Source organism: Dipteris shenzhenensis, chromosome 23 (assembly GCF_047967505.1).
Source record: "Dipteris shenzhenensis isolate YYH24624 ecotype China chromosome 23, Dip_SZ_1.0, whole genome shotgun sequence".
NCBI classification, from domain to species: Eukaryota; Viridiplantae; Streptophyta; class Polypodiopsida; order Gleicheniales; family Dipteridaceae; genus Dipteris; species Dipteris shenzhenensis.
Genome location: NC_141618.1, coordinates 4191592 through 4263680, shown reverse-complemented (window position 1 = coordinate 4263680; position 72089 = coordinate 4191592). Strand labels below are relative to the sequence as shown.

Genomic DNA, 72089 nt, shown 5'->3' with positions numbered 1-72089 from the left:
CAGGTCTCCCACTACAGCAATACATGGCATGACACCAGAGGAGAGGTATACTGGTAGGAAACCAGATATTTCTCATTTGAAAGTTTTTGGTTGCATTGCCTATGTTCATGTGCCAGATGAGTTGAGATCCAAGTTGGATCCGAAAGCTGAGAAGTGCATCTTTATTGGCTATTCTCTGCAGCAGAAAGGGTATAGATGTTATAACCCTTCTACTCATAAGTTTATAGTAAGCAAAGATGTTGTTTTTAATGAGATGAGCAGCTGGTATAAACTAGTAAATGTGGTTGATGATGTAGATGCACAAAATGGTAATGCTGCACAGAATTCACAGCAGCAATCACAAAATATTAGTGGACCTGTAGTGTCCTCTAGTAGTTGTTCACATACTTCACGATGGACAGGCAGATTGAGATCAAGAGAATCTCCTCAAAAGCAATGCAGATAGTAGTATGTAGGTTTCACGAAAAGGAAAAGAGAAAATAGATCAGCCCATGGTTGATGTGAATGCAGGTCACTCTTATGTGGATGGTGAATCCAATGGCTCAGAACATAGCATTGATGATGAGTTGGGTATTCCAAGTCTATTGTTACACCTAGAGTAAGGAAGACTAGGGATGTTTTGAGAGCACCTGGTAGTGAGCCTATTTTGTGCAGGTCTACCAGAGTCAAGTATGCTGTGGATAGGCTGAAATATGATGGATTTACAGCCATTCACTATGCCTATATGGTTAAAGTGATACAAGAACCGAAACCCACTTCTTTTGTGCAAGCCATGGGAAAAGAAAAATGGGAGAAAGCCATGGATGAAGAAATGGATGCCTTGGAAGCATATGCTACATGGGAATTGATGCCTTTACCTAAATACAAGAATTTGATTGGCTGCAAGTGGGTCTATAAGGTGAAGCACAATGCAGATGGTTCTATGAGCAGATACAAGGCAAGATTAGTTGTCAAGGGGTATGCACAGACATATGGCATTGATTATGAAGAAACATTCAGTTCGATTACAAGGATGGAAACTGTAAGAGCAGTCATTGCTATGGTTGCATCGAAGGGATGGTCTTTACATCAGATGGATGTAAAGAATGCCTTCTTGCATGGTGATTTGCAAGAAGAGGCCAGAGAGAGAGAGAGAGATGTAAAATAGGGGGGAGAGAGAGACAGACAAAGAGCGAGGTTATGGAGGAGGAGTTGAGAGAGAATGAGAGCTTGAGAGAGATGTGGGAAGGGAGGGGTTAGGGGGTTTAGGTGGTCTTTATATAGTTGATGTTTGACAAATAGTATTTAATGAGTATTTAATGCAAGAATAGGTGTAAAGGTGAAGATGCCATGTTTTGTAATTTGTTTGTTGTCAATTATTTAAAAAAATAGCTATACCCCACACCTCTACCCCAAAAAACAAAAAAAGCTTTTAAAACCCCCCCAAAAAATGAGCATCTTGGCTCTTGGCATAGTAATCGTAATTATGCAATAATTGGAAAGTGTAGGTGATTGATGTGAAAGGCAAGCAAGCCCTTAGAAAAACATGAAAACTAGTAAAATTATATAGAATTCCTATGGGTGCCAACTTTGCCCTTTTTAAGATTTTTAAACAAAAAAATTGGAATTTTTTTTTTCAAAAGAATCCCCCAAAAAAAGGGCAAAGTTGGCGTGTAGAGGAGGGCAGCCCTTTTTAGGGGGGATTAAAAAAACAAAACCCAAGCTTTTGGGAAAAGCTAGCTCTCCCCCCTCCCATGATACCTCACTTTGTGAGTGAGCTATCAAGGTACCCCTTTCTCTCCTATGCTCTCTCTCTCTCTCTCTCTCTCTCTCTCTCTCTCTCTCTCTCTCTCTCTCTCTCTCTTTGTGGAATTACAGTGTAGAATTGCAATGGCACACTTTGGTATGATCTGAGTGGTTTCTTGGAGACATACACTGACAGAGACATGGTCTTCTATACTAAGACACATGAGAGCCTCGAGAGAGGACTGCCCACTGTGACAGGATATACATGGGAGTCATCTCATAGGAAGGAGACGAGGAGATACACTGGTATGTGGGGCTAGGGGGGATCACACATGAGACCTCTCATATCAGTGGCACGGAGAGAGGAGCATGCGCGGCACATGTGATACAAATCCACTTGTCAGACACACGACCAATTCTCATAGCGGTGTGTTATTTCCCCCCAGATACTTCATCCTATGCACGTGAGGTCACCACAGAGGGGCACAGCCCATATGAGTCGATTCAAGATGATATCATTGAATTCTCTAGGCAGCGGGACATCCTCCTTCTTGGTGACTTCAATGCATGCACATGGAATAGGCAGGTGGGCCTACTGGACTTTGCATCGGATTCCCTTATAGTACCAAAACTAGATGCAGCTGTGAGCTCAGGATAGTGAGAGACTCTGTAGATGCACTATAGATTAAAGAGTATGGATGACATCTACTTGAGCTAGGGGCTATCCATGATCGATCGTGCACCTAAGGTCTTTTACATGGGCTCTACAGGTACCTCTTTGCACCTCGTGATTGCGTGTGCCCATGTGGAAGAAGAGTCTCATCATTTTGGGCCCCACCATCATGTAGTACGCCACACATTTGCATTGCTTCATAAGAATGGGGGACCTTTTGTAAAAGAAACATGCCAAGGCTCCCAAGCCAGGAGCAGCAGACATTCCAATAGTCGAAATGTTGTTGTTTAATTTCCCTACACTAGATGAGAGAAGACATGTCAAAACTTCCATCAAGTTCTCCACCATGGTTGATTTGTGCAACAGTTGATGAAGCAGTCGATGACGTCCCCCAGAAGACATGATGTACGATGACATGCTAGTGACTGCTTTAGGACCCTCCATTGCGGCTACTATATCATTGTCATCATCGATCAGTACCATGCCATGGCGTCCTAATGGTTGTTCAACATGGCTTGAACTCGGCCTCCAGCTTGGGCTTCCTGGGCTAGACGTGAGATCTATTGTGGGTTTAACTTGTGCAATGGCTGCCTTCCCTTGTGCTCGAAATGATGGGTCCAACTTGCATGGTGTTTGCCTCAAATTGGTTGGGCGTCGAGTGAGATCTATTGTGGGTGGAGCATGGGCAAGTGCTCTCTTTCCTCTCTCCCTAGCACATAGTCACACGACAACTCCATGTTCAGCATGTAAAACTGCCCCAATCCACTCGCTTGAATGGGCTTCCACTTGTGTAGTTTGCAGGCGGCCATTTACATGTGTGATGGCCATCACACAAATGCCCTTGCCTATCACGAGGTTGTCCTCACTTAACACAACGGTTCCGCCATTTGCATATCGTATCATTGGCTCTAACAAGAGGGAGTTCAAATAGTTCTACACTTTGTTGAGGTTGCTAGACCCTGCACCAGTTGCGCCGGCCATTTCAAGGGATGAGAGAGAGAGAGAGAGAGAGAGAGAGAGAGATGTAAGATAGGGGGGAGAGAGAGATGGACAAAGAGCGAGGGTCGTGAAGCTTATAACTACGTTTTCAAAATTTTTGAGTTTGCTATGGAGGAAAAGTATAAGATATCTACAATGCCATTGCCAACATCATGGTCTGTAAGGCTTGCACATCAAGAAACAAACCAATGTGCTAGAGAAAAGCTTGGAGGTTCCATTGTGTAAGTGGCACAATGACTTGGAAGAGTAAAAAGAAATCTAGCATCCAAACATTTGAGATGAATGCTTTCAATAATGTTTACATGGATGTAGAGAATTTGCAGAGTGCCATGGTCAAATTCTATGGGATGAGAGAAGAAGGTAAGAGAAATTTCATCTTTGCATTCAACTTTATTTCTTCTCATTTCTATATCCTTACTGTATTTCTCTTTTATTGTACAGATGGCAAGCTAGTATTTGTTATAAAAATGGATGAGAAGCTCACTTGGTAAAAGAGCACTAGCTAGAGAGGGTGAGCATTTGTATTATGAATGACACCTTGCATTTTGCTCAAAGGGATGAGGAAGTTGAGCAGGGTTTCTCAGTCCAATCTGAGAAGGACATATGGTGGCTTGCAGTCTTTGAGATCCCAAAGGAGTGCCACGAGACATTGAAGTGGGTTTTGGAGAGAATCAGCATCTTGTCGATTATTCGAAGACAAGAGGCAGGGCAAGCATTAATAGTGGATGGGCATGGAATGTTTCAAGTTGAATGGCATCTAGCTGGTGATTTGAAGACCCTCAAGTGTTTGTATGGTTGTGATACACATGCAGATGCAAAATGGACATGCTTGTATTGCACCCACTCTCAGAAGATGTAAAAGGGAAGCCTACAGTGGGAAAATTGCATCCTTTCTTGCAACCAAAGTGCAACCCCTGATCATCACAAAAAGGATCCTAAGTGGGATCCCATTCTACCAATTTGATTGGAGCAGGTACACGTGTGTACTTTGCATGCTGAACTGCGTATACTTGATAATTACTCTATCTCCATCTAGTTTATGCTTGGAATTTGAGGCCACAGCAAGTATCTGCACAATGCATTGCAAAAGCTGAAGAACTACTCTCACTAATGGGACTTCACAGAGGCAATGTGAAGCTTAAGTAGGACAAGAAACAATCAAGAAAGACACAAAATCTTCCTGCTAAAGTGTCCATGGGTGGAGGAAAGGCAAGGAGGTTCTTGTCCAACCACAATGCTAATAAAGAAAAACATACATTGGCTCAAAGCACCCTAGGTTGGGAGTACTGTTTGAAAAGCTTTGTGTGAGCGCACTACAAATTAAGCTTCACATCCATGAATTGCTACTTTGAGAGCAAAACTATGGACAAAGCTTGATGCATTTATAAAGTTGCTTAGACAAGGTCAAATAGATGAGATTTATTATGAGAGATTCAGGACAGCATTGGGAGAATTCATATCATTGATGATAGAAGCATGGGGGGAGTCACATATTACACATTACATGGTAATCCTCTTTAGGTTGAAATTTTGTGCTTTAAACTTGAGTCAGTTTATGTTTCTAATACGATGTTTTTCTTTACAGCATATTCTTTATGCACATGCACCATGGTTTGTGGAGCAATGGGGCCCTCTGTCCATTTGGAATACTCAACGAATGAAAAAATTGCACTACAGAGCAAAGGCAACATACCTCAAGAATACAAGGCATGGGAGTGGTATCGCATGAAGCAATGCACTACACAAAATATTCGACTGGTTTTATAGATGTCTAGAGGCTAGAACTCTCAAGCATGATAAGGTAGAGGTCTCAAGTCTCACAAAAGTAGTTCAACGTGTCAAGAAGACAATGAGATGTGCTACTTGGAAGTCCTCAATAGGCTTCAAGAGATTCAAAGGTTCCAAATAACTATGGACAATCTCATTCCCCGTGCACCCTTCCAGTGTGTTGTATGAGTAGGGGGAACAGACTAGCAGATGCGCTCCATCACCTGGCTTCAAAATCTATTATGCAAGAACACACGTCAGTCGAGGTGAGATGATACTGACCGACAGAAGCAGGTCACCTTCTGGGATGGACTAACACACGAGGGAAGTAGCAAGCTAAGGGTGTCCACTTTTTGTTCACTCCCCAATCCTTAGGAGGTGGAAAAACAAGCTTTTTAGCACACAAAAATGCAAATCTCACCTACTTCCCTATGGATCTAGTCTTTGAAGTCTTCTGACACAACATCACACTTGCTATTGTGCACACAATCGTATAGTCTGATTGAAAATTCGATGCACACACAAAAAATTTCTTTGTGTCACACGGCATGGTTCCAGGGTGGTCACACGTTTGTCACGAACAGAGAGTGTCATATTAAATTCTAAATTTCTCACTCATTTTAGATTAAATGTTATATTGAAACTTTGTAAGTGGTCTCTTTGCATTATGTAGAGCTTAACTTGATTTATTGGTAATTTTTTGAATGATTTATCTAATTATAAATAATTATTTATAATAAATAAAGTCATAAAATACATGCATTTTACTAGCACACCACATTTTTTTAGTATTTTGAATAATTAAGCAAATCCAATTTGGTGGAAGGTTAGTAGGCACATAAGGGTGTGTGGTTGAATCATCAAATCCCAAATCCAACGGTTAGATTTAGGAAGATTGAAGTTTAATTTTTACTTTTACTCCTTAGAGGATCAACAAAGAATATTAAAAATAAATCTAGTAATTCTCAAACATGACCAAACATTTCAAAAATGTCAATATTTTTAGTCCTCTGCATGATGAATAAGAGGAAAAAATTTTGGTTAAATTTGAGTAAGGGAAACGTACGATATGGCCTCCAACAGTGAAATCTCCCTTTTGTGGGGGAAAAAGGGCCACCCAAGCCTAATACCAAGACAAGGTATTAGGCTTGGTATTAGGCTTGGTGAGATAGGCTAGGAGCATCACTGACCCTAGTGACAAGCCTTTGGAGTCTGCATGCTGCCCATGTGGAAGGCTGAGTCATCAAAACCATGCCACGTTGTTAGACCACGTGGTGCCATCTCATCAAGGAGATGTGACATCACTCCTTGCCATGTCACTTTACATTGCCACACGTGCTGCCACATGTGCCACCTCATCATTCCACATCATGAGCCATGTGATCACACAATGCCATCTTGGCATACCTCCTCAACCTTGCCACGTCATCAATCCCTCCACCTCAATTTGCCATGTCAATCTACCACCTCATGAATGCCAACTCATCATGCCACATCACCTTTCAATGTCATGGAAGAGACTATATTACCACATCATGACCATGCATGGTGCCACATCAGCCAGATGTATACACATGACGATGTGCGAGGCATACAATACCTCGATCGAGGTATATGACCTGCGTGAGGCATACAATACCTCGATCAAGGTATATGACCGAGGACACCTAGGGATACCTCGATCGAGGTTTATATATGCGTAATGCATTAAATACCTCGATCGAGGTATATGGTCTGATCGAGGTATATGATCTGGGCTCTAGGCATAGTAGACCTCGATCAAGGTATTTGAAGGTACAAAACTTAGCCAATTAGTATCAATCTTAGCACCAAAACTTAGCCAATTAGTTTCAATCTTAGCACCTCTCAACCAATAATAATGAAGAGTAATCTAGTGGATGAGTTGAGGCTCTCTATAAGACACCACGTTTTGGTTCATTTCACCCATTCTTAGCCATTCTTGCCTCCTCATCACTTTGTCACACCTTCCATCCTACTTTCATTGAGAATGGGTTCTCAAAGCCGTAGAGCTAGTAGACGTGAAAGATGTAGGAACCCCCCCCCAAATCTCATTGACGAGGAGCGCAAGCGGAAGGCTCGTGAGCGCAAGAGAGCCTCTAGAGCTCGAGCTCGCGCTGCCACCACTGATCTACCTCCAGCTCTACCTCTACATCCCACCTCCACCCCCACCTCCACCCCCACCCCCACCTCCATTGTCCCCCCATCCTCATCTGCTCCCCTACCTCTAGCCTCTGCCCTTCCCCTAGCCACCTACATTTTGGCCTCCACCTCTACCTCTTCCCCCTCCACCCTCCCCCCTCCCCCTCCCCCTCCCCCTCCCCCCGCTCCGCTTGGCGCCTCCCTTCCCCCGTCCACCCTACCATCTCCCATTGATCCCCTTGCCCCACCTTGCAGCAGCAGTGTTGCTTCACGACGTGACTTGCCGAAGTCCACTATCCATCATCGTACTAGCAAGATTGTGCAGTCTTTTTTTTGTGACCTCACACCAGCTTCGCAATCTTCTCTTCTCACATCCCTGATTGATCACCCTGACTTGGTAGAGTGTAGGAGGCTTGTTGGTCTTGGTGCACGTAGAGATAGGGTTGTATCTAGTGAGGTCCTTAGCAGTGTTCGACGTTCCTATGCTTTTATTAAGCATAGGAACTCCAGTGATGCCTTGGTAGCACGTTGTGCTATTGTGGCTGCCATTAGTAGACCTCATATGATAGGCCATGTGCGTACCACTTCACGTCTTCTTCAGATTGCACCGCGCACATTGCAAGCAAGCATCATTAGGAGGCAGAGTCTAGAGGATAGTGAGACTGATGCTCTTTGGGCTTCGAGTGGTCGTGCACCTCGCAGCGATCGATTGTTGGATGATTCCACTAGGTCCTTCATACAACAGTTTTGGGAGGAGCATTGCAGAGCATCCCCGATGTTCAAGAAGGCATTGCGGAAGAGGGTGTCACGCGGTGTGTACATTGAGCATGGTGCATGTTTTTTGGAGTGTACCCAGACTGAGTTGTACACTCAGTTTGTAGAGGCGCACCCGGAGTTCAAGATTGGGCAGAGGTCATTTGAGCGATGCAGGCCATGGTTTGTGCGACGCTCTTAGGAGCGTGACACATGTTGTTGTCGCTACCATGTGGATTTTGGATTGATGTATGACGTATTCTGTTCCCTTGATGGTCATAGGGGAGTGGTTCCTACTAGCCCTCGCGACTTCATTCATTCCATATTGTGTACATGAGATGGTGATGCTTTATTCCACTCCCTTGATTGTGTGGAAGGCACGTGTACTTTGTGTGGTGACTTTGCTAGAGTGCCACGAGTTGCACTAGATACTTGTGATGTGCAAATGGTTCGTTGGCAGTAGTATGAGTACTGTACCTTGACATTAGATGGTGGTGCACAATTGAGGAGGTTGCAGCTTGTGGGGAAGGAGACACCACGTGTTGTATTCATTGACAGTTTTCGAGGGAAGCTGTACCGCTACATATGCCACTCGCACACTGCGAAATGGGAGGATCGTCAATTCCGTGCATGTTTGAGGACATTTCCTACAGGGGTGGTTGTCTCAGTGGTGGACTTTGCGGAGAATTACACCGTTGCACCACAACATGAGATCCAATCGGAGTATTATTTCTCCGAACAGGTGATGTGTGATTGAGTATTGATTTTTTCCCCGCCTCATTATATTGAATTATTTCAATAGTCATATTTTTTTTCAATGCCATATTGCAGGTTGCTATATTTGTGCACATTAGCTATCGTTATGCACACACTCATGTGGATGGCATTGATAGCACCATGGACTCACGCGTCATTATGCGAGAGTATCACTTCTACATTAGTGATGATCGATCGCATGATGCCCATTTTGTGCAGCATTGCTTCACTTTGCATGATAGTTTCTTGAGGGATCATGGTGTCACATGGCAGCGGTGCTAGATCTGGTCAGACGGTTGCGGTGATCAGTTCAAATCCACTAGACAGTTTTATTGGTTCTGCAAATGGCACCGTGAGACAGGCATTCCGATTACATGGAGCTACTTCGAGACAGGGCACAGTAAGGGAGAGCACGATGGTGCAGGTGCTTGTGTGAAGCGTGCTTTGCGTCGATACCAGTTGCGTCACAGTGCCGATCGCTTCAAGGATGCACATGATGTGGTGCGGTGGTGCAGCCAGCACTTATCCCCACTAGTGCTACCTCCTCGTTTCAGTCGCATGATGATAGGGTGGTGAGCCGGTATTTTTGGTGCTTCAGCAGATATAGAGGCGTGGTCGCTATATTGAGTTCCAGGAGTACATGGCGGATCAGGAGGCATACATGTATTCTCATCTTATTGTTGGGATCAAGATTACTTTGAGTCATGTTCGCACTCGCAAGGCGACGTCCACTCCACGATGGCACCTTGCAGTGGCGGATCACGAGAGCATACTTGCAACTATTGGCATGAGAGCTGATCCTGAGGAGTAGCACATTACATATCATATTTTTTGGGATCATCAGTTGATCAGATTGATTTTTATTGGGTATCACTAGTTGATTACACTTTTTTGTATTCGATATGTATAGGCTCACTGTGTGACCGTACCATTGTAATTTTCATCGACTCATATTTTGTATTTCACTATGATGGCTATATACACGTTCATACACATCATTGTATTAGATTCTATTTTTTACATGATGTCCCATGTCTTCTCAATGGGATTTGTTGTGTTTGTAAAATAAAAAATTGTTTATTAGTAGTAATGTTGTAATTTGTTTTGTGCTTTAGGACATTTTAAAAACGTGACTAAGAAAATTTACACACGTACTAACGAAATACACGTGTGGACTTACTTGTTGGGGATGAAACTTCGCACGACTCTTAGGCCACCCTAGACATACATCCACGCGAGATTTGGTCTGAACTGATTTGGTATGCGCCACGTGGAAGGTACAATGCGTACATTTTTATAATCCCTACTAACATGACTGCGGCAAAGCTATGGCGCATGTACTAACGAAATACGCGTGTGGACTTATCTGTTGGGAATGAAACTTCGCACGACTCTTAGGCCACCCTAGACATACATCCACGCAAGATTTGGTCTCCAACTTATTTGGTATGCGCCACGTGGAAGGTATAATGCGTACATTTTTACAATCCCTACTAGCACGATTACGTGTGAAAAATGGCACACGTACTAACCAAATATGCATGTGGACTTATCTGTTGGAGATTAAACTTTGCACGGCTCTTAGGCTACCGTAGACGTACATCCACGCAAGATTTGGTGCCCAACTAATTTGGTATGTGCCACGTGGAAGGACAGCTGCGTACATTTTTACAATCCCTACTAGCACGACTACGTATGAAAAATGGCACACATACTAATGACATATGCTCGTGGACTTATCTGTTGGGGATGAAACTTCACACGGCTCTTAGGCTACCCTAGACGTACATCCATGCAAGATTTGGTCTCCAACTGATTTGGTATGCGCCACGTGGAAGGACAGTTGCATACATTTTTACAATCCCTACTAGCATGACTACGTATGAAAAATGGCACACATACTAATGAAATATGCACATGGACTTATCTATTGGGGATGAAACTTCACATGGCCTAAACGTACATCCACGCAAGATTTGGTCTCCAACTGATTTGGTATGTGCCACGTGGAAGGACAAATGCGTACATTTTTACAATCCCTACTAGCACGACTATGTGTAAAAAATGGCGCATGTACTAACGAAATATGCATGTGGACTTATCTGTTGGAGATTAAACTTTGCACGGCTCTTAGGCTGCCGTAGACGTACATCCACACAAGATTTGGTCTCCAACTGATTTAGTATGCGCCACGTGGAAGGACAAATGCGTACATTTTTACAATCCCTACTAGCATGACTATGTGTGAAAAATGGCGCACGTACTAACGAAATATGCATGTGGACTTATCTGTTGGAGATTAAACTTTGCACGGCTCTTAGGCTGTCATAGACGTACATCCACGCAAGATTTGGTCTCCAACTGATTTGGTATGCGCCACGTGGAAGGACAAATGCGTACATTTTTACAATCCCTACTAGCACGACTATGTGTGAAAAATGGTGCACGTACTAACGAAATATGCATGTGGACTTATCTGTTGGAGATTAAACTTTGCAGGCTCTTAGGCTACCGTAGACATACATCCATGCAAGATTTGGTCTCCAACTGATTTGGTATACGCCACGTGGAAGGACAAATGCGTACATTTTTACAATCCCTACTAGCACGACTACGTATGAAAAATGGCGCACGTACTAATGAAATACGCACGTGGACTTATCTATTGGGGATGAAACTTCACACAGCTCTTAGGCTCCCTGGACGTACATCCACGCAAGATTTGGTCTCCAACTGATTTGGTATGCGCCACGTGGAAGGACAAATGCGTACATTTTTACAATCCCTACTAGCACGACTAAACCCTAAACCCTGTTGGGGACGAAACTTCACATGCCTCTTAGGCTACCCTAGACATACATCCACGCAAGATTTGGTCTCCATCTGATTTGGTTTGCGCCACGTAGAAGGTATAATGCATACATTTTTACAATCCCTACTAGCACGACTAAACCCTAAACCCTAAACCCTGAACCCTAAATCCTAAACCCTGTTGGGGATGAAACTTCACACGCCTCTTAGGCTACCCTAGACGTACATCCATGCAAGATTTGGTCTCCATCTGATTTGGTTTACGCCACGTAGAAGGTATAATGCATACATTTTTACAATCCCTACTAGCACGACTAAACCCTAAACCCTAAACCCTGAACCCTAAATCCTAAACCCTGTTGGGGACGAAACTTCACATGGCTCTCAGGCTACCCTAGACGTACATCAACGCAAGATTTGGTCTCCAACTGATTTGGTATGCGTCACGTGGAAGGTATAATGCGTACATTTTTACAATCCCTACTAGCACGACTAAACCCTAAATCCTAAACCCTGAACCCTAAATCCTAAACCCTATTGGGGACAAAACTTCACACGCCTCTTAGGCTACCCTAGATGTACATCCACGCAAGATTTAGTCTCCAACTGATTTGGTATGCGCCACGTGGAAGGTATAATGCATACATTTTTATAATCCCTACTAGCACGACTAAACCCTAAACCCTAATTCCTAAACCCTGTTGGGGATGAAACTTCACATGGCTCTTAGGCTACCTTGGACGTACAGCCACGCAAGATTTGGTCTCCAACTGATCTAGATGGTTTGCACCACGTGGAAGGTATAATGCATACATTTTTGCAAGCACCTTTTCAATGCTTAATGTTTACAATTATGACACACGGCATTATTTTTAAAATACATTATGTATTAGATGTGTGAATTGAGATATTTGAAATTCAAAATCATACTCTTAATTTTAAATACGCACATGGGGATGAAACTTCGCACGGCTCTTAGGTTTAGTGTAATAATTGCAAGCATTGATATATACGAAATTCAATATGATATTCAAAATGATAAAGTTGGAACTTGAACACTTTTTCAATGCTTAATGTTTACAATTACTTCACATGGCATTCTTTTTTAAATACCTTATGTATTAGATGTGTGAATTGAGATATTCGAAATTCAAAATCATACTCCTAATTTTAAATGTTTATGTTACATTTAAACAAACTATAAACTGAGATAAACAAAGTATGAAGAACATCATGAAAGTACGAAAATGCTCATACATCATAAAAGTGGGAACAATATCATGAAAGTACCAAAATGAATCTGTACATCATCATCATCATGCTGCAGAAGTGCATCCCTATACAAGAAATGTGTGAAGCCTAAACAATCATCCTGAATCCGAATCTGATAGCTCTACATATGATCCTCTAGTGGAACGCTGACGTGGCTCCTGTATGACCCGCTGCCCAACCGTCCGCTGTGTGCCCTTAGGCAAAGCTGGCTCAGATGGGCCAGCCTCATCACCTGCATGAGATGGGCCAGCCTCATCCTGATGAAGAGGAGGGCATGCTGCACGCGCCACCGCTGCCATCTCTGCCTCCCTCGCCTCCTCTATGTATGCGCGTCTCAACTCCCATAGCCGTGCATCTGCGAATACTTGTGCCTCAAATCCAGCGTGAGTAATCATCTCTACATGTAGAAGCTCTACATGTAGAAGACGCTGGTCTCGGCCCCGCCCTAGCTGCTGCTCCACCCATTGCTGCAATGATGTCTGCAGCTCTGCCTCTCGCTTAATCCGGCGTGCCTCCTCTGCTCGTGCCTCGTCACCTGGCATGAAATCACCATACGAAAAGCGTCGTGGAACGCATGCTACAGCCACCGATGTATCAGCACCCTCCTGCATCAGCAACGCTCTCTGTGCCTCCTCCCTGTAGTGCTCTGTCAAGACTACGCGGGCGAATGGATCAATGGCCTGACGATGACCAGGATATAGATCATCCATGCCTAGTCCTCTGTATGTGGCCACATCAATGTCAGCAAAGGGCACACTGATCGTGCCACCATGTGGCGGGTCATGCAATGGAGATGTGCGATGTGGCCGCACCCTAGTCCAAACCACCCTACGATGTCAAACTCCTCGTGGCAAAGGACGCAAGTGGCAGCAGGAAGCCTGGCTATGACTGCTGCGTCTGTGGGTGTCCTAGTCGGCACATCTACAGGAGGAGCAGGGTATAGGGCCACGCTGGGGTCGATCCTATGGCGAGATGGATCACGACTAATATGCCTCAACTGCAAAATATAGTGCTCCACACGATGGTATGCTATGCGTGTCCAAATCCTCTGCTCCTCCAAATCTGTCTGCAACAGTCGTACACGAGACTCCATCTCCTGACGCATATAGATGTGCCTGCAATAATGCAAACATGTCGCGTACATGGTGAGAATTAACCAAAAAACTTCAGTTCAAAACACGCTACAAAAAAATAAACTAACATAATCAAAATAACTAACCTCGTCCCTAGACTCGGCCAACAATGCCTCCAACTCTGCAATCCGTGCGTCTCAAGCCTCCAACTCGTGTTGAGGCGGTGTAGATGTGGGAGGTGGTGTAGATGTGGGAGGCTCCATCGATGATCGAGGTGGGGGAGGTGGAATCGAAAGTGATCTCAATAGGGCAGAGACCATGTGCTGCAAGGATGATGCCACTGAATGAACATCCCCCCTAATCTGTCCTCCCACCTCTCGCAATGACGGTGCAGGGATGGTGTGCAACTCTGGTGCCTCGCGTCGACGCCAATCTGACACTCCTGACGCCCCATCCTACCATGTCCCGCTCCTGATCTTGGATGGGTACTAAGGTAGTTTACCCGATGACCGAGCACAAACTCAGCGTATAGTTGCATGGCAAATGACCTGGCTATCTGACGGTTGTGAGGCAATCGACCACCATTCACAGCGAGATATCTCGGATAAATGTGTGCTGCTATGATGGGGTGCCTACAACGTAAAATATGCAAGGGGAGCCCTGATCGTGGTCGCATCGCCTCGGTGTGACCATCCCAAAACATATCCTCTAAGGCCTGCCTGTGATGTGACTCACGCTCAAACAACTGTCGAATGGCTCTCCAATCCAAGCCACCACCAGTGATCTCTGCCTCAACCTGTGCCTGAAAGCTATCCACAACGTCCTCAACTGTGTCCAATCGACCCAGAGCCTCAATAACTGAATCTAGACTTGCAACCAAGTGAGGGGGTGCCCTAGCATCCTGCAGTGCCCTCATCTCAGCTCTCAGCATCTCTATCTGCATACGAATAGTGGTGCTAGAACCTGTGCGCTGGCTGGCGCATGCACAAAAAAAACACATGGAAATTAATATTTTATTTGGGTAATGAAAATAATATTCTATTCAATATGACTTATAATCTATTTACGTAATGAAATCTATTTGTACGTACTCCTTGATGAGGTAGGATGTCGTTGGGATCATCCTATGCACCTACCGGTAGATGGGCCAAATGTGTGGCTCAATATTATGTTTATCAAAGTCAATATTATTAAAAATTCTTAATTTTGATTAAAATTTTTTTAAACTCTAGTTGTTGCATTTTTAAACTTAGATGTCTCAAATATTTTTTCCTTATATGTTTCCCTTTTTTCACTTTTTATCCAATATGAAACTTTTCCACATGTGGTGTAAGGACCACATTGTCCACTTATGGCCCCTATACTAAGGACAGATAGTGGAGAGGTTTGGTTAATAAGACCTTCTTTGAATGCTTTACTGCCTTGGGTTTGCAATAGATATGGAGGAGATAGAAGGATACCTAATACATTACTTTGAACGATACACAAGCAAGGCGCATCTAGTATTTCTCGGACTACACATTAAAAAAGAGAGCGGGTTGACACTACAGAACTTTTAAAGCGAGAACTTTGAGAAAATGATTAAGCCTTTTCAATATTATCTATTTTGGTTGGGCAATCCACCTCAACTAGTGGCCATTCCTATAAATCATCACTTGGTTCCCATGCTTGGGGAGAGAGGAGACCTTTGGACAATCATAAATTACGTATGTGTTTTCGATGCACTGGTGCATTTACAAGATCCAATTAGCCATATGCTTATGCATCTAACCACTCTAGTGTTGGGGTCTTTGCCCATGTGGTGTGGTGTTTTAGGGATAATGCCCATGTGGTGTTTTATACAGCCTACTTACTCTACCTAAATTATGAAACAACTCTTAACCAACTATATAATCTATAATATTCCACATAAAAGATGATTTTTTAAAAGATGGTTTTGAAGACTAAAATTTAAACGTTTTTTTATTTAAATAAAAATAGCACCAATTTCAAAAATAGCATAAAACCTACTTTAATCTCTCTTTTTCTTGTTCTTGTTTTCTTGTTTTCTTGTTTTTAATACATGATTTTCTTATTTTAACAAAATTCTTATTTTCTTGTTCTTGATACATGATTTCTAAAAACAAAATTTAAACATTATATTAAATTCAAAACTTCAGTAATTTGTAAACTTCACTTATAAATTTTTTTAAATAGATTATTTTAAAAAACAAATTATATACTTTTTGACATTTAAATACAAACTTTACTAACTTAAACTCTTATTTTCTTTTTTTTAAATATCATTTTTAAAAATAAAATTTAAACTTTTTTTTATTTAAATATAAATAACACTAATTAAAAAAATATCTTTAATCTCTTTTTTTTAAAAGATGATTTCAAAAAACAAAATATATACATTTTCACGCTTTAAATAAAAAATTACGTAATTCCAAAAATAATTAAAAAAACTTTAAAATGCATTTCAAATTTAGAAATATTTTATAATTATTCCTATAAACTAAAATTTAAACGTTTCTTTATTTAAATAAAAATAGCACTAATTTAAAAAATAACTTTAATATCTTTTTTTTTAAAGATGATTTTAAAAACAAAATATTTACATTTTCACATTTTAAATAAATAATTACGTAATTCCAAAAATAATTTTAAAAAACTTTAAAATGCATTTCAATTTTAAAAATATTTTATAATTATTCCTATAAACTAAGATTTAAATGTTTTTTATTTCAATAAAAATAGCTCTAATTTAAAAAAATAACTTTAATCTCTTTTTTTCCAAAGATGATTTTTAAAAACCTAATTTTTACATTTTCACATTTTAAATAAAAATTTAAAATGCATTTGAAATTTGAATTATTTTATAATTATTCCTATGAACTAAAATTTAAACGTTTTTTTAAAAAATAACTTTAATCTCTTTTTTTTCAAAGATGATTTTAGAAAACAGAATTTTTACATTTTCACATTTTGAATTAAAAATGTCGTAATTCAAAATTTTAAAAAAAACTTTAAAATGCATTTCAAATCTAAAAATATTTTATAATTATTCCTGTGAACTAAAATTTAAACCTTTTTTTATTTAATTAAAAATAGCTCTAATTTAAAAAATAACTTTAATCTCTTTTTTTTCAAAGATGATTTAAAAAAACAGAATTTTTACATTTTCACATTTTGAATAAAAAATGTCGTAATTCAAAAATTTTAAAAAAACTTTAAAATGCATTTCAAATTTAAAAATATTTTAAAATTATTCCTGTGAACTAAAATTTAAACGTTTTTTAAATTTAAAATTTTCACATTTTAAATTAAAAATGTCGTAATTCAAAATTTTTAAAAAAATTTACAAATGCATTTGAAATTTATAAATATTTTATAATTATTCCTATGAACGTTTTTTTATTTAATAAAAATAGCTCTAATTTAAATTTTTTTTTTCATTTTCACATTTTAAATAAAAAATGTCGTAATTCATAAATTTCAAAAAAACATTAAAATGCATTTGAAATTTAGAAATTTTTTATAAGTTTTCTTATAAACTAAAATTTAATTAAATTTTAGCCAAAAAAAAATGCTACATAAAAAAAACCCTACTTAGACTCTCCCGCTCCGTCCATCTCCGTCGATGTCCGTCGGTCGCTCTCCGTCGCTCGCGCAATTCTGTCGACGTCCCGCAAATCCGAAATCGGTCGATGAGGAGGAGCTCGATCGAGGTATGCAGAATGAGGGGGGTCGCTCTCCTTTTATAAGAAAATTTAGGATTTCCCTACCTCGATCGAGGTATTCTGCATGCAACATACATATCGGATCGAGGTATAGACATGCCACGATACCTCGATGGAGGTATTGTGACATGCCCATACATCCTCCATACATCTACCTCGATCGAGGTATTGACATGCCACGATACCTCGATCGAGGTATTGTGACATGCCCATACATCTCGGTACATCTACCTCGATCGAGGTATTGACATGCCATGATACCTCGATCGAGGTATTGACATGCCACGATACCTTGATCGAGGTATGTCGGCAGCAGCCGAATGCCACATGTCTCGATTGACATATTCGACATGCAGCCAAGTCATCGGTCCAGCATACCTCGATCGAGGTATGTCATCTGCCCTGTCGACTGCCACATACCTCGATCGAGGTATGTTGGACATGCCACATTACCTCGATCGAGGTTGAGCTGGATTGCCAGGATACCTCGAACATGATAGATGTGGCATGTATAGGTGGCTTGCCAGCAAACCTCGATCGAGGTATAGGCTCGGTCCGGTGAAAAAAGCCCAGCACCTCGATCGAGGTATTGGCTTGGCTCGGTTGTCCTCGTGTGTGATTTTCATTAGAACTAATACCTCGATCGAGGTATTGGAGACCGAAGCAAAACCTTTGTATTTTCACTCGAGCGGGTGTCACACTCACCCAAAAGTGGTCCGGAAGTGGACACCCTTAGCTTGCTACCACCCACAAACATGCATCTCTCTCTCTCTCTCTCCTCTCTCTCTCTTTCCCTCACTCTCTGAGGCGGCATCACCTAGCCCAACTGACTAACACCAAAAGAGCAACCAAAGCAAAAAACTCACCAATAGAAGATGAAAATGGAAACTCTAGACTCTCCAAAAGCAACAGTGCAAGAAGCTTTGTTTGCAAAGAATGGGGGATGGGGCCCTTTTATAACCTATCACAAAAGTACCACGTGGTACCTTAATCGACCATGTGGTAGCTCAATGGCTCTATTTAAAAACCCTAGAAAATCTAACAGTCCTTGTTGCGATGCACGGTGTCCTACAAAACATTGTGCGATGTGGTACTGTACCGTGCAGTATGCTGGCTACCACAGGGTGACATCTTACACCACGTGGTACATCAAGGAAAGTACTGTGCAGTATTTGGCCATACTGTGTGATAGTTTCTTGATCAATAGGCACCTTTGATCGGTGGAAAAAAATGCATTTTTTGCATTTAGAATGTGAAGATGAGTTTTTAAATCTAAAAGTACATATTTTATTTTAAAAATGTTTTTTAATCCATGCTTAGGAGCACTTTAGGTGCATAAGGGAGGCCTTTTGGAAAGCCCTCAAAGAAAGGGAAAGGCTAAATCCTCTAATTGAATCTACAAAGATGCATCTGGTGCCAAAAATGGGTCTCAAAGGTCACAAAATCTAATAAACCCATCCTTTTTTGGGACCCTCTCAAAAGGGGGAGATTCCTTATACTATCTTTGCAAGAGACCTCACTAGCAAGGAAAAAGAAAAAGAAGTAGTATATTTTAGTTCTAAGAATGCTTTCAAGGCTCTAGTTGGTTGATCAAAAAACAAATGAGTGGTTGATCAAAAAGCAAATGAGTGGATATAAGAATACCCGAATGAATTTGAGGATATTCAGGTTAAGCTAGGATTGTTGAAATATTTCGAGGATAAGATAAGTTTTGAAGGATGGTTGGGTATGCTACCGAGAAAGGTTCAAGAAGAAACTTGATAAATGGAGAGGGTTCAAGGCTAACTTAGCTTGGAGGAAAATGGTTTTAAACTATTGCTTATGTCCTCTTGCCATCTTCTATACCTCTAGTTGGGATCCTTCTAAATCAAGGCTTGAAGCATTTATTAGAATGTGTAGATTCTTTCTTTGGGAAGATGATAGAAGGATCTCAAAGTTAGGTCATCATTCTTCACAAAGCCCAAGGAGGAAGGAGGGATAAGTTGGTTGACATAGAAGAGGTGGCATTGAAAGTATCAGCTTCTTAGCTAATAAAGGGAGTACTCAGCCCTAGGCTTGATTGGGCACACTTGCACTTAGGGAACCTTTTGCATGTAAAACACTTGAGGCCCCCCAAGTGCAATGATTTTTGCCCTATGTGGCCTTTGAACCTTGCCTCATAAAAGGAATCCCTCTATGGAAGTCATTGCAAAGCGATTTTAAAGCCCTAAAAGTCAGATTGTTTATTTGATAAAGGAAAAGATTGTTTATAGCAACATTCTTTAGTAGCATCATTAGCAAGGTAAAGTGCCATTTCCCAATATGATGACTCATGACCCATGATCTATTACTTGCCACGATGGCCCTATTACCCAATACCTTATCAATGGACCCTAGGAAATCACATGTTCCCTATGCTTATAGATTTATGCAGAGAAAGTGCATCACTATTTTGCTCACCCTCTATCTAGTTATACTTAAATAATATATGTGTGTTTGTGCACGTGTGTAGATGTGCTTGCAGTAGAAAATTCTAGGAAACAAAAAGTTGTGATTAACTCGATTGATGTAATGACCTAATTAACCCTTTGTTTTGGTGCACATTCTTAATGGCAAAAGGGAGCAATGGAAAATCAAAAGACACAACCATGCAGGTGGATGTGAGATCCAAGGATGGTAACACCAATGTTCACATCATCATAGTATAGGTCACAATATGTTACAACAATTATGACCATGTTATTGATCTAGAAAACTTACAAGCTCATGGAAATAATGTCCTTATCAATAGCACTCCAGGGATACCCTACCAATAGCAATCTTAGGGACACCCCTCCACTCCCTGCCAAAAGCAATCTCAAGGGTACCCTCTACTCCTTACCAACAGCAATCTCAGGGATACCCTCTACTCCTTACCAATAGCAATCTTAGGGATACCCTCTACTCCTTACCAATGGAGAACAAATTAATATATTGAACAAATTAATAGCAATCTTAGGGATACCCCTCCATTCCCTACCAATAGCAATCTCAGGGATACCCTCTACTCCTTATCAATAGCAATCTAGGGATACCCTACCAATAGCAATCAAAAAATCAAAATGTCAAGAATTCACATTTAGAGATACCTAAATGTGAAAAAGCCATATGCCAATAATTAAAACTAATAAAACAATTAAAAACTATTCTTAACTTACCCTTCCTCTCCCTACTTTCCATTTCTCTCTCACTTTGCAAATAAATCTTCAAACATGATGAGATCACATGGAACAAACACTTTGTGCTCACGAAAATGCTCTCACAATTGTACCAAATAGATTACAAGTCAATGTGTTGCATGCTTTAATTGCAATCTTGTAGGTGGAGATTTCTAGAGGGACTGTCCCCCTCACCACTCACTGACACTCAGGTCTGGTTTGATTATGCATGCACACTTTATGACATCCCAAATCAGTCCCTAACCTCTCACGTATGCCACACCCCACATCCTGCACCCTCTTCACTAGGGGGGGGGTAAAGGATGCCATAATGAAACTTCGTAATGGCCGAGCGAAGGATCATGAGGGACTATGCACTGAGTTCATTGCATATGGGATTAACCTCCTAGCCTCGATCTTTGAAAAGCTCTTTAATGAAGTTGTTTGTTTGGGGTTTCCATGCACCTGGACCATTAACACTATCTAACTCATCCACAAGGTAGGGGATCCCATGAGCCCACAGGACTACAGGACCATTATGATTGGACATGTCAAGTCATGTTGAGGACTTAGAACTCTCTTTGAGGAATTGATAATGCACTTCAATGTCTTTGTATGGGCATAAGAAATTGGGATCTTATCCAGCTAAATACTGCTCATTATCGGAATAAAGTGTGATAGGATCATCTCATAGAATCTCAAATTTAGAGAGTAACGCTTTAACCCAAGCTGCTTCACATGCAACATTTGGTAGATAATAATGCTACTATTCTAGTTTAGTAGAGAATAATGCTTTTTTTGGTTGTAGCTTACTTTGCTATGATAAGGCAACCTTCACGAGGCACTTCGCCATAGAGAGCTTCTACTCGGGGCACAACGGAGACAAGCTTCCAACTGATCCCTCTAAGAGCAGGAGTACTAAAATTTTCCATTCAAACTGTATGGAGCACACAGCCCCTATCGGGAGACATAGCTGAGACCTAGAGTCTGAGACACGTCACACTCACAACATCGGACGGACACACAGATTACACTTGGTGACCTGTCCTCCTTATTCAGACTTGGAACACAGCCCACAATAATAATAGTACCTTTGGTTAGGAGCAAGGTCATCGCCAGATGAAACGAGGCAAGTAGGGGTGGTTTGATTGTCAAATGAAACGGGCAAGTAGGGGCGGTATAACTATTGTTGCAATCCCCCATGCAATCAAGTATGTGCTCCTTACTCTACACACTGCAGGGGGTGAGAAAACATGTCTTGTGAATTCTCTAATTTTTTGGCAACTCAGGGTATTATTCATCAATGTATAGTGCCTTTACCCCATAGCAGAACGGGATGGCAGAGAGGAAAAATCGGTCAGAGATGGAAATGGGCATGTGCATGCTCAAAGGGAAGTCTTTGCTAAATAAGTTTTGGTTGGATGCTGTCATGTCCTCCACTATGTGCTCAATCGGGCACCCACAAAGGCATTGAAGACTATCACACCTTACGTGGCATGGCAAGGCTACAAACTTGAAATTTCTCATATGCGGGTGTTCGGGTCATTGGCTTATGCTCATGTGCCATCTCAACTAAGGCACAAGCTTGAAGACAGAGCTGTAAAATTCATATTCATTGGTTATAGCGTAGAGATCAAGGGATACAGGTTGTTTCAGCCTAGCACAAGCAAGGTCATTGTCAGTAGGGATGTTATATTCACTGAAAATGTGCCTCTAACTTGGCTGGAATGCAAAAAACAGCCTAGTGTTGATTCCTTAGATGTCTTTGATACATTGTTGCCTCTCTTTCAGTCGCCCACATATCCAAAGTAGCCAGTGCAGAGTGTTGTGCCATACAGTTCTACCAATGCACATCCTCCACCAATAGCTCCTACTCAACCTGATATGCCTTTAGTTGATGTCACCATGTTGGGTGGTTTTAAACAATTGTATTGTGGATTAATGCTTGCATCACAAGTGCAATGGTGGCTCAATAATTTTGACCTACCAGCACTAATGAACTTTAAGTCACCCTTTGTGTGGTTGAGTCTAGGTTCATACCAAAGTTGAGTCTAGGTTTATACCTAAGTTTGATTAGAACTTGTAATCCAAACATGAAGTAGTGCTTTATTAGGCACAAGCAAAAAAAGGAGCAAGAAAATGCCATTAAATGTGAAAGGACAATGATCCACACTAGGCCCACCTAAGAGAGTTAATAGTCATTATTTGGATTTAGTTCCCCTTGGCAATGGTGTTAAGGTATTTTACATGATGGATGTGCTTTAGTAGTGAAAGCTTTGAGTAGAATGCTTGAGTGAGAAAATCCCCCCCAAAAAACGCAAGCAACGATTGGCACAGGCAATTTTTGATGGAATTTTTGAGCGCCATTTGCTGCATTGAGGGTGCACCTATAAGATTGGACCAGCTCCGCTTTCCTTGACCAAAAAGCCATCTTCTTGGGCTTGATGGAGATTGTGTAGGAGGGGAAGATCCTTCTTTAAAATGGAGCCTTTAATTGGATGACCAACTTGGCTGTAGCCCCAATAACATACTTAAGGTAGCATTGTTTGATGAGATTAGGATGACTTCTTATTGCATTGGAGGGTTGCCATTGTTGTTTCCACTTGACCTCATGTGAATGGGGCCTTTGACGAGGTGACCTAGCACTTGACTGTATCTTCATGACTATTATTTTGATGAATAAGTGTTCTAAATCTAGATGTGCAGAGGCGGCATTTTGATGAATAATGGTCCATGGAGTGTTCCAAATCTAGATGTGCACATGTGCGCAACAAATCTCGCATGACAATACTCCAAGCATTTAGAGAGGTGCGGAAAGCTCTGGGCAAGGGAGGAAAGGAGGGGAGAAGCCACGTTGTTGCAAAAGGCGAGCAGTCAAGGCAAAGGCAAAGGCAAAGGCAAAGGCAAAGCCAAAGGCAAAAGGCCAAACCCAAAGTTTTAATAATAATATATAATTCAAGGGCCTTGTTCTTCAATTCAAAGCTCTATAATTCAAGGCCCTTCTTCTTCTTCTTCTTCTTCTTCTTCAATACAAAGCTCATCTTTCTTCTTCTTCATCATCTTCTTGTGAGCTTTGTAAGCTATGGCACTTTATATATGCTGCATTGCTTGTGCATTCTTCCCTTGAAGCCTCCATCGCCATGTCTTGGAGCCTCGGCAGCTGGAAACGCCAATCTGATTCTTTCCATGTTCTGCTTGGCTATGGCGATCGTGAGCACCCCGCTGATCCCCTCCCCATCCTCTTCCGTAACGGCCTCCCCCTCCACCCCGCCGATCCTGGCTTCCCTGCCTCCGCCGGTCCCGATCCCACCTCGCTCTGCAAATTCCAAATCCAATTGGATTGGTCCGCCGGAGACGATGAGGAGCAGGTCGCCCTTAAGCTTCAGTCCCAGCTCATGGTTACCCTCCCCGCCCCTCACGACGAAGTGCAGGTTCGCCTTGAATTGGTGTCCCCTGCTCACCTGGAGAACGATGACGTCCCGATGGGATCGGCTCATGATCCAAGCGGGGGGGATCCAGAGCCGTTGGTTCGAGTGAGCTTCACCGTGCGTAAGAAACGAGAAACTTTGAAGGCGATCTCCGTCACCAGGACTGTCGGCTCGAGCCCTCAAGGCGATGGGTGGGGTGTGTTGACGAGATTGATGGGTTCGGGTGCTTCCGAAAGGAGTTTACCGATCAGCGTCACAGAACAGCTTCTCGGATATACGCAGCATTGGCGATCGCTGGCAGTGCTGAATCTATCCGGATGTTCGCTTACGGTACGTTTTCGGACCACAACTTTCCCATAATAGCGTGGTCGAGCATCCAGGCCTCTCTCTGATTGGGATAGTTGCTTGCTTTGAGACAGACACTGCCCATCGACATCTCCCGTCTTCCAATGCTTAAGAAAATATATCTGGATAACAATAAACTATCTGTCCTTCCGCCAGAACTTGGCCAGCTCGAACATTTGCAAGTGCTTCGAGTGGATCACAACATGCTTGTATCCATTCCAGGTGAGTTTACTGTCTTTGGCGTCCAGTCAAACAAATTTCTGTTCTTGATTAATGGATTCGGAGGTGGTGCTCTCTCGGTGTGTCGTTGCTACGGGCAATTAGTAAATTGAGTTGTTGTTGCTTGTACGGCTACGATTTTTGATTTTGATTTCAATGTCCGTGGCAGCTGAGTTGAAGCAGTGTTCTGTCTTGGCCGAGCTTTCCCTCGAGCATAACAAGCTAGTACGACCTCTGCTGGACTTCAGGTGCATACCACCAATGGCATGTTTGGGACCTTAAGAATGTTTTACCAAAAACGTTATGTGGCATATAGATATGTAAAGGGCCATGTTCTTTTGTAGATTATGCAAGACCTAGAGAGCAGCTTATGTTTGGGTCGTGACGAGATCATAAGTCACTTCACTTATTACAAACCTAAAGGCAGCTTAATGGTGCCATCTAAGGGTATTTAATTACCGAGTAGTTCTCTTTTCAGGTTCTACGGTTGCTGTGTGACTTGCATTTCAGATTCAGATTTGTACTCTTTTTTGTTCTCTATTGTCACCAATGTTTTCAGTAATCCTCATCTGTAGGATTGCATACATTCCACTGTTGCGTTTTTGACAAGATTGGTGCCTTGTTTGTAGAGCAATGGCAGAATTACACACACTTCGGCTCTTTGCAAATCCACTCGAGTTTTTGCCAGAAATACTTCCCTGCACAAAATTGCGATATCTATCCCTAGCAAACGTTCACATTGATGGTGACGATGACTTATCAACGGTCAAAGTACACATAGAGGTGTGGTACAATGGCTTTATGCACGTGCTTGTTGGATGAGTGGATTGCTAAGGGCTGGTTTTTGTATTCACACTGTTCTTTAATTGAACGACACACCAAGTAATGCTCCATGCAAGTTACACAAAATGTAGCATATCGAATTGTCATTTATGCTGCAACAGGACAGGGACTATTCCCTCTTTCATGGTGTGAATTTCAGTGTCTGCTTTTCAAAGATTTATTTCTATCTGAGGCTTGTTGTCATAGTTAATTATTTCCTTAAAAAGTGTCTTCAGGAGACAATGTCCTTACCTCATTTGATGGGTTTGTAACGTTTCATGCTGCTTCTCTTTTTCAATTTTGTTGGGCTCACCTAGCAGGTTGCATTCTGTACTCTTCCATCTGGTGCAAGTCATATTATGATGTGCATTTTTTCTGCTCGTACCACATATTCACCGTTATGATAAGAGCTCGATAAGAGCTAGCAAAGGTCATATTCTTAGACAATCCATCAAAGTGAAAGGTACGAAACTATGGATAGTATAAGCCACTAGATCCCAACTTAAGTATAAGTCCACTGAGTTAACAAAGGTGAAGCAACTAGAAAGATGGGTAAGTGGTTTGTCTATCATGAAGGTAAGGCTTTCATTAGTAGGCAGTTTGAATCAAAACCTAATTAGCTGCCATCTCCACCAGTTTTCCAACATGTTAGTAAAGGGCTTTAAGAGACCAAATGCATTAAGACAGTCGAAGCTCATATGCTGCAAGATTCCAATGTCTTTTTTCTTTTTGCTAAAAGATCCTTCTTATTAAGTAGGAACACAAGGCACTACAAGCACGCCCATGCACACTCCAAAAGGCTTGGAAGGATTATAGCAGCCATGCTAAGGAAGAAGCAAAAATGGCTGTAACAAGACCGTTGTTGCACATAAAATGACACAACAAGGGTTTATCCGTACTGCCATTTGATGAGACCAGATGCAATTCTGAATAATTTTTACTACTGGTACAATGCATTCGAGGGAGTAACTCGAGCAGGATTCAAGAAGCAATTTACCAGAGAGCCAATAAAACGTGGTTGAAACCAAGTTCTGAGCAGCCAAAACATGAGCATTTTACATTTATAGAAAAGATTCATATGGATACTAGTCATGACTGGTTCACACAGCTAAGCTGAAGGAATGCGAACCCAACTTGATTGCCCAAATTGAGAGTCAGAGGTTGGTTCCTAAGCAGGGGGATCATGTGTGGTCATCCAATGGATTTGTGCATGTGAAGCCAGATAGCGTGTGTTCTTATATGTTTTAATTGCCACTTAAACAAGAATGGCGAGTAAAAACTCCCCTAACAATGACATGCTGAAAGATGAAGAATAATAAGTTGCAATGCCACCAATCTGGATTACATAAAAAACAATAGTAAGAAGGGTTCCTTTAAAAAAGCCCAGGCCATTTCACAGGCACTAGTTAGTAAATGACATTTTTCAGCTTTCTAGAAGCCAAGGAGTTCTGCTTTCTCATGTCCAACTTGATGCTAATGTTTGCCCTTTTCCTAGTTGTCTCATTTTTGTATGCCATTCGGCAATCCATCATCATTATTATATATATATTGTCTAGACTCTTTCACCCTCAACTCCTCCACCGTTGGTGATGTGGCGTTCCAGTTCTTGTTCACATCTCCTTGGAGTCCCATTCCCGTTCCAGAGGGGTCGACGTTCCTGAAGAACATTCCTGTTCAGGGTAACTCCATGTCACCGAGCATTGCTGCCATGAACGTCAACTTAGGAGTATGGACAAACGGAGGAGTGATGAAGATAAAGAATGCGAAGACAATACAAACATAAATAATCAGGCAACAAGGTAAAATAGAAGGATGATGAGGTAAGGACAAACAAGTAGATTTAAGGAGAAGGCAAGCGATAAGAAACCAGCAGGTGAAAGAAGGGGCAGAAAAAAGGAGGATGAATATACAAAAGCAGTTAGAGGGAGCTTAGGAGACATGAGGCATTGGGAAGCTATAGGCAAAAAAAGTGCAAATGTAGGCAGGTTTCTTGGAGAATAACATACAGGAAGTTGGGTGTTTATGCAGGATCAAGGCAAGCAAAGGGAGGAGGGCACCGGAAGAACTAGAAGTGTTTCTCCAGGATTATGGCAAGCAAAGGGATGAGGGCACTTGTTGACAAAGACTGCGAAGGTGAAGAGAGGCAGCACCGAGTAGAGCATGAATGTAAGGTGAACAAAGGAAGAGAGACAGCAATTGGCATGTGAAAGCAAGGAGGTATGACAAGCAAAGGGAGAAGAGGTGGATAATAGCAGATTGTCATGAAAATGAAGGTGACCGAGCAGGTATGAGAGGGCTTCATCAAGGTATTGCTGCAAGAACAGACAAGGCAACACATAGTATTGGGGGGGGCATAAGAAGCAAGGAGCAGGCATATGAAAGCAGGAAGCTATGACGGGCAAAGGGAAGAAGGTGGGCTGATAGCAGGTGGTGAAAACAAAGAAGTGAGAAGCTATGTCAAGCAGCATGACAGACAGTAAATGCAGGTTGAGAAGTAGAAGACGTGCATAGGGAAAGCAATTTGAATCATATTACAAGCAAGTTAACATCTAGTGATGACTGGCTATAACGATCCAGGAAGATGGATATTTACTAAAGCCATTTCACAGATTATTTAAGGGTCTTTCCACTTTATGGACTAAGAATACACTGCACAAAATGGCTTAGGCTAGCTATGATTATGAGCAGTGGAGATGGAAAAAGAATGGCAATGATGGGGTTATCTTGGAAGCAATAGTGGTGGATGTAGCTATTCAATTCATACGACCTGACATTGTGAATTTTTAGAGTTAAAATGTAGGAGAACATGCAAAAGAGAAGCTTAATTGAACATGGAAAACAGTGTAACACTGAATGATATTTTGGAAACAGCTTTTTAAAAAGTCTGTAGGGGCCAGTGTTGAGATGCAAGAAGGTAGAATATTGCATGCAAAAGCTTAGCTGAACTGTGGAAAAACTAAATTATTTAGAGAAGATGTTAGACACAATGCTATCATTGAGCTTTATTATAAAATGCAAGAGAACATAATGAATGCAACAGCAGAAGCTTTACTGGACCGTGGAAAGCTACATAACTAAAATGAGATGCAGGGGTTCAAAGAGTGTCATCAAGAGGCAAAAGCTAACAGGAAAATTCACCAGCAAAAGCTTACGGAGCCATGGAAAAAATTGAATTAATGAGAAGAAATATTAGACATAATGCTGGCATTGCATTTAGCTTCATTGTAAAATGCAAGAGGACATAATAAATGCAACAGGAGAAGCTTAACTAGACCGTGGAAAACGAGGTAACTTAAATGAGAGGCACAGTTTTAAGATGGTTTTAAGGAGTCAAAGAGTTACAGTGCAAGTGAATGTACTGCATAAGCTAAACCAAATCATGGAGGACCAAGTAACCAGGACATGCCGGGATAGCACATGCAGTTAAGAGACTTCCCTGTTAAGTGCACCAGCTGAATTAAGTCCCCTTCTGAAGTGAGATCACAGAAGCTACACAGTTTAACTGATGTCACCCAAAGTAGTGAAATCTTTGAACAAATATCCAGTTTATATGATGCTTTTGTGCTCAACAAATCTTAAGGGTTGCGGCTTTTCTTAAGAAACAATACCTGTCTTACTGTTTTCCATGCTGCAACTCAACTGAAGGTTATGTCTGACTGCATTTAAAGCTTGGAATAGCCCGCCCTATAACTGTCCAATTGCAATGGGAGAAGGTACACATGAATGGAATGCATTTGAGTGTTTCTGCCATCATCTTACACATGCAATTTCTTGATGATAAATGGTTTATTTCTTCTTCTTTTTTCCACAGAAAAGAACTTTATATTAATGCTTATAAAACCAACCATACAAATCAGCAATTCAAGAGGTGTTGATCATGGGAAGTAAAGAGGGAACCAGCTTTCAGAAGACCAGCCTGTCTCCAGAGAACTTAGTCACTGCCTATTGTGTCTTTGGAATAGGGGCTAACAGCCAGGGTGAAGGGGTATACATCCAGCAAATACCTCACTCTGAATACATAAAAGGTACCTGCAGGCCAAGCCTTGTAGAAATGCTCCCGCCTTTCGGCAGTTGCCCTAGATCCTGCCGTTCTACGCTCCCAAGTGACGTGCAGGGTGTAAATGATATCTAGATGGTGATGAGAGTGGCCACTGCGGGACTTTGTGGGGATTGCATTAGTCAGAACAATGGGTAATCTCACCATGTGGGAAAAGAGAGTAAATTTTTTCTTTCACCCATGTGGAAAGTAGATATGCCATCAATAGATCTTTCCCTAATCACATTAGAATTAAGTGGTGCAAGTAGAAAAAGGTGGATTGTTCGAAAAATCCAGATTAAAAGACTATTAAAGTCACAAAGAGGAGACTTACATAACCCCGGCTGCAGCTTATGCTTGCGGACTGATTAGGGCATAGGTATTACTTTTTTCCCAGGCAAGGGGGGACTCTTGGAGCCATGAGTCTCGAAGGTTTTCTTTTTCCTAGCAACTGTACAATTGCTGATCTCTTGCTGGGTTGTTATGCTTTTTATGGTCCACCCTGCATTACATCTTGTTGTTTACTCTCAAGACATCTCCTCAGACCCAGTTGTGGGGTTTCTTGCATTCCTTCCTTCTTGTCAGTTGTGAGGTGTGTAGAATTGTACTAGCTAACGAGAGCAAAGTCAGGTCTGTTGATGGTTAGTGTGCCAAGATCCTGCAGGGGCAGTTGATTTCAATTGGGAGGATTTCATTGAATGACACGACTCACGAAATTGTTAAATCCTTGTCTGACTACATGAGGCAAAGTGTTTGTGATATTAAAAAATTATAAACATGTGAAAAACGTTTAGATATTTACAGATTTGATAAAATTATTCTATACAAAATTTGGCCGTGGAAACAGCGCATTTTAATAAACATATTCAAGCTAAAGAAACCCTTTTTTTTTTTTGCAAAGCAAATGGCATCACTCCTAACAATTTTCTGCTTGCAAAATTTGCTGTGAAAAATCAAAGTTTTCATAGCAAGGATGCTTCCTTACTGTTCTGTATTCATATGCAGGTGGAAAACATATCATACTTTGTTGCGGCAAAGCACAAGCTTAGTGCATTCTTTGCTCTCATATTCCGTTTCTCATCATGTCAACATCCATTGCTAGCTTCTGCTCTTGCAAAGATTGCTCAAGATGATGGCAATCGTTCTGCCATCGGGAAAGATGAAAGTGCTGTACGCCAGCTCCTAAGTATGATGCTGAGTGATGATCGCCACGTGGTACACATTTTCTTGCTACAAAGAACCTGTGTGAAACTTCATAGTTATTGCCTACTTGTACCTCCTGTCTTGTTGGATCAAAGTTTTATTTGGGATCCTTGAAGTAGTACAGAGAACATACACAGGCAAGAAAATAACTAAAGCATTTATGAATTCTCACCTCCTTCTCCCTTCCCGAAAATAAAAAACCCTAATGTAGTCCTGAATCTGGAGGAATTATTCAAAATGGCAATGTGATAATGGAAGAGATTAGTATGAGTACAAGGATACCCATTGTACTCCTACGCTAGGGAGCCTGGATCACTGATGTATTTGTTCGTTGTTCTCATAGGCTATTTTGGCATGTGGGTGGGAGAGAGAGAGAGAGACATTCCAAGTATATATTAGGGTTCACATCCCACACTCTATTATACAGTGGGCTGATTGAGTGTTTGTCTTTTTTTAACTGCAGGTTGAGCAGGCATGTTTGGCTTTGTCTTCACTAGCCTTAGATGCTTTATTGGCATTGCGCTTGCTGAAGGCTGACATCATGCAACCCATTGAGGCAGCTTTGAAAGCTTCGGTTTCTGATCCACTTATACCAATGCTTCAGGTTGTAGTCAACCTTGCTTTTTCATCAGATGCTGTTGCTTCAAGGATGCTAACAAAAGAATTACTGAAGCAGTTGAAGAATCTGTGTGCACATAGAAAACCTGAGGTGAGATCTAGTTTTCTTAAATGTGGATATGCCTAAAAAAAGTGGATTGCAAGGACGAATATGGATTTTGTATGCAAATATTGCGCATGGAAGATAAGGTTGTTCTCCTCTTAAATTAGGTTCAAAGGCATGCTTTACTGGCAGTTGGAAATCTAGCCTTTTGTTGGGAGAACAGACGAACTCTGGTTGCATCTGATAGCCTTCGCAGATTGTTGCTCCGCCTTTCAGCTGCACCCAATACATCTGTTTCCAAAGCAGCTATGCGAGCTTTGGCAATTCTTGGTATGATCATTCCGTACGATGGACTGGATGAGCTTACACAGATTCAGCTTATTATTGTCCTTCAATGGAAATCTTTATATAGCTGCTGTGTTAAGATAGAAAGACTCTGAGTATCAGGCTGAATGCTTTTTATCACAGGTGAGAATGAGTACTTGCGGCGAGCAGTCAGGGGAAGACCTGTAGGAAAACAAGGTCTATGCATTTTGTCCATGGATGGAGGGGGGATGAGGGGACTGGCAACAATTCAAATGCTGCGGAGGCTAGAGGAGGGAACTGGGAAACGCATATACGACATGTTTGATCTTATTTGTGGCACATCGACTGGTGGAATGCTTGCAGTGGCATTGGGCATAAAAAAGATGACACTCACTGAATGTGAAGAGATTTACAAGAACCTAGGTAAAGTCACGTCAGATTGATTTTATCTAGGCATATCAATCTACTTAGATATTGGTTGTGTGTATTACGGTTTGTGTAAATAATGTACAATATTTTACAAAATCATTGAAAGTGAGTCTTTTTTTAGAAATAAATGATGCATGATAAATAGTTTTTCGATGCCTATCTGAATTCAGTTTCAGAAATTAAAACATAAAACTTCTAAAGTCTGGACAAGGAAACTACTAAACCATGCTATACTATACAGCATTTTACGTCATGGTAAATGCTGAAGTGGCTCTTCTCTCCCATGTGCTCCAAGACTCTTTGATCTTATTAGTGGCTATGGTGTATGGGCATCTATAAAGAGTAAGAAAGAGAATGAAAATGTTTTTTTAAAATTGCTATGAGACTATAGTATCATAAGATGTGAGTGTGTGTTATGGGTTCTTTGTAATTCAGGATTTTCAGTCTATTGCTCTGTTCATGTACAGTTTGTGGGTTCATGTACTTCTATTGCTCTGTTCATTTACAGTTTGTGGGTTCAGAAATATTTGTGCATCTCTAAGTGTTTGAAAAGAGTCCTAGATCTATCCTCTGTGTTAGAGGTTGAAGCATTTGAGTCTCTATTTGCAGGCTGTTGGTTGCCTCATATACCTTTGTCATACTCGGCCTGATCTTCAGTATGCCATTTCCCAGCTCAGCCGGTACATGCACAAGCCTAGTACGCAATATTGGCAAGCAGTGAAGCGGGTCTTTCGATACTTGAAGGCCACGCAGCATTTGGGTTTACTCTATGGTTCAGAGGCTCCACTTGTTTTGCATGCATTCACGGACAACAATTGGGCAAGATGTTATGACACTAGGGTGTCACACAGTCGCAATTGTTTTATGCTTGGAGCTTCATGCATCTCTTGGTTCAGCAAGAAGGAGCCTACAGTTGCCACATCCAGTTGTGACACTGAGTACAGAGCAGCTTTCACAGCTACAGTAGAATGTGTTTGGCTTCGCAAGTTTCTTGCAGATCTTGATATCATTCAGCCCGACTCTACTACGATCTACACCGATAGCCATAGTGCTTTGGCGATTGCTAGAAACCTAGTGTTTCATGCGTGCACAAAACACATTGAAGTCCACTATCACTGTGTTCGAGAGTGACTGTGTGGTGGAGACATCTTGTTGTCCTATGTTCCCATCGACGACAACTTGGTAGATCTTTTCACAAAAGCTTTACCGCGTCCCAAGTTTGATGCATTTCGACATGCTTTACACTTGGCTCCTTTTGTTACGTGAGGGATCACTCGATACATATCATAGGTTCTATAGCCCTTTGGGATGAATATATGCAACCAGATGTAGTTTCTAGGTATTTTTGAGATATTTCCAGGATACTTTAGTCATATCATGGAGGGGGGTTTGTTAGCACTTAGCCCTGGTATGAGCCTTGTAGGTCAGGTCAACTCTATGAGTTGACTTCTTTGGTCAACCAAATGGTTGCCTTAGGGGCAATATAGGCCACCCTTTGTATTTCCCTCTTATCTATTTGAGCAGTACTATGTTTTGCTCCAGCTTGTTTTTTGCTTCCCACATGCCACTCCCGTTTCATTGCTTCCTCCACCCAACAGATTCCGCAAGATATTGATAGTTGGTGGGTAGTTTCCTTCCGACCGGATATTTCTTTTTGCTATTGGTGTACTCTTCAAAACAAGGAAGAATCACTGCAAAGTAGAATTGTGAGTGCTTAATTATTTGAAGGGTACTAGCACATACAGAATCAATTACAGCACAGGTGTGGAGATAGGAGGATTCTGTGATTTTGATTTGGCAGGTGATTGGGATACTAGACACTCGACATAAGGGTATCGTTTCATGTTTGCATCAGGTGTCATCTGATTGCTTAGCAAGAAAGAGCCAACAGGTGCATAGTAAAGGCAGCTTGCAATGCATCCTGCGAATTGTTATGGCTCAGTTGGATTTTGGAGGATATGGATGCTCTTCAAGAGGGTGCAACAGTGATTTGTGCGACAATCAGAGTTGCATAGCTATTGCCAAGAACCCTTTGCTGCATGCTTGAGCGAAACACATTGAGGTCCATTACCATTTTATCCAAGAGCTCATCAGCGAAGAGATTGTGGAACTGATGTACTGTCTGACTTCTGACAACACTTAAATGTGCTCACCAAGTCTCTTCCCAGAAACCAGCTGGAGCACCTCAGATGAAGCATGGTATAGGCCCATGATGAGTCATTGAGAGGGGGTGGTAGAACAGGCATGGGTATAGGCCCATAATGAGTCATTGAGAAGGGGTTTTAGAACAGGTCACTAACACATCCGTGAGCCCCATAGGAGGAGTACACGGGTTCAGTAGTCCTGGAACAGTGGTATACAGCACAGGCTTCTTTATGGAGAGATTGCCAGGCTGGAACACACCCTGGAACAACGCACTGGTCAGGAACAGTGCAGGCAGATCTGCAGCAGATTTCACAGCTGAACACAAGCCTATCTATAGGCATGGAGGGACCTGAGAAAGGTCAGGTTACAGCTGGTTGGCAGCAGGCAGTAGACATGCTGCTGGGTCGGGATTTCACAGACCAGGTTCAGCTGGTCTGGTCAGTTCTGATTACTGACCAGGTCGGCCTGGTCAGGGCAATAGGCTGCCTCTAAACAAGGCCACAAAGCCCCTAAACAAGGCCACAAAGCCCCGATGGTCCATCTGACTGAATCTCTTCACAGAAGGCACACAAGAGCAGAGATCGGGCATCTGTTTTGTCAACAATACTTCAGTTTTGCACGTCTGATCAGGCTGCCCTTTTGCCCAGCAAATCACTGCATCTCTCTCTCTCTCTCTCTCTCACAATACTAGGGCCCATGACAACAATCGGGCTGGACCCCCCCGAGGTCTTTTTCTTTTAGAAAATTGTAAGTACAGATTACAATTCATCTCACGTGCCGCTTCGTTGAAAAACATACGGAATTCATTTTACAAAGAGCTCTCAGCTATTTCTTTGGCAACATGTCAAGTGTCAAAATATCTAACTACCACCTTAGCACTGACACTCAGAATTCAATGCAACAGAAAGACAGTACAGCAGGCTCAGATAGCTCAGCATGAGCAAGCCCATAAGGCTAAATAATCTAAGGATGCATTGGTAATTGAGGGACTGAAGGACAAGGTGGCTCAAGCCTGATCTTCATGGGCTGAAGAGGTTAAGGGCACAGCTGTTGCCCAGGCCCCCACTTCCCATCAAGCACTTGCAAAAGAGATGGATGGGATTTTGAAAGAGGAGCAGAAAAGGCAGAAACGACAAAATGACATCATCATCAGGAGAATGCCGATTACTTACCTCCAAAGTGCAAGGAATCCTCAACAGCAAGTACATGATGCAGAATATTGCTCTCATGGGAGCCTGCAGGTTCGGTAAGGTGCAAGAGAATGGTGGGGCAAGACCCATTGTCTGCACTTCTTTTAGAGCCCCATGGTGGAGCAAGACCCATTGTTTGCACTTCTTTTAGAACCCCAGGTATGGCATGGTATCCTATGTAGCAGTGCTATATTTCTGTGGGGTTTGCCTTTCTACATGGGCAAGGATCTGACGCCACAGCAGCAGACAGAGAGGCGTTAACAGCAGGAAAAATCTGCAGAAAAACATGGAAAAGGGTGGCACAGGCATGTCTTTCCAAAATAGGAAGATCTGGTCTACGGGACCAGCTCGCAGCTTCGCATCTGCTTTTGTAATTGCAAGGGCTACCCTTGGTGGACAGGGGCAGGCCTAGGCCTAGCAGTTAAGGATTCAGATATTATTGTCTTGGTAGAGTCATGGGATCATGATGCCTGCTGTGGAAAATGCCATAGATGGTTGTGTGGCAACACCAAACTCGTAACTCTGAATGGCATGCCTAAATGAAGAGACATAGAAGCATTCACATGCCATGCCCCCATCGGCAAAAGTGTCATTGACTACGCCTGATTGCTGGAGTCACAGGAGCCTTGGACTAGTGGGTCAATTTGCTTTGGGGACACTTCAACCAAAATCAGGCCACCGGGCACTTCATCTACACTTATCATAGCCCATCAGGCAGCCACCACCCCACACAGGCCATGCCCCCCTCCAGACTTCAAGCAAGCAGTGACTTACAAGCACAAAGTTGAGGACTCACTACTCCGGATGGACAGCAATAGATTTCCTGTGTAGGAGAGCTGGAAGACTTTCCAATGCCTTTTACGAACTTTGCAAATACTTGACAAGGGAGTGCTAGAAAATTACTATGGAATAGGATTAAAATAGCCCAATTTGAAGGCACATGAAACATTTGGAGTAATAATGTTGAGATGGCAACAATCAGAAGGGTACTTAAGGGCTTGAGCACTCCTTATTGGGATTCAGAATTTGGTGGGGTCGAAGATAGCTGGTGTGGAGTTTGTTAAATTTTTTGTCTTTTTTGGAGTTCCTTCTTACAACAGCAAAACTATGAAAAAGAAAATAAACAAAAATGGCAAAAACTGTGGGGGACTTGGAAGGCTTATTGCTTTGGAATTTCATTGCCTAATTTGCAAGGAGGTTGGCATGAAATTTGTAGTGGATGGCCTCAATGGCAAGAGAAAGTTGTGGGTTGGCATAATCGTGTTACTCGTATATAGACAATAATATTTTGTTTTCTTTTTTATTTTCTGTTGTGTAATATTTCGTGTTAGCTAAGTGTGATTGGATTTGAGAGATGTGATTGGATTTGAGAGATCTTATTTGATCTGAGCGCCCCTTGGTAATACTCCTGTTGTGGTTTTGCCATAGGAAAGTTGGTATTTGCTGAACCACCCCCAAAGGACAATGAAGCAGCAACTTGGAGAGAGAAATTAGATCAGCTGTACAAAAGCTCTTCTCAAAGTTTTAGAGTTGTGGTTCATGGATCCAAGGTACTCCACTCGCATAATCCTGTGGTTCAACTGTCTCCGTTTGAAGCTGTTTTTTCTGCATTTTGTTAGTACACATGCTGCTATTATGAGGCAAAATGGAATAATGCTTGACAAATGATAAAAAACATTAAACAAAAGAAATAGGTGAACATAGAGACACATATAGGACACTTTTCTAACTCTCCCCTTTTGAGAAGCTTCAGAAAAGAGGGACTTTGCTCACATCCTCATTGCACAGACCTCTTGAAGGCTTGTTGTTTGTAAGAAGTGCTTCTGTTGGAAGCATAAGTGCATTATGGTTACATTTGGGTGTTTTTTTGTTTTATCTTCTTGTGATCCTATCATGTCCCCAACATCTGAAAGACATCTTATAATGTCCACTGTACCCCCTGTCAAAGCTAATCTATTGCAAGAAGAGAGACTTTCGAGTAATGCTATGGTGGAAGAGCAGCATCGCCTCCACTCCACCATTGTCAGCTTAGCTGCCATGGGATCTCCGAAGAATCCTTCTGCTTGGTCTTAGTTTACTTCTTTCTTCTTTGCCTTCGACATTTCTTAATGGCGAACAGCATATTCTTGATAGCACATGAATATGATGTTACTGCAAGTATTGTACAAACTGCACCTATCAGTACATTGGGATGCATGCAGCAGAGGACACTTTCTTGGAATTCTTGCAGCAGCCTTTCGAAATGTGCAAATTCCAGGCTATTTGAGTGACATGTGTGCACATATCATCAAGTGCTGTCCACCACCTGTCTGTACAATTGCCCACAGCTAATTTATTTTATGTAATTACACTTTTTCTGGTGTCGGTCATGCAAGAATTGTTACATAGTCCAAATTTAATTGCAAGGAAACATGGGGTTTCTCAAATCTCACACAAAGTTTTATAGCTGTAACTTCAAAGTAGCAATGTTAAAACTTTCTAACAGGAAATGGAATTGGAACATTGGGTATTAGGATACTGTTTCCCAAGGGCAACATGGATTCCTTCAATCTTATTCATGGAACTACTTTTATATTCACAGATACGATTTCCACTGGGTTCATGTATGTTCAAGCTCTATCAAACCAAAGGTGAGATATGGATACACAATATATTGTGACAACTGATTTACCCTGAACCCGTGGGGTCTCTCAAGCTGACCCGCACGCTTAGATGTCATGCGTCAGGTCCATGGCTTTACCTAGTTTAGTACAAATTTGTGCTTCATATCATAAATGCCTGGCTCACTGGGGAGACCTCAGACTAGCTTTTGCAAATGATGCAGCATCGATTATCAACGTCCCAAGCTGTTGGTCATTACACAGTCTCAAGCTCAAATAAGCATACAAGAGAGAGTTTATGTGTCTATGCTTTTCTGTAGAGGGAATTAGTGTTAGTGGAAGATTCAGAAGGGGAGTAGCGAATATTCTTTTACAAAAATACTCATACAAGCTTCCACCTTATGCATTAGGCTCCATGCCTTAGCCTTAGGCCTCTATCCTTGCTAGGAATGCCTAGAGTTCCCCCCTAGCCTATGTTAGACAGTAATGTTATATATGGCAATCTGGAATGATTTTGTAATGAACCTCAAGTTTGGACTATTGTGGATTGACTCTAGGATTTCAGCAAGAATATGGTGATGATGGGGGTATGTATGATCTTAGAATTGACGGAGCCGAATGTTCATCATAGAAACAAATGCACAGGAGTGTACATACAATTTGAATCATCTGATTCAGTAGCTTAATTACACAGCCGTTTTTCTGTTCCTGTGAGCATTCTCTTTTCCTAATCTACGTCTGTTTGAGGTTTGATAATGAGCATATCTGAGTTGTATGAGTAAGGTGATAAATCTTTAATGTTCATGACATTGTATGCTTTTTGTCTAATTGCAAGTTTACTGTTCTGCTCCCGTTGGTGACCTGCAGCATAATGCAGATCAATTTGAGCGCCTCCTGAAGGAGTTGTGTGCAGATGAGGATGGTGATCTGCTGATAGAGTCTGCTGTGAAAGGCATTCCAAAGGTGTTTGCAGTGTCGTCACTTGTTAGTGTGACACCAGCACAACCATTTGTTTTTCGAAATTATCAGGTGCCTAAAAAAACTTCTGCAGTTTCCACATGATGATTGACCCTTATTAGAGTGCAGATTTCTGTTTTCCTTGCCAAAGATCAATTTGTGCCTATTGCCACTATATGTATACGTATAGGTATGTATGTACTTTAATTGCCACTATATGTCTAGAGGGTGCTGCTACTTGCAAGCCAATGTATTCTCTGTTTTCCCTTTCTGTGTATGATGTGTCAACCTGTAACTTTACATACTTTAAACATGCATTTTCATGATGACAATTGAACTTTTAAAGTCACTCAAAAATCCATTACTAGTGGTAGAATCTGATCTTGAACCTTACCAAAGTGATCATGAATCTCCCAACACCTTTTTTTAAGCAAGGATCGTATTTAAGAAAGACTCATGGGTAATGCCAGATACAGAACACGGATACCCAAGCCTTCCAAAGATTAGAAGAGGAACATGCAGCCACTGAAAGAGATGATGGTCAAATTATCAATCCATGTGTTTTGTTTGACTATTGGTTGATCTATGTGTACTCTCTTGCTAGTGATTCTGCTTGTCGTCTCTTGTGAATTGAGAGAAAATCGTCGTGTCTATAAATCTATATATGTGTGCAAATAATATGGAATATTCTTACATGCAACCCATATAAACTTTTATGTGCTCTGAAATGAGTCCAAAGGGCTTTATATATAACCAGGTGCTGTGACATGAGTGCAAATTGCACTCAATGCAGGGTGGATGAAATGTAGTGAGTAGTGGTAGAAAGATTACATGGTAAGTCGAGGAATAACCCACTTCTCTCTCTCTCTCTCTCTCTCTCTCTCTCTCTCTCTCTCTCCCCTCCAGCCCATTGATTCTTTTATGAGTCTACTTTTTTGCGCACTTTGTCCCATAGGCCCTTGAGGCCTCCCGCGGATGTTAATACATCTCTCTCTCTCTCTCTCTCTCTCCCCCCCCCCCCCCTCCAGCTCCAGTCGGTTAGATCTCCTCCAACTCCATACATCTCGGACTTGGGAGGGGAACCAGGAGCTCCCCACAAAGTCCCAGCTCTATTGCGACCACTTCCTGAGAGTATTGGAGGAGGGATTCATCATCAGACCCCAGTATCTCGAGGACAGAGGAGTCTTGCATGCACTGAGGATTGCCATTGGATAGATGTGTGTTTCATCCCATCGGTTGAGGATTGAGACGGGAGAACAACATGCATACCCAAAGAGCAACGGATCTTTATGCTATGTACACTAGGACTCGCTGAGACAGAGGAGCATTTTCTATGTAGCTGCGTAGCCCATTATGAGATCAGGGGATGATACCATTGGCTCTACCAGGAGGGGAGCAGCTTCAGCCCACTCTCACGACTGATCCACTTCCATGACCAGGTCTACATTGACCTATATCTACTTGAGATGTGCCGACACAGGGAGACGCTACTGTGACAGTTTAGAGAGCAAGTAGGAGGCGACCAGACCACGGGATATAGAGGCTGATAAAGCACATCGAAAGGTCACGGACTCTATGCATTTGAGTCAGCTCCAGGACACAGCGGGATGGAGGAGGAGATAGCTGACACGCATGCCGCTTGGATCACTGCGAGAGGGATGCAGAGATCACCTGCGGCACGGAGAGCAACTAGAGCACACTCTATTGAGGTTTGACCTATCACAACTTTCCTCAGGGGAGACCGCTTGAGACGAGGGGTCACTTTGAACATAGCCCAACATGCTCAGAGATCGAGGAGACCACGTCTTCCCCCACCACCATAGCTTGAGACAGCCCGACAGATGCAGATCTGAGACATCTTCTCCGCTTACAGATGAGCCACCACGGTGCCGAGCTTCGGCTTCTGAGTCCAAGCTGTCAACCTACTTCAGCTAGTTGCTAGTCTTTGGTTTATATCTGAATTTTGCTTGAGCTATTGAGCTATGTAAATGAGTTTAGCACTCAGCAAGGATCCTAGCCCATCCTTTTCTCTAGCCCATTGAAGCTTGTATGAGATTTCCTTTTGTTGTACTTTGTACCTTGTCCCATAGGCGTGTGCTCCGAATGGGGGGTAAAACCCCAACGCGGTTGGCCGTCAGGATCCTTTTGCACCAGTAATCTACATCCATGTTCGGGACACCTGCTCCTCTTATTGTCTGTCGCGCGCGGCGATCGCTACTCGCGATTTAAGTTTGAGACATCTCTTCAACTCAGCTCGCAAATCTGAGGCCACCATCAGCGCGGTTGGCCGTCAGGATCTTTTTACGCCCCCTCATCCCTCTTGGTACTTTCATACCTATTGTACCTGCTTTTTATCGTGCGTGCGCTGTCAATCGCCAGTTTCTTGATGCGCCACAGGCTCAACCATGGCTTCCACCAGTGTCAACAAAAGAATCAATAGGAGTGGTCTATCAGCACATTCCACTTCCTTGGCAAAGAGCTCTGGAGGCAGTATGAAAAACTCTCTATCTATAACGCCAATTAGAACAAGTGCTTTGCAAATGACAGCAATTTCTGAGCCATTCACCATCATTTTAGATTGACAGGCAGCCCCATTCATTCCTGCACAAGGGAACATTCTAACAGCTCCATTCATGTCAGTTCAAGGTGACACAGCAGACACTTTCTCTAATGAAACTGGAATCTGGACATTTTTGACAGCTTTGCAAGGCACAATGGACCGCCAACAGCAGGAGATACATCAGCTTTCACTGAAATGCCAACATCTAGAATACAAAAATGCAGATTTGGAGCAAAGGGTGGCCATGCAAGAGAGCTCCATAGCCAGCTTGGAGCAAAAGACTGTTATCCAAGAGGAGAAAGTTGCTGAAATGGAACAGATCTTGGAAAAAATGAGGGCAAATATGACGCAACAGCCTCAATTAGATTGCAAGCAAGATATAGGCACCTCGGGGACATGGGCAAGTAAGGTAGTAAATGGGCATGCTCAGACAAATGCACAGATAGAAAAGGGAAAAAAAATAGAAGAAGGGATAGATGCCAATGAGTACAAAGAGAGAGAAAAAAGGTCACAAAATATAGTCCTACGGGGTCTATCTGAAAAAGAAAAAGAAACACCTCTCTCACTTGCAAAGGACATAGAAGACTTTTTTGCTGAGCACTTTGCCATGCAAGAGGTTGTGGTCTTTGGGGCACACCGGGTAGGGAGAAAGAGGGATGAAAATTCAAGTCATCGGGCAATTGTTTGCACAATGCTTGACACACGTAAGAGAGAAATCATCATGGACAGCAGCAGGATTTATTTAAAAGGAACACCTTTCTACGTGACAAAAGACTGCACCCCTATGCAACAAGAAGAAAGGAGACGTATGTATAAGACCCGAGTCAAAAAAAGAGAGCAAGGAGCTGAACAAGCTCAATAGGAACGCGAGGCCTATGGGACCAAGAAGAAGCTGAAAGTCATGTTTTGGAATTGTAGAGGCTTTCCTTGGCATAAAGGAGCTGGTCTGAATGAAGTGTTACATGATGCAGACATTATCTTTCTTGCAGAGACTTGGGAAAGGGATATACGCAGGATTCCTAAAATGGATGGCTATTTGGTGCACTCCGTCTGGCAAAAGCAATCAGGCCTACGAGGGCAGGGAGGGGTAGCATGCATATACAAAGACCATATACACGACAAGATCTCTATGGTCAAAGATGACATCCATAAGCGCTACATATGGGTTATGGTAAAAGGAAGCCCTTTGCCATTGTATATTGCAGGATGCTACATTCCTCATAGAGAATCCCCCTTCTACCAGAGGCATGAGATTGACCCATCCCAGCCATTTGGGGACCTATGCTTAGATATTGCTATGTTCAGCAAACAAGGAAATGTTATGCTTATTGGGGACCTAAATGCACGCATAGGAGACTCACAATTTCATTATCCCACACAGCAAGAATACATAAAGGAGCATGAGATAGACATTGACCCCAGCTGGTGTAGATGCTCGAAGGATAAAGTGGTGAATGCACATGGTACAATATTGGAGCATTTGATGAATGGTATGCACATGTTGGTGGTAAATGGCACAGCCCTTTTCCCAAAATCTAATTCCCCTACTTGTTTACCTGCTAGTGGGGGGGCTAGTGTAATTGACTATGCATTGATTCATCTGGAAGCTTGCAATCTTATACACAATTTCTCACTTGGCCCGAAGTCTCTTGATTCGGATCACATACCACTCTATGTAGAGCTTAATATATTGCTGGCCAAGGCAACTTTGGAGGAGCATAAAGCAGCTGAGTGTGGCTATCAGGTGAACGAGGCAAAAAAGGTGGAATATGCTGAAAGTTTAGAAGCATGTCTGCTGGGAAAACAGAAATTTGGCTGGGCACAATTGAAGAATGCCATTCTCACCACAGCTAAGACAGTTTTAGGGTGCAAAAAGAGCAGTAAAGAGCGTAAGAAAGGGCTGCCATGTAATGACTGGTTTGATGCTGAATGCAAGGCAGTTAGGAGTGCACTAAAGGGGATTCCAATGGGAGATGAAAGAAGAGCAGCCAAGAAGCAGTTCCATGCTCTCACACGTAAAAAGAGGCGTGTTTATATTGAGAAAAAGGAATGGTCAGATGCAATTGATTTTGTCAAGAACCCTAGAAGAGCATGGAAAGGAGTTAAACAAAGGCCAAATGACATCATGGGAGATTTTACAGAAATAGAGATGCTTGAGTATGTTCAACAACTCTACATGCATCCCAAGGCTTGGCCCATGGCGAGCATGTCTCTCAGTGGTAATACTCAAGGTATTTTCTCATTGGAAGATGTGCAAGATGGCCTAAAGAAAATGGCAAATGGGAAGGCAGCAGACACTATACACCTCACAGCAGAACTCATTAAGTGGTCCAATGAACACACGCAAAGGCACATAGTAATGGCACTAAACCAAGCATTTGTGTATGGTTTCCCAACCGATTGGCAAGAGAACTGGATCAAGCCAATTTACAAGGGAGGTGACCGCAATCAAGTGTCAAACTACAGAACCATTATGGTATGCTCTACTCTAGCCAAGCTATATAGTACAATAGTAGAGGCAAAGCTGAGTGCTTGGGCAGAGAAAGAAAGGAAGAGGGCAATGGGACAAGCGGGTTTCAGGCCCAAACACTCCACTGTGGATCATCTAGTTACTCTCCGAGTGTTGATGGAGGACAGCCGCCTTAAGGGGAAGGCACTCTTTTGTTGCTTCATTGATTTTAAGAAGGCATTCGATACGGTGCCTAGGGATGTGCTATGGGAGAGAATGGAATGCATAGAAGTGCCTCAGGAAATAAGGTTTGCTGTCTTTAGACTTTATGAGAAAGTAAAATGTCAATTAAAATGTAAGGATGGGATGTCACAAGAATTTTATAGCAATATGGGGGTCAAACAAGGATGCCTACTCTCACCCACCTTGTTTGGTTTATGCATTGATAGACTTGAGGAACTGATGGACACAGAAGCAGGTAAAAGAGGGTTGTTCAGTCTCTACCTAGCAGATTTTGAGATTCACTTGCTTCTTTATGCGGATGATGTGGTTGTTTATACTAATAGTGAGGGTAAGATGCAACAAATGATGGATATCCTCAGCATGTTCTGTTCGGAAAGTGGGCTGGCTGTGAATGTTTCCAAAACTAAACTCATGATAGTCAAGACTATACAGCCAAGTAATCCCCCTTCAATCTCATATATGGGTCAACTTGTTGATACAGTGCACTCATTCAAATACTTAGGCATTGAAATTCCAGCCAATAACAAATGGAGCAGCTGTGTGCAACGGAGAATTGATGCAGGATGGGGAAAGTATTATCAATTTGAAAATGACTGCAGCAATACCAACACAAGAAGGTGGTAAGTACGAAACATGATTTTTGGGGCATATGTGGTACAAACAGTGCTCTATGGGGTAGAGGTGTGGGGGGGGAGTATACCATCATCAAAATGGAATGATGTAGAAAAAATGCAGAAATATTTCATTTGAAGACACCTTGGCATCAAGGCTACCACACCCTACTCTCTCCTACTCCTAGAGACAGGATGCATACCCATAGAGTTGCATGCCTTGAAGAGAGTACTCAGATACATCACAAAGGTCAAGCGCATGAATAATGAAAGGCTGCCAAAGAGGGCATGGGTAGAAAGTCAAAAGTCCCAAAAGACGAATAAGGGTAAGATTTTGGCATCTGGATGGGCACTAGATTTAAAAAATTGGTTGAAAAAATGGGAGGTAGAGAGGTACTTGGACTACTCTCCAGAGGAGGTAGATGAGGATGCCTTTCATCATGACCTGCTGAATGCACTACACAGGAAATGGCAAATAGCTGAAAACAGAGATAAGTTTGAGTACTACCGTACATTTATCAACCCCGAATATTGGGCTACTTATACAGGAAGAGAAACAGCCATGCAGAAGTACATTTGCACACCTATGGCAATACATAAGCGAAGAGCTTTGGCCTCACTTCGCACCCGATCACACCAGCTGCAGATTGAAATAGGAGGATACTAAGATATGCCAAAAGAGAGCATAATATGCCAATTATGTGACCAGGGAATGGCAGAAATTGAAGAACACATGGTAATGATATGCCCTTACTATACTCACATTCGGAAAGCATTTAGCTCTCTTCTCAAGGGACATAACAGACTAGCTGATATGCTACATAGCGGGTCACCCCCAGCTTTAGGAACGTTTGTCTATAAGCTTTTCAAGCACAGGAACTCACTTAAGACATAAAGGTAGTTTCTCTTAATACCCTTCCCTCATAGTTCATGGCGGTCCATCACGACTGAGCTCCTACGAGCCCTCCCCCTCCCTTCCGCAACCTCTACCTCCCCCTAGCTCCCCCCGCCTCGACCGTCCTCACCCCCCTGCCTCTCCGCCCTCACCCCCTCGCCCTCCGCCTCACCCTTGCCGCTGCCGCCTGCACCCCCCCCTCGTCTCTCCGCTCTCACCCCCTCCCCCTCCGCCTCACCCCGCTGCACCCTCACCTGCCCTCCCCCGCCCTCTCCCCTCGCCTCTCCGCCCTCATCCCCCTCGCTCCTCCGTCTCACTCCGCCTCCCCTCGCTACGCCTCACCCCCCCTAGCCGCTCCGCCTCACCCCCTCGCCCCTTGCTTCGCCGCCCCCCGCTCCCCCACTTCGCTCCCCCCTCGCCCCCCGCTTCACTCCTCCGCCCCCTCGCTACGCTGCCCCTCGTCCCTCCTGCCCTTCCGTCCCGTCCGACCCCTTCCGCCCCGCCCGACCGCCCCGCCCCCTCCCGTCTCGCCCCGCCTCACCCCCACTCCCGCCTCTTCACCTCTCGTCCCCGTTTTCACCGCCCTCCGTCCTCCATCCTTCCCGCTCTCCGCCTCCGTTCTCGCTTGCGCCTCCGATTCCCCCACCCGACTCACGTCGCCCCGATTCGCCTCACCCGTCTTCTTCACAGCCAGGCTCCACCCTCCCGCATCTATCCCCCCCTTTTTTGGGTGGCAGCCTCTTCTTCATCGGAAGTCTCGCAGTTTGTCTTGGCGGTATGGCGGCTCCCTGCCCGGAACCGGAGGCCCAGTCGGACCCTCCCTCTCCAGATGCCTACCGCGTCATCTTGACAGAGCAACAATCGTCTCGGGTTCAGGAGGTTGCCAATGACTTTGCCCTTACCTCTGTTTATGGCAGAGTCATTGGACATTCCCCCTCCAGATCAGCGATCAGGGACTGGCTCCAGTCCACTCTCATGCTAGAGGACGGCCATATTGAGGAGGTGGCCCTTATGGGAAGGGGCATCTTTTGGCTCAAACTCTCCAATGCGAAAGCTGCGAGCAACCTGATTGCTGGTTCCCCCACGTCTGTGGATGGAAAGATCATTATGATAGTCCCTTGGTACTGTGGATTCAGTGCAGCGAATTTTGATGCTCGGTTCCGCATACCTCGTCATCCAGTGACGATAGTTTTTCCAGGTCTTGCTGCTGAGCTGCGGCCGATTGTCAGGGACATGGGCTCCCACTTTGGCTGGGTTATGCACGACACTTTCGCCGACGCGGTGACTACGGCAGGAGCCCCCCGAGTTCGTGTGGCTGTGGTGGACCCTTCGACTCTCCCTGCAGTGATCGAGATCGTGACAGATGTCGGCAGCATCACCCAGAGCATGGTAGTCACCGGACAGCCAGGCCAGTGCCTGAGGTGTCACGGCTTTGGGCACTTGGCTGCTATTTGTCCATGATTCGTCAGTTCCTCTCGGCCTTCCCTTCCCCCTCCGCCCCCTCCTCCCCCTCCCCCTCCGCCCCCTCCTCCCCCCTCCGGGCAGCCACGTCAGGAGGAGCAGAGGCAGCTGGAGTCCGGTCCAGAGTTAGCTGGCGGTTGGACTGAGGTTAGAAGGAAAAGAGGAAAGAACAAGAAGATTTCCGATAAAGGCAAGGAGGCAGAGGTTACCCAACCTGCAGCAGCACCTCAGAGACCTGACAGGCAGCCGTCCCAGGGTCTTGGGAGAGCTTCTTCACCGACGGTAGCCCGCCCTCCACAGCCTCAGGTTCCCCTCTCTTCCGCTCCCCAGCTCCTTTCCACTCAGTCCCAGCCCCTTCCCTAGTCGCATCCCCCTCTTCCCGACCCGCAGCTTCAGCCCCCGCCTCTTCCTATTCAGTCTCCTTCCCCTCCTCAGCCCTAGTCCCAGGTACAGCCCCATCCCCCCCGCCTCTCTCAGCGCTCCTGCAGAGTCAGCTGTACCGATGGTTCCTCAGCCGAGGGCAGCCCCCACCCCCCCTCCTCCACCCCCCCGCTAGTCGCCTCCGTGGAGTCTGAGTCGCCTACCCCCCAGCCACCTCCCCCTTCCCCTCCACAGGCAGGACACCCTGAGTCTACACCACCTTTGGAGGAGGCTTCCGTGTCCGCTAGCCCCTCAGTTGCAGACTCTGGTGGGCCTCAGCTTCAGGAGAGAGAGCTTCCTCGCGACTTTTACCGATCTGGCCCCTGGGACTACTTGGATGTGGCCGACCTTGGGACCTTCCCTGCTTGTCTCGACATCAGTATCTTCCTGCTCCGCAAAGGAGCGGATGGGAAGATAGCAGCCTTGGCTCCGAGGGATGGCCCTAGCTTTGCTTTCACGTTCCTCAGCGACGGTACCGAGACTTGGACAGACGACTCGCTCTGGGAGGCTCTCAGAGAGCAGACGCACGCTCAGGTTTGCTCCTGGATAGGCCCGTCCAGTGGGCAGCTTCTCGAGACTCAGTGGTCCGAGGGTGACGTGCGTCTGCGGTGGCGTTGCGCCGCCAAACACTTCAGATTGATTGTGATCCTCAGGCCCCCTCTGTCATGGCTCCTCCCCCAGGATGTCAGAGCCTGGATCCCTCAGAAACTCCGAGCCTTCTACGAGATGACTACTTCAGAGATCTCGAGTTGGCTTGAGAAAGCATTTACTCATGGCACCAAAGGCCTCTCGCCTTTACTAAAGGTGTTGAAGAACGGGCAGGACGACCCCGCCTCCCCCTCCAAACCTTCTCATAAGCGTCAGCGCCTCCACTCCGACATGTCAGCTTCTTCATCGACATCTGCCGCGAGCAGACAGTTGTTCGCAGCCTCCCAGTCCTCACCATGAGCTTACACCTTGTCTCCTAGAATGTGAACGGGTTTCATTCTTCTGACACCCGTGGTCCTAGGAAGCTCATTTTGAGACAGGAACTTCAGTCAGCAATGATTGGTTGTTTGGATATACTTCTGCTTCAGGAGCACAAGCTTTCTGTGGCTCACTCCCGTAGCTGCGGGAAGATTCTCCCTGGACGCTCTCACACTTATTGGGAGCCCTCGATCGGCGCATAGGGGAGGAGTGGAGGTGTCTGTACTTCCGTGTGCGAGCAGTTAGCCCAAGGAGTTTTTGGTCATGGCACGTTGATCCCAGGCCGTGCCCTCTGGGTAGGCCTAGAGTTGGAGGGTTCCAGAATAGGAATCCTCAACATTTATGCTCCCACAGACCTCCGGTGCAGAGCCACCTTCTGGAGGACACTCACAGGGATTCTCCCAGACATGGATTCCTGGATTGTTAGAGGTGACTTCAACAATCTGGAGACCCTGGAGGACCAGCAGGGCAGAGGACCAGAGTTTACAGGCATGTCTCAGGTGGAGCAGTCCGCTTGGGACTCTTTTATCTTCGCGACAGGAGGCAGGGACAGCTGGAGAGACCCGTCCTTCCGTTGTTAGCACGGGAGCTTGGACTTCTCATGGGGCTTCCGCAGGAAAGGAGGCAGACTCCTGGAGAGACTGGATAGATTTTATGTCAGTGATTGGGCCATCAGCAGAGGCGGTCAGGTGGGTATAGTTCCTGGGACGACACTTTTCGACCATGCGCCTGTGCTCTTATCATTAGACTCTGCAGTTCAGGCCCTTCTCTCCCGTTCGTGCCGGATTCTCGACTCCATCTTCTCGAGGGAGGACGTGCGCAGCAGTATCGGCAGTCTATGGGACAAAGATTGGGGCGAGTGCGTGGATCTGGTTGATTCGGTGGCGCAGGCTTTACAGGAGTCCAGCCAGATTTGCCAGCTCGCAGTCCTACAGGTTCGCCAGGAGTGGTGGGGCAGAGAGAGAGCTCTTCGGAGGGACCTCGCTTCCATTCAGCGACTCCAGCAGGCAGCCTCGGGCTCGGAGGAGCTTCGGATCCAGGCCCTTCGAGCCAGAGCCCTTCTTGAGGAGACTCTCCAGCGCCGTTCAGAGTTTTCCTATCACGCCTCTCTCTCTTTCTGGGCTCGGAAGGACGACCGGATGTGCAGGGAGTTCTTCAGGACGCATGGCCAGAGAGCAGCAGGTGATCAGCTACGGAGTCTTAGGACAGCGGAGGGGCACATCGTTACTGATTCGGGTGAGGTCTTGGGGTTGGCTACCGACTTCTACAAGACTCTTTTCCAGCAGGAGCAGCTTGCCCCTCGCACTCGACGCTCCCTTGAGGAGGTGTGGAGGCACATTCCATCCCTGGTCCAGCCCAGCATGTAGGCGACGTTGGCACCGTTCACTACGGACGAGATGTTGGAGGCCTTGATGGCCATCGACGGGTAGAAATGCCCTGGCGAGGATGGGCTATCCCGCGCTTTCTTCACCTCCTTCTGGGATCAGATCCATCAGTCCCTCCTAGCAGCTCTTCAAAGGATTTTCAGCAGCGGATATATGCCAGAGAGCCTCTCCTCGGGACTGATTTGCCTCATCCCGAAGGGAGGAGATCGACAGGAGATCCGTCAGTGGCGCCCGATCACCCTCCTCACCACTGCCTACAAAATCCTTGCCAAGATGATCAGTGCCAGAGTTCGGCCTCTACTTTCAGACCTCATACATGACACTCAGACAGGCTTTGTCCAGGATCGTAGTATCCTGGATAATGTATTCTCCTTCTCAGAGGCGGCGGAGTGGGCTCAGCACAGTGGGTCACATTTAGCCATCCTACTTCTCGACTTTGAGAAGGCCTACGATCGAGTGGACTGGTCCTTCTTGGAGGGGACTTTGGAGCGACTAGGTTTCCCAGCAGGATGGATTCAGGGTATTTCAACGTTATACAGGACAGCTTCTAGCAGGGTCATCATTGGCGGCAGGATGGGAGAGCGTTTTCGTTTGGAGAGATCAGTGCGCCAGGGCTGTCCCCTTGCTCCTTACTTGTTTCTCTTCTTCGTCGAGGCTATGACATACTACCTTCGGGCGAGGTCTACCGGGATCCGGGGTGTTCGCCTTCCCCTCAGGAAGGACACGGAGCTCCTGGACTCGGAGTATGCGGATGACACAGCACTGTATGTCCAGGATGATGAGGTGATGTTGGAGAGGGTGAGGATGGCCCTAGAGGTCTTGTATTCGGCAGCCGGTGCGAAAATCAACTGGAACAAATCAGTTGGTTTTCTCACAAACCCCGGGGCGTGCTCTCAGTGGGAGAGGTTTTTGGGTTTCAAGTGGATCCCGCGGGGACAGACAGCTAGATATCTCGACTTTTAGGTCGGCCTGGATATCACGCGAGCTCAGCAGTTTCTCCCGGTGCTAGATTCCATTCGACGGAAGCTGGCTTTCTGGAGCACTGCCAAGCTCTCCCTTGCAGGTCGTGCCCTGGTAGTCAACCAGGTCCTCCTAGCCACGGCTTGGTATGTGGCTTCCTGTTGGTGTTTCTCGAGATCCAGCGTGGCACAGCTTAGGAGGTTGGTTCGGAACTTCCTGTGGTCTGGGGGGGATGGTCTCAGAGATACCAGAGCCAGGGTTGCTTGGCAGACAGTCATTCTTCCGCAGGCTAAGGGTGGCTTGGGGGTCATCGATCCAGAGCTTCAGAGCCAGGCCCTGCCTGGCAAGCTAGTTATCCGCGGTTTGACCCCGGGGGAGCAAACGTGGAAGATGTTACTTCAGCAGGGGGTCAGTTCTTGTGTCCCGCGCCGAGGTGGAGAGTGGCTACCGTCCCTTAGGTGGATCTCCACTTTCGTCCCGCTCACTCAGTCCCGCTCTCCACTCGTTCGTAGCCTTCTCTCGGTTTGGAGGCCGCTCCGCCTCAGTCTCATACAGTCCTCTCCTAGCTGTCAGGAGGAGATCGATCGCCAGCCGCTTATCTGGAACGATCAGGTCAGAGATGCCGAGGGCCTTCAGTTGGGGGAGAGATCACACATCAGGTGGGACGGCTGGATGCGGGGGCCAGCCCGGTCCTTTCAAGTTTGGAGGGACACGTACAGACATTTGGAGACCGCTGATCTAGGAGACGCAACTGGAGGTGCCCGTGGAGCTTAGGCGAGACGTACGGAGATAGACGGAGCGATTCCAGCTGATTGGTTGGTTCCACCCGAGTATCAGATCCTCATGCCTGGTGATGACCGTTGGCTGGGATAGTTCACCCCCCGTGGCATCCCACTGGTGGTTGCAGGTCGGATGGATGACTCCTCTGTTTTCTTCTTCGCGATTATGGGGGATGGCCGACTCAGGAGAGAGGATGTGCTCATCGACCCCCTACTCCCATGGCAGAGGGTTCGGGTCGTAGGCCTCGTGGGAAAGGTTTGGCGGACCGATCCTAGCATAGAGCAGGATCAGCTGCAACTTTGGCGACTCTGGATTTGGGAGGGGCGGGCCTTGTCAGAGCTTGATTGGGACCCAGGAGAGTGGAGATGGCGAGAGATTGTGATAGGTCAGGGGGACCTCTTTCTTTGCCTACAGCACGACATTGGGCAGGCGAGTTCTCGGGAGGATGCAGAGCCGTCCTCCCACCCAGCGGCCCAGTTGGTATGCACAGGGTATTTCCAGGTTATTTTTGCAGGCCTTCTGGAAGGCCTTGTGGGAGAGCTGGCGGCCGCGGAAGATCTACTTCCTGTGGCTTCTTGCCCACAAAGGTCTTCCAGTGGGGAGCTGGTTGCGTCAGATAGGTCAGGATGGATGTTGTCAGATCTGTCATGAGGACGAGGAGTCACCAAAACACTGTCTATGGAGCTGCACTCGCGCCCAGGAAGTGTGGAGGTGGACCTCGGGATCCTTACTCGCGCAGCACTGGAGCTAGGATTGATCACTTGGGGCGCGTTCTGCTGGTGCAGCACCGCACTTGGCTTTCATCACTTTTTCGAGGCATGTCAGCAGGACCCCACATTCCTTATCACATAGGGGACGTGGGGGCCGCTCGAGAGCATTCCATCGCACCTGGCAGAGGTTGGCACAGGAGCTCAGGAGAGGCAGCCAGTCTGGGAGATTATTAGCAGCATCGCAGGATGGCACATTTGGACCTCGCGCTGCGCGCAGATCCTCGGTGGCACCTCCTTATCGACTGCCCAGATCATGACTGACATCTGGAGTGAGATTATTCACATCCTCAGAGGCCAGTGGGACCAGATACAGGGAGACTCCCGGGCCGGCCGGGAGAAGCGGAGACGCTTCCTCCGGGTTTGGGATACACAGGGCCTCTTCTTCGAGCATACTTCGCAGGGCCTTCAGTGGCGCTACTCACCACCTCTCTGGTTGTTCATTCACACTCGCCTGATCCCTCCGTGAGAGAGAGCTTTACTTTTGTTACCTTTTGGGCTGCGTCCGATTCGTGAACGCAGCCCGTCAGCTGCAATGCTGACCTCTTGTATCTTGTTTTCGAAGTAATATAATTAGCACTGTTTTTTCGGCAAAAAAAAAACCCTCCCCTCCAAGGGAGGAGTCTTTGTGTACGAGGATTTTGTATTGCTCAGGTCCCATAGGCCGATTTTTGGTCTTCAGAGGATGATAATATATTCTTCTTCTTCTTCTTCTTCTCTCTCTCTCTCTCTCTCTCTCTCTTAGGCCCCGATCGGGCATCAGCCCCCCCTCCCACACACACACACTCTCTCTCTCTCTTACAGGCCCCAGTTGGGCATCAGCCCCCCCTCCCACATAGGGAGGTGGGGTCTATGAGACTTAGATCTTTGAGACCCTATCCTGTACCATAATGGTACCTTATGGTCAGATCCAAGGAACTTCTCGGAATTCTATACAGGTCGCGACATAGTCTTCTACACAGAGACACATCAGAGTCTAGAGCGCCCACTATTAGTAGTCAGTGGGTACACACGGGAGTTTGCTTAAAGAGATGAGACTAGGAACACAGGGGGAGTACGAGGGTCAGGAGGAGTAGCAGTTCTTTATAGATTCACCCTTTGGGGACCATTTCAGTAGAGTTGAGAGATGCACGTTCGAGGTTTCTTTGGATCTGGATCCAACACATGGACAGCCAGGATCTGTTTGTTGCAGTATGCTATTTTCCTCCTGAGACCTCCCACTTTGCTAGAGATATCCGAGATGAGGTTGAGACATCTCCATTTGCAGCCCTCTATCAGTCCATTGTTGACTTCTTGAGCTGCGGAGAAGTCCTTCTAGTTGGGGACTTCAATGCGAGGACAGGCGCCTGCCAGGTACCACTTCTCGATTTCAGGGATGATTTCATTCTATTGCCAGACATTGACCTTGAGCGTACATGTATGCTACGGGTTTTGGCTGATAGACGAGGTCCGGTCACATCTTATGGGCAGGCCCTTTTGGATCTCGGCAAGAGGCATGATCTCATTATTTATAATGGTCTTGATAGATGGCCCGCTTCAGGTGGTCTCACCTGCTTCCCACATGGGGGAGGCTCTAGCGTTGTTGATTACATTATGGGATCCCCTGCCTTTACATCTCGCATCACTGATTTTAGTGTAGCACCTCTCCCCTAGGAGCTGATCATACCTACCTATTCTTTAGTATTTCCACTCCCCGTTGCACAACACCTTCCACTCCACTGATTTTTTACTCGACCTATCATGACATACGCTTTGACCACGATCACTCACCTATTTACTTGGACCGTCTGTATATACGTCTCGCTTATATTGACTTCATACCCCTATTAGAGGTTCGCGCTGTCCCAATCATCAGCTCACTACACGAGGCTGCGATTCACGTTGTCCTAATCACCTGCTCACTACACAAGGCTGCGATTCACGCTTTTCCTCACACCACTCGCTCCACCCGCCCACTACCACCCAGGACCGTACCTTGTAATAGCTGGTACGATGATGAGTGTAAGGCTTTACGCCGTCGGCTCAGATTCGCAGCCAAAAACAATTTTTCGAGCGTACTAGAGACGACTAGTACGTAGAAAGAAACTAGATTTAGTTCGTTGGAACAAGGAGGAACTACTGAACATTTCGTTTAGTAACAACTCTAAGGACTTCTGGCAGAGATTTCTAGAGGGACGGTCCCCCTCACCTGTCACTGACACTCTGGTCTGGCATAACTATGCACGCATACTATATGACATCCCAAATCAGCCAGTCCTTGACCTCTCACTTATACCACGTCCCACTTCCTGCACTCTCTTCACTAACGGGGGAGTGAAGGATGCCGTAATGAAACTTCATAATGGCTGAGCGAAGGATCATGAGGGACTATGCTCTGACTTCATTGCATACGGGATTATTCTCCTAGCCCCGATCTTAGCAAAGCTCTTTAATGAAGCGGTTTGCTTGGGGTTTCCACACACCTGGACCATTAACACTATTTCATCCATCCACAAGGCAGGGGATCCCATGAGCTCGGAGAACTACAGGACCATTATGATTGGGCATGTCATGTACCAAGATTTATGCATCAGTGCTCGATTTTGAGGTCTGTCAATTCGCAAAGTGTCGAGGACTTAGAGCAGCAGGACAGGCTGGATTCCAGTGGGATCATGGGACCATGGATCACATTCTCACGCTCAGGTGTATCATCGAAGAGACGAGGGCACGGAAGCAGACAGTTTACTGTCGCTTTGTGTCGGACTTCCACAAAGCATTTGATACGGTCCCGAGAGCCCGCCTCCTCCGACGCCTACAAGATTTGGGTTATGACCAGGAGATCATTTGGGCTGTCATGGCACTTAATGAGAGTCTCTTAGGTAGAGTCCGTCGGGCAGGGTCGGGGTGGACAGACGAGATCATGAGCACTATTGGGGACAAACAAGGGTGTCCTTGATCACCTACCCTGTTTGGCCTCTACATTGACGAGCTCGAGACAGTGATGCGAATATGGGGGGGATGGATGCTCTCTTGTTGGCACTCTGATCTAGATATCGCAGTATGCAGATGACGTGGCACTTTTGCCTCTCTCAGAAAAGGGGCTCTAGAGACACCTTGATGCACTACAGTCTTTTTGTGAGTCTCATGATTTGAAGGTCAACCTTGGTAAAACCAAGGTTATGGTCTTCAATACATCTCGAGCCGTTGTGCACCAGGAGCAGTTCATGTTTGATGGGTCACCTGTTGAGATAGTCTCGTCATACGTGTATCTTGGGGTTGTCTTCTTCAGACCCATCTTCACTATGAGACCTGCGATGCAGGCCCGCCTAGGTAGGGGATACGCTTCATTGGCCAGACTAGAGAGACAATGCTTCTACTCGCACTACGGACCAAGGGGCTACTTTTTGACTCCTTGGTCCGTTCAGCAAGGATGTATGGAAGCCCTTGTTGGGGGCCAGACATGTCGGATACAGAGTGGGCTCGTGTGGAGCGGCTACAGGTTCTCATGCTATCGCGGATGATTCGCGGTAAGCCGTATGTTTCTCACTAGATCATTCAGGCTGAGTTTAGGTCATCCGCATTACAGCTAAATGCTGCATTTCAGGTCATCACGTATCTGCATTGAGTTAGGGAGTACGGGGATTACTATTTTGGGCGTATCAGACTACCTTGGCTAGCTTTGTCTGGCACTTTCAGCAAGGGGGGACCAGAGATGTTGGTATGCACGCACTGAGAGATGGTTTGAGTGACTAGGGCTCCACATGGATAGACTCCTTCCTTCCAGTACAGTATGGATGCTCCGTTTTCTCCCCTCCTGTCACACGAGGTCAACCAAGTAATCTGTGAGTATCTCTTGCAGCTACACACATTCCGGACCTAGTTGGGATCGAGCGAGCTCTCAATGAAGCTTAGCTTCTACAGAGATCACTGCTTGCACATCACAGAGGAGGGTTTCATTGACCCACTAGGATATACACAGATCCACCTACCCCACTCATTGAGGATCTCTATTAGGCAGTTCTGGTTCTCTTCACATAGACTTTGTATTGAGAGCAGCAGAGCAGAGGGCATACCCAGGGAGAGGCACATATGCACATTATGCGACATGCTGGAGGTTGAGACGGAGGAACACTTCATCTCAGGTGCCTTGTTTACTATGAGATCTGAGGGCATTTCTACTGTCTCTTCAGAGATAGCTTTGGGGTTTTGTCTTGGTTCCTCTCCTACACAGATTAGAGATGTTTGGCGAGCTTCATCCATGAGGTAGTCAACCACTGACATGACTATGTTGTAGTTGTACTTTTAGTACTATGATTTTGCAGTTTTGCATTCTACATTGGTGTGGATGCTCGTTTAGTAGCTCCACCCTCATAGCTTGTTTGAACGAGGTTTTTCACAGTCTCATAGACCCATCGGTCTTCTGAAGACTTTAATAAACTTTCTTTCTTTCTTTCTCATACAATCTTCCAAGGGCGAGTTTTCACGATGACTCACGTAGGTAGCGCATGACTCACATGAGGGCAAGGAGCTCTAGCTCGACTAAAGAGACAATGCTTCCAAGCACAATTGGAGGACCCCTCAATGAAGGGATGGCTCTTCGATACCCTAGTGAGGCTAGCTATGTATTCAACACCCTTCTGGGGGAGTGACCGATCGGTGATCGAGTGGCAAGATTCGAGAGGCTATAGGTGACTTCGGCATTAAGGATGATTCGGAGTAAGTCTTTAGTCCCCCATCAGATCATACAAGCAAGTTCGCTATGACACCACTTCAGATTGATGCCATCTTCCAGACAGTGACATATCTCCATAGGGCATGGACCTTGCTAGATGGAGACTGAGGTAAACAGAACCACGACAAGCCATTCGGCGGGGTAGATGTCCTGCTTTGTGGAGACCTGTGCCAAGCAAGCCTCGTGAAGGACTCCTGGATATTCTCCCAAGACTCAAGAAACAGCAACATACTTGGCTCTTGCTGGGCAAGCCACATCCAATACTACGAACTGAGTAGACCAATGCACCAAAGGCCAGGACCATTCCTTCAAGTATTGAACAAAATCCGCCTAGGAGAAGAAACAGAGGACAACATTGCATTCTTGAACGAGGCACATATGAGGCCCGTACCGCATAAGAAAACAACGCCACACCTATAGAGTCATCCAGACAACTGATCGAGAGTGGGGTTCACGCATATCCAAATGGTTTGATTGTTAGGGTATCCAGATGGATTTCGCCGCCCTCCCCTCCTTGAGTACAACTTGGATGCCCCGTCCCTCCAGATCTCGAGAGATGAGATAAACCGTATCATACGGTTGGATCTACTCCAGCTCTATACATCATGGACTTGGGATGGAAACTAGGATTTTCCCACCAAGATCCAGTTCTATCACGATCATTTCCTAATGGCATCAGAGGATGGAGTGATTACCAAGCCCCAGTATCTTGAGGATAGACGAGTCTCACACGCATTGTGACATCGGACAGATGTGAGGATTGAGGCAAGGAGAGCCCCAGACACACCTAGAGACATCAGATTTATAGGCTCTGCACATTGGCAGAGGTGGAGACAGAGGAGCACTTCTTATGTACTTGCCACAGAGGAGCACTTCTTATGTACTTGCCTGCGTACTATGAGATCCAAGGGCAATACCACTGTTTCTTTCATGTGGAACATGGGTTTGGGCTACCATTTCCATGACGAAGTCTGCGTTGGGCTCTTTTAGATGGAGACGTGGTGACAGAGAGAGTCTCTAACATAGCAGATCAAACAATAGGAAGTGACAGCACCACAGGAGATAGATCGACCACCACAGCGATACATCACAGACTTCTATGCTTTCGATTAGCCCCATGACACAACGGGGTAGAGGAGGAGATAATTGACATGAGGGCAACATGGATCAGCGGGAGGAAGGGATGGTGTGGAGAGGTGGAGCTAGTGACACAGAGGGCGACTAGAGCATGCACGATAGAGGTTCAATCCATCCCTGCTCTACTCAACGGAGGCCGCTCGAGTCGAGGTGTCACTTTTGACATGGCCTTCGGATATAGAGATCATGAAAACCATGCCTCCCGCCACAACGAGAGGCAGCTCGACAGACAGATTCGTGACATATTTGCGTCTCATTAGAGAGCCACCATGGCCCCGGATATGTATTTGGTGTACCAGCCATTGCATGTTTGAGTTTTTTTGATATTTTGAAAATTTTTAGCTTAACGTAGCACTCTACAAGGGCCTTATCGAGCCCTTTGCTTCAACCCACCGTGGCTTGTACTCTATGATTTGTACTTTGCCTTATAGGCCCGCGAGGCCTCCCGAAGATGTTAATCAACTCTCTCTCTCTCTCTCTCTCTCTCTCTCTCTCTCTGTGTCCCCGCTAGCCCGCAATGCCGCTAGCTCCCGTAGCAAGTCTCGCAACAGCGGGGGGTCGTCGTCCAACCCAACATCAGGCTGAGCTGAGCCCTTGGCTCAATTTGGGGTGTTAGCTTCAACAAAGGGGTCCCGGATTGCACAGGTCTTTCCTAGCATGGAGTTCCCGAAGACGAAGCTTTTCCCATTGACTCCAGCAAACAAGAAGCCATCCTACGTTGCCATGGTGTCGACACCTTCTCCTTATGCCTTGACTTTTCACAGATTTCAAAGCAAGCTTGATCCACATGAGCGGATCTACTTCCTACAACAAGAAGCAAAGCTCCGCATTGCTTCCCTGAAGAAGACAGTTTCAGAAATGAAGAATGAAGGCAGACAAGAGGTAATCCAAGAAGTCCTACAGCAATGCAATACGGCAACTCCTACACCACAACTTGTAGCCAAGGTCCAAGAAATGGCTACCACTCAGCTCAAATCCATGGGACAGGAAATTACAGCAACAATACATAACAAGATCGACAAATGTGATGTTTATACAAAGGTAAGAGAGCAGTAAGCCATAGCAAGTAACAATAAGATTTTACGTATTGGGGGATTGCAAGATAGTTGCCTTAGCTATTTTGAAATGGAAGAGGAAGAGGAATGCATTGATGAGGAAAAGATTATCCAACACAAGAAGGCATTGCTACAAATCGGTTGGGATGAAAATGACGTAAGTCTTATCACTCGAAAGGGAAACCAAGCACATATTTATTTCAAAGAAAGGATTTTAAGAACCAAGATCCTTAGACAAACCAACAAGCTCAAGGGTACTAAAGCAAACTTCCTACCAATCGTTGGTACAAAGGAGTATCGACCGGCTGGGATGTGTCGTGAACACTTAGCTTGACCTCCATGTGAGTTACTACTATCCTGCAATCCTCCATCTGGAATCTCTTCAGAAGTTCTTTGCAATATTTCTCCTGTGAAATGAAGATCCTGTCTTTGGCATGCTTTACTTCTATCCCAAGGAAGTAGTGTAATAACCCAAGGTCAGTCATCTCAAACTCAGACATGAGTAGCTCCTTGACTTGAGAAATCTTCTTGACATGGTCACCTGTCAAGATAAGATCATCAACATAGAGGATGAGTACCAATCGCAACCCCTTCTCAATGAACAAGTAGAGGTTTGCCTCAGAAGGGCTCCGACTTAGCCCTATCTTCTGAAAGAATACATCAATCCTTTGGTACCAAGCTCTGGGGGCTTGTTTCAGCCCGTGTAATGCCTTCTTCAACCTGCAGACTTTTAATGGGAACCCTGGATCTTGAAAGCCCGGTGGCTGTTCTACGTATACCTCCTCCTCCAGGGTTCCATTAAGGAATGTGGACTTCACGTCCATTTGAAAAATCATGAAAAGTACAAGCGTTATATAGGCTACTCACTCACACACTAGCACCTAGTGCATGTGGGATACCATAATGACACGTGGCACTCACACATGACTCACACACATGAACTAGTACTAGTATTACACACTAACACATCACATCGCCACACTCTTTGGCTATGATATCTCCAGCGTACAGCTCATTACGTAAAATGTAAAATCTATGTGGCAAATGACTACTAAGATGGAGCTACATGATTGCAACATGATTTAAATGTTTTACAGACAACATCCACACTCCTATAAAAACCTTGATTCAAATATGAACTACAATAACACAAAACATTCCAAAATGTAGCTATATCAGGATATCTTTTGGTGGTCTTCCTTGTTGATATACTTGTGTATACTAAATCATTAAAAATGAAGAAGATCCTAAATTGTCTTGGAAGTCCTAATGTAAGAGAAGTTGTATGCTAAGGGATCAAAATGTGAATCCTTAATTGAAAATTGTTTAACAATGGGACTTCTTATTGAAAAAAAAGGGTATAAGCGGTGTGAGGTTGATTAACTCCTAGAACAATCTAGCAGATCAAGGAGCCACTGGAATTGGGCAGCAAGGGCAATCACTGTCCGGATAGTAACCATGCGAGCTGTGGGAGCAAAAGTTTCATCATAATCTATGCCTTCAGTTTGAGCAAAACCTTTGACCACTAACCTTGCTTTGTACTTATCCAAGCTGCCGTCTGATTTGTATTTAAGTTTGTATACCCACTTAGTGCCGATGACTTTCCGTTGCGGGGGCCTGGCCACTAAGTCCCAGGTATTGTTCTTCAGGATTTCTTCAGGATAGCATCCATCTCTGCCTGCATGGTAGCCTCCTCGAAGGTCCTTGGCTCTTCAAGCTGAGCCACCAACGCAAAATTCACGGATGGGATCTTCTGAAGATGTTGGGACCGACGCAATTCAGAACTGCTACTCTCAGGTATTTCGGTGATCCGAGAGTCTTCCAATGTTCTTAGGTACCATTGGGGCAACCTCTTCTGCTTCTCAGTGAGAGGAGGAACTGAAATTGCTTCTAGAATAGCCAGCTCTTCCTCAGTACCTTGTGGAACATCAGCTTTTGATTTTACCACCTCTTGGATGGTCAACCTGGGGCGGGGTGGGTTCGGGGGTTGAACAATCTCCTCCTCCTCAATCTGAGGCTCCTCCTGGGGTTCAGGTGCCTTTTCCTCGAAGACAACATCCCGACTGATAAGGATCTGCTTCTTTACTGGGTCGAAGAGTTGATAGGCCTTGGATTCTTCGCTATACCCAACAAAGATACATTTTCTGCTCCGGGAATCAAGCTTGGTCCTGTCTTCCTTGTGCACATGCACCCATGCGTTAGAACAAAAAATGCGAAGATGAGTGATAGAGGGCTTTTTACCATAAAATGCCTCATATGGAGTCTTGTCCTTGACGGCCTTCGTCTTGGTCCTGTTGAGAATGTGTACGGTTGTATTGATAGCTTCACTCCAATAGGCTTTAGAAAGGTTCCTCCCTCGGAGCATAGCAAGCCCTGTCTCCGTGGTGGTCCTATGCTTCCTCTTGGCTACCCTGTTTTGTTGAGAAGTATGTGCTGTGGTGAGTTGTCGCTTGATCCCATGCTTGCGACAAAATGTGTTGAACTCATTTGAGGTGAATTCTCCCCCCCTGTTTGTACGGAACGTCTTGACATCCTCCCCTGTCTCCTTTTCAACTCTAGCCTTCTACACCGCTGTCAACATACCAACCCTCTTTTCCTTCACTGACTGCATACGCTGAACAATATTCACTGATTAAAAACAACTGCCCAGTCGTCACATTGGCAGAATCATTCTTAGGCTCTTCTTTGTTCATGGCTTCTCTCTTTCGCTTCTGATCTGCCTTCTTCTTTCGGCATTCTTTGGCGGAGTGGCCAAGCTTTTCACAGTAAAAGCACTTCATTTTCTTCTTTCGGTCAGCGTCCTCTGACTTCTTGAACTCCTTTGGCTTGCCTTTTCCAGGCTTGTCTTTGGCCACTAATGCCTTCTCGTCGGTTTGCGTAAAGAGTTTCTCTCGAGCCTCCTCCTGAAGCAGGAGTGGGCCAAGCTCCTTAAAAGTGATTGGCTTAGTTCGTTGACCCGCAGTGACCGTAGTCACAAAACTTTTGAAACTCCGTGGCAAGTTGTGGAGTGTGAGCAACGCCAATTGACTCGAGTCCACCTTCTAACCAATCGTTGCGAGCTGGTCCCGTACGACTTCCACCTTTGTCAGATGGTCATGCACACTATCACCCTCATTCATATCAAGATTATAAAGTTGATGATGAAGAGTAATGATACGGGCTGTATTATCGGTTTCATACAGCTCCTTCAGTATGGCCCACGCCTCTGAAGACGTCTCTGCCAACTGGATATGAGGAATCACAGCATCTGCTGTCGTGCCAATCAGCATTGCTAAGGCTTGAGCATCCCTCTGCTCCCATGCAGTGAGCTCATCCGCATCTGCTTCAAATAAAACATCACCTCTTTTGTCCACAATGTCCTTCGGCTTCATCTCGGTACCAATCACTATCTTTCATAGCGCCCGTGCCACCAGATGGCTTCGGATCTTGACTTTCCAAATTGGATAGCTCGTCCCATTAAGCTTTCCAGCTTCACCAAAATTGGAAATGAATGAAGAAGGAAGATGACTGGAGGAGGAGGAAGGACGAGCAGTGGGTGTAGAGGCTTATGAACGCTGATCCATCTCGGTGAATAGCGAACTGAAAAAAAAACTGAAGCAACAAAGATGTACTGACCTCCCGTGCTAGCTTGAGCTGAAAACAAAATCGCCTTTCTGCCAAGGGACTCCTTCCTTCAGAGAGTGCTTTGATGAAGAAGAGTTGAGAGCCTATGGCTCTGATACCATGTTAGAAAATAGGAGGGAATGAATCACTCAAACCTCCACCCAAGATCTCTCCAACTCTTACACACTCAACTCAGATAGATGATCACAGATGCAAGCAACACACACTCAGAAATAAATGTAGACGGAGAGAGAGAGAGAGTATATTCATCCACCGGATGGTGGGCAGAAAATAGCTCCAAGGGAGCAGTACAAAACACAGCAGAGTGCTGGAGAAATCTGATGGACTCTCTCTCTTACAAACTGCCCCAGATCTGAGTGCTGAACACAGCCTTGGAGAGGGGTTTTCAGTTTCGCACTGGATGCTGGGCTGAATGGAGAAGTGGGCCTTTTATAGGCTCTGCCCAGGCCCCTTCAGGTGACCGACCAGCAGGGTCAGTACCTTGTCTGGTGGCCGACCACATGGGCCTCATAAACCGACCAGGGTTGGTTCTGGTCGGTGGCCCTGGTTGGGCCGACTTGGCCAGCCACAGGCCCTTATATAAGGTCGCCCTGGGCGGCCAGTCAGTGCTGCTCCTGGTGCCTCCATGTGAGGCCTAGAGCCCCTTTTATTCCTGCTGTTGCAGACTGCGACCAGCCCGTGTGCTGGTCGCCTATATTTGCCATGGTATCCTCCCTCCAGTTCTGGCCTGAGTCTCTCTCCCAGCCCTCCTACCTCTCACTGCCCCTTGTCCCCTCAAATCGGGGGCTCACAGGTGGGCACAGTGAGAATCTAACACTTTGGACCCAGGCATGTTGATATCCATTCTATGAAGGGGACGCAACACCTTTCCTAGGACTGTCACTGGGGAGTTCCAAGGGGGGCCGGTGAATACATGAAAATTGGTGCATGAGTTGTGTGGTCAAAAAATTGTAAGATAAGGATGCGGCTCAATACTACTTGTATCTTGTATCTTTTGGCATGTTGGATAAGAAAAACGCAAGACTTTCTATTTCTCCATGGATCTGCTTGTCGTAGTAGATCTCCACTGCTTCCTCTTGTAGAACCTCTAGGTCTTCAAGAATTCACATGATCCATAAGGACTCACATGATGCCATGCAGGCCTCGTGAAGTCTCGAGGGATCGCTTCTGGTCTATCCTGTGAAGCGCCTTTCGATTATTGATCTGAAAGTCAAGTGTTACCCCCATAGGCAATGGTTAAGATCCTCCATCATGCGGGGCATGTAGGACAATCAGGGGTCACATTCTTCAATTTAGTGCTCCTCAGCAGATTTATAGTGACTTAACCTTTGGAGACCATTCATTGAGGGAAAACAATTAATTTTAGGTGCTTGACTTTTATTCCAAGTGTCCTCCTTCCTCTCTTTCCATACAACTGCAGTAATCCACAGTGTGCTACTTTGGCTTAGAAACATTGTGCTTCATAAGCGAACCATACTCCAACTTAACAATGTAGGACTGTGAGCTTAAGTCCAACCTTTCCAGGACCACATATCTTCATCAGTGTCCTTGTCATGACTGTCATTGCTCATGCTTGGGTTGTGATCCCGATTAACCCAAAGCAAATTTGGCACATGCTTGAGCAGAGCCACACTTGACTGCGAGGTCCAGCAACAGGGCACAAAATATAGGGACGTAGCTGACAGCATCGACTTAGCCAGCTTGAGTTTACCTGCCAGAAATAGGATTCTGCTAGATCAGTGATTGATTTCTTTTAAGAAATTCGCTGTGCAAGCTACTTTAATAGGCTTAAGGGCTTTGTGTGCTAAATAATGTTTCCAGCTTTGCAGCCATCTTTTAATTTGAAAGTTAAGGCTAAACAATTCGGCTGTACTATACTTCTTGCATCAACAACCCCTCCCCCCCCCCATTGTTCATGCAATTGTACATCGTTAAAGCTTTTGCTCAGCCATTGTCGAATATACTTCAGTTTTCTTCAAATCTCACATTATCTGCTTATCCTAATTATCATCAGCTCCAAACATCTCAGAGTGAATTTTTATTGCCCTTCATTCTTTGCTGATGAATTGTGTAAGTCAATGTTAAAGTAACATCCTAAAAAGGCCTTTGAATAGAGTCTGTTCAAAAAATCTTACAAATAGAAGAACTTCATATTTGTCAATTGACAAATGTTTGAATCATAGATATTTTACAATTAGAGTGCAATCTAAATGATTTATCCTGCTTTTGTCTCTGACAGTATCCTGTGGGCACTCCTGAAACAACAGCTTGGACAACAGAAGGTCCTGCAGCTTCCGTCTCTGGAACTCCTGCGACAGCCATCCCTTTGTCAACTCAGATTGGGCCCAATCAAAGAAGTGCATTCATTGGTAGCTGTAAGCATTATATCTGGGAAGCTATACGAGCATCTTCTGCTGCGCCATACTATCTGGATGATTTCTCATGTGGTAGGGACACAATTCAGAACATAATACAGTCAGATTAAAGGATGTAATTGCAAAATGTGCCAAGCATGTTGTGATTCAATTTGGAAGAGAATTCACAAGCATAAGAGAGATGATTGCAAAATTAAATTTATGGACAAATTGTTGTTAAAGTCTCTCTCTCTCTCTCTCTCTCTCTCTCTCGTGTGTGCCCTCTTCCTCTACATCTCTCTCTTTGTTCTTTTCTTTCTGACTTTCATTTTTTGAAATTCTCAACGTATAAAGCTAGATGTATTCTAGTGTTATGGTGTTAGATTGATAAACAAAATCATATTTTATCAGATACAAACCGATGGCAGGATGGAGCTATTGTTGCTAACAATCCAACTATCATTGCAATCCGTGAAGCACAGCTTGTATGGCCAGACACTCCAATAGGTTGCCTTGTCTCTATTGGGTGTGGCAATGTTCCAACAAAGGTGTGGACTCAACTGTGATCCTGCTAGATGGGAGGAAAAAGATTTGTAGTTGTGGCTTTTAAAACTTTTGTGAAAATGTCACAGCCTAGAGGAAAAGGAGGCTGGCGATATTTGGACACTGGGCAAGTTTTGATCGAGAGTGCGTGTTCTGTCGAGCGTGTAGAGGAAGCTTTGGATACTCTACTACCAATGCTACCAGACATACACTATTTTCGCTTTAACCCAGGTGACGGACATAATTTTTAAACAAACTAACAATGATCAAGGGATTGCAAACGATAAATATCTTGTTATTGTATAACTTGTTACTCCATACTCACTGACAATGGGGGACAAATATACATATATGTTTTCGATTCAAAGTTTTTGAATTGCTTATACATAGATCAGCATTTAGCTTGTTTGGATGAAGTCGTCAATGCAACAGAGGGAGCTATAATTCATCAGTAAGTCAGGAAGGATGGAACTTTATGATTTGATTGCAACTGATCACTTGTCTTATATCTGTTGATGCAGTTGATGACAGTTGTGGGATGGAGCTGGATGAAACAGACCCGGCTGTTTGGGTGAAGCTTGAGACTGCAACACAAGAATACATTGATGCCAATAGTCTCGCATTTCAAAAAGCATGTGATTGTCTTGTGCCACCTTTGCCAGAGGAAGATCAATGGGCAGAGAGATTGAGGCATTCTTCTGGCCCAGGGAATACAAAGCCAGTTGGTAAAGGTGGGAAAAGGGGTCTTTCTTTTGTTAACCTTTCTTTTCTCCTTACCATTTGTTGTGGCTTGCCAGGGATGGCCAACCTCAAGCTAATTTTGTACACTCTACTTGCTGTGTGATGCTTTGTTCACATTGGCAAATATAGGTGACGAGTTTGGACCGTGTCTAGGGTGGAGGAGGAGAGTACTTTTAGTAGAAGCATGGGGAAGTTCAGAGTTTCTGAAGCTCAGTGGACACACTCGCACATTGGAATCTTTCTGTGCTCGACATAGGATCAAGCTGGAAAGCTTTAACAGCAGCTATGGAGCTTCTAATGCAACTCTTTCTGTGAATACTCCATTTACATCTCCTTTGTTTTCTGCAAGTTTCCCAGGCAGCCCACTGCTACATAGTCCAGAGTTAGGCTTGCTTCAGCTAGGGCATCCTGAAGTTGTTCCTCCACTGAGTTTGGATGGTGGTCAAAGCCACATGCTTGCAGGGAAGATACCACACTCACCACCAAAATCTCCCCCTTTAGGACCCCGACAGCTGTCTGGACCAGTTTCCTTGCTGAATGGAAAATTGCAAAGCTCTCCTCAAGTGGGTATTGTACATCTAGCACTTCAAAGTGACTTTGCTGGCCTGATAATGAGGTAAGAGTTCTGATTAAACAGTTGGTAAACTTTCTGTTTATTAAACAGTCCAGTTTCCAGTCACAATTTCAGTGATTTTCAGATACATTTTACGTCTCCTTTCAATGAGAGACCAAGCCTGGGATTCCTTCGGATACTCAGCAGAGTTACAATTGATATTTTTTTAAAATTGCAGCTGGCAGAGCGATATATTTGCAGTAGCTGAACCAGGTGAATCTGCAGAGGCATTCTTGCAAAATGTTATAGCAAGCATGCGCTTCTCATCTGGAAATAAATTGAAGAAGAGGGATGCCGTGCTTCCCAGGATTCTCACCATTGCTGGCCTTGTATCAGAGTTTCCTAAATTCTTTATAGGGAGAACTCTTTATCGTTTCATTGGACGACAAACACAGGTTGGTAATCAAGTACTTGATTTTCTCAGATGTTACCTTTCGTTAGTAACAAATTATCTTTAACAATTAGGTGTGTTTATGTTTTGTTGTAACATGCTATCTACAACACATTGGTTGAGCAGATGGGCCTGAATGTTGAATTTCCTCTTGTATGCTATAGTTCTAGCTACATTTTGAACTGAACTTTGATTAATTTCAAACTTCTGGGTCTTGTTAGTGTACAAGCTAATTAATTGTGACATGTCACTTTACTTAACCAATTTAATTCACATACAAATGGTAACTCCACAAGCTGCAACTGTTACAATACCAGCCAGTTAGTTTCAGAAATAACAGACAAACCCTAGCTAAAAATTTCAGAAGTAGACATTTGAATCTCATAGAATTCAGAAACCTTCCTTATCTTGTGCTGCATCATGCTTATGCTCCAATAAACTCCAGGCCGCTCCCAATAGGGGTCATCATGCTTTCCACGGTATGCTGTTCTGAATCGTCATCATGGTCTGGTAATCATCATGCATACATGGCTGGTCCTGATCCTCATATCATCATTTCTACATGGCTGGTCCATACCCTCATTTCATGCTGCTAGGCTCCATCATCATCTTGAATGCCCATTGTTTGTGTTGATCCAATCAGTATTGCAGATCTTTGGATAAATGCCATTTCCGCTCTTCGTGCTATTTGTGATTATGAGAGGAATATTCTTGTATAAACAGAAATCGGGGGTTGACCTGTTTAGTTCTTATCTCCTCTGTTTCTAGGTTTATTTCTCTAGGGATAAACAAAATTGTTTCAGTGAGTTCTTCTAAAGAAAGGTGGAGATCACCAGTGGTGTGCATTTATGGCAGATTTATGTCTTGACTGTCTGACTTTTGTGTCTGATTAAAATTACTCTTTATTAAAGCCTTAATCACGGCACATTGCAGGTTTTAGCTGATGATCGAGAGGTTGGATCTTACATGTTTCAAAGAACTCTTCCATCAGCGTATTTGACTGCTGAAGACGTACGATGGATGGTGAGACGTGTTTGCAGTTGCAATATCTATAAGCTTCACGCTCTGGACTGCATGTGTTGATATTGGTGTCATGCTGGCCATGTTCCCATCTTATTTTGGTTTCATGCGAGATATAGGAAAACTGCATGGGTTATGCCACTTGAGTGCTTTTCTTAGCTGCACTGCTAAAATTATTTCTTCAATATGTTTTTGCCTTAACAGTATGCATTGCTAGCAACAGGGTACAGTGAATTTACGTTTTAGTATGTCTAATATGCTACTAAGTTGTGAGATTGGGCATAAATGTAGATTCCGAATAGCTTATTAATGAATTCCTTCAACCGCCAACCCAGCATCCTAATACTGCTTGTAAAAAGAATAAATTGTTTCCATCACTGTGTTACAAGCCTGCTCTTAGAAACTGAATGTGCGAGACATGAAATAGAGTTGCTAGGGTTTGTAACTCCTTATCCGTGCTGACCTACAATTTGATAGGCTTTTAATAGGCATGAGGTGGTTGAAGGTTTTACTGGAATTATTAAGCAATAGCTTGAAGCATAGTTACACTGAAACGCTTTTCAGGAATCAGAGCTCAGCCTGCCCCGAAATGCCGTTTCAGAAAGGGTCCAGTTCTGAAATGTTTCAGACTTTGAAACGGTGTCTGAAACGTGCCGTTTTAGACAACCACCCCCTCCACTGCTTCCTTTCGCTGTTTCTACCTTTGTTTTGGCCTCTTGCACTCATAAGGGTTTTCCAGCCCTCCTTGAGCCCCATTCACTCCTTTGAAGTCCTTTCACTTCTACAGGCTGCTTCAGCCCTCCTCCATCATCCACTCCCCTTCAGCCCTCCTTCAAAGCTCAGCCTCTACTCCTTTAGCCCTCTCTTTCAGCCTCTCTTTCAGCACTCTTTCAACCCCCCTTCAGCCCCCTGCTTCAGCCCTCTCTTCCGTCCTGTGTTCATGCAATTTCTCTCTCTTAGGTATGTATTATGCACTACGTTTTAAGTTACAGGTAGGCTGTAGCATTCTAAATGTGTGTGTGCTCAGCTCAAAACCCCCTTTTCACCCCCCCACCCCCCACCCCCCATGACATGGCATTTCCCCGCTTCAGCCCTCCTAGAAATCCCGAAACGTTTCCATTTCCCCTAAGTATGGCTTGAAGCCTATCAAGGTGACATACTGGTTGGTGCAATTAAGTTTTTGTATCCTTGGTTAATAGTGTTTCCAAATGTAACCCCCTCTCCCCCCCAAAAAAAACACACACAAAAACCATTTTTCTGGTAGCTACTAGCCCTGAGACAGGTAGGTTGATGGCATTGATTGCCTTGTGAGGGCTTGCACCATTCTTTAAAGTTATAAACAAATTAGAGTTTTTCCATCATGATTTTCTCTTGTTGCAGCTATTGATTGTTGTATTTATGGTCTAGGTTGGTGCATGGCGAGACAGAATTGTGATCTGCACAGCAAAGTTTGGACCACCTGCTCCTTTGGTGAAAGCTTTCTTAGATGCGGGAGCAAAGGCCGTAATTGCATCCTTGCTTGAACTCCCTGCAGCACAGCAAAATGCGGCTTCTGATGCAACCTTCATGTTGACAAGCTTCACACGGGATAAAGTGACTGGGCCCTTTGTGATTGGGGATGAGGAAGATGAAGAAGAAGTTGATTCAGAAACTCCTGAGAGTGATTGGGAAGACAGTGGTTTTGAGAGAACAGAGCAGAGGATAAAAAGGCAAGAAAAAGAGGAAACGGAGCTTGCGTCTTTTGTTTCTAGTCTTTACAGTGCTATGTTCAAGGATGGTGTTAGAGCAGACCTTGCCCTGCAACAGGCCCTTGAAACTCATCCAAAGATACAATATCAATGCCACCTTCAAAGTATTTGAAATCAGGATGCCAGTTTATTCCATTCTCCAAGCCTCATTTTTGGGAATACACATTGTCTTGTGGAAGCAGCATGTCCAGTTTCCAGAGTTGTTTCCCTGTGTCCCATATATCAGCTTTCCCATACAGGGAAAAACCCTGTAAAGCACCCTTTGGTAGGTATTTATTTATAGAGCCTTCTTTCCCTCATAATCTGTTTTTTAGTCAAAGGCAGCCATTTAGCCAATTTTTTGTTCGTACTGGTCTTGCAGTCAATTTTTTGTTCGTACTGGTCTTGCATTCTTCTGGTATGAATGCTTTGCTGAATGATCCATATTCAGAAGATTTCTACAAATAAGATCTGTACAAGGCTACATACTTGAAGGCCCTTCTAAAAGGAAGGCTGATTTTTATGATACGCCCCCAGAAGGATTGCTCTATGGTTCAGCAGAGGGTTTCATTTTTCAACAACTTATACGTTTCTTATGAACATTTACATACTGGATGAGATTGGTCCGTGACAAGCCAAGTACAGGAGAAAGAAGCAAGTGGTAGGCAGGGCTGTTTGTGGCAATTATCTGTTGCTGCTGTTCTGCTGCTGCCCTAGTGCCTTATTGTGTTTCCACCCAAGCATCTACACCCTCATCATGGAGTGCTTGCAAACTGTAAAAATGTAGCTTTGGCATTCTCTCATCCATGGAGAAAACAGGGGACATACAATATGTATTGTGGAAGCTTGATGGCAAGGACATTGCAGAATCGATTAACATCGTCAAGGCTCATGGAGGTGTATCTGTATATGGTGCAGTGGGGGAACGCTTGAAGTTCTTCGCTGGTTGGTTCCACTATCACTAGGCTGCTCCAAAATTGGCTTGGTTCCAGGATATGGAATCCATGTTGGTGTTTGAGTAAAGTTTATTTGAAATTCGAGTTGTTCCCTTCGATTCGTAAAGGATTGCCCTCTTGTGTGGAGTCCAATAGATCGGTGCAGATGCTTCATGTCCTTATAACTCTGCAATGCCAATTGGAGCACGTAGAACATGAATTCTAGAATGTCATTTTTGGAATACAAATTCGAAGGAAGTATGTTGTCATCAATCTTGGACCTTGTTTGTCTGTTAAACAAGATTTTTAGTATGGAAAATGGTTAGCTGAGATGTAGGCTTTGGAATGTAACAACCATAGATAGAAAATCATCTAAGTCATTGAAACTAGCAACATGAGATATTTAGTATTATAAAAAACTAATGCCAACAACTTTTATTTTTCAAAAAATTTTACTATAATATTACTTTTGGGAGAGAACTAAAGATTGTATTGATGCCAGCGCAATTA

The 72089-nt window shown here is 44.5% G+C and overlaps 1 protein-coding gene across 2 annotated transcripts; it reads left to right on the top strand.

Moving 5' to 3' along the window:
* The first annotated feature begins 23937 nt into the window (after positions 1-23937).
* LOC147886884 (phospholipase A I-like protein) lies at positions 23938-71828 on the top strand. Of its 2 annotated transcripts, XR_015543198.1 has the most exons (19): positions 23938-24648; positions 24738-24885; positions 25052-25130; positions 25512-25665; positions 30746-30955; positions 31407-31652; positions 31772-31934; positions 32073-32333; positions 37103-37224; positions 39142-39303; positions 65495-65702; positions 66021-66157; positions 66242-66383; positions 66674-66883; positions 67023-67509; positions 67685-67901; positions 68831-68920; positions 70325-70930; positions 71027-71828. XR_015543198.1 is itself a non-coding variant. In XM_087394180.1 (18 exons), exons 1-18 carry the CDS (start codon positions 24031-24033, stop codon positions 70775-70777), a joined length of 4107 nt encoding a protein of 1368 aa, XP_087250306.1. In that variant the 5' UTR covers positions 23938-24030; the 3' UTR covers positions 70778-71828. The 2 variants fall into 2 exon arrangements, 1 of the variants encoding a protein (XP_087250306.1); XM_087394180.1 differs by having other exon boundaries at positions 70325-71828.
* Positions 71829-72089: the final 261 nt, after the last annotated feature.

What these genes read in the sequence shown, in the direction of transcription:
- LOC147886884 (XM_087394180.1), top strand. Translation starts at nt 24,031, where the DNA reads ATGTCTTGGAGCCTCGGCAGCTGGAAACGCCAATCTGATTCTTTCCAT. An exon ending in TCTGGATGATTTCTCATGTG is followed by an intron (nt 65,703 to 66,020) that starts GTAGGGACACAA and finishes ATATTTTATCAG; the next exon opens with ATACAAACCGATGGCAGGAT. An exon ending in CTATTTTCGCTTTAACCCAG is followed by an intron (nt 66,384 to 66,673) that starts GTGACGGACATA and finishes CTGTTGATGCAG; the next exon opens with TTGATGACAGTTGTGGGATG.